General features: G+C 44.1%; 1 protein-coding gene and 1 long non-coding RNA gene across 2 annotated transcripts; both read left to right on the top strand.

The window, feature by feature from the left end:
* Positions 1–33,396: 33,396 nt before the first annotated feature.
* LOC308587753 (protein-glutamine gamma-glutamyltransferase E-like) lies at positions 33,397–44,440 on the top strand (the record flags this gene model as incomplete). Its single annotated transcript, XM_081195519.1, has 11 exons — positions 33,397–33,403; positions 35,534–35,599; positions 36,009–36,251; positions 36,471–36,583; positions 37,505–37,633; positions 38,470–38,647; positions 40,266–40,365; positions 41,793–41,899; positions 42,349–42,555; positions 43,341–43,675; positions 44,324–44,440. 11 exons carry the CDS (start codon positions 33,397–33,399, stop codon positions 44,438–44,440), a joined length of 1,602 nt encoding a protein of 533 aa, XP_081051645.1.
* Positions 44,441–44,661: 221 nt separating this feature from the next.
* Positions 44,662–45,879, top strand: LOC308587344. The gene is made up of 3 exons (XR_014008322.1): positions 44,662–44,809; positions 45,094–45,228; positions 45,717–45,879. It is a non-coding gene; the product is annotated as an uncharacterized lncRNA (long non-coding RNA).
* The last annotated feature ends 26,210 nt before the right edge of the window (positions 45,880–72,089 follow it).

Here is a 72,089-nt window from a genome sequence, read left to right on the forward strand (position 1 = left end):
CCTTGTCTCAAGTCAACAAAACTGGAGCTGATTGCTTTAGATAGTCCTCACTTAGAAGTGTCACTCTGCTAACTGTTCAGTAAAGCCTGTATACAGAGAAGCAAGGCACTCCCTATGCTATCCTGCAATACTGAGGCCACCCAGACAACGCATTGATGTCGGCAAGCTAGTCCAGTGGGGTTAGGGAAAGCAATATAATAATTCAATGCATGCACTGACCCCCCTCCCCAAGCCTTGATCAGAGGTTTACCCACACACTATGCACACAAAGAATATTTGCTGGACAAAACACCACAGCCCTGTTAATTTCTACAAAGATCTGGACCTTTGTCAGTTGGCTATAATAATGCAGATCTACATGATGCTGCCAATCTAGTAACTAAGGGGAGCATTTCGAAGCCACCCAATGCCTAAAAGTATTAGCAATCAATATGAACAGTCATGTTGGAAAGCCTTCATGATGATATGAGAAATCATATAGAGCCAGAACACTGCAGGAAATGAGCTTTGGTCAGGTACTGAACAAAAAGAGGGAGAAATGTCAGGAATCTAGGACGCATTTTGGAAGCAGAAAAAAGCACATCAGGAATCTTGATAGAACAACATTAAGAATAGAGACTGCAGGTGTGAGGAAAATGAGGTTAAAACAAGAAAGGCATTAGAAGAGGAGCTTGCAGGATGAAGAAGATGAAGCATGTGGAAAGTGAACTGTATAAATTGGGACAAGCCTTGTTCAACAACCAACATGTTATTCACAAGCTTACTAGGAATGCAGTGATGTTGGCCAACCAGTCCAGCAGTGTCAGCAAAGGACAGTCAGACAGATTACTGATGGCAAGAGAGAGCGCTTAAGAAAGCTGCCTTAGAAAGACTTGTCTACATTTGGATAAAGCACACGTTCAGCACTTGGATAGCTCCATACATTAGGAGCTTACTCCATAGAATTATAGAATTGTCGAGTTGGAATGGATCCTAAGGACAATCTAGTCCAAACCTTGCAATGCAGGAATATAGGGATCGCACCTGCAACCTTGGCACTAATAGCACCACGCTCTCCTCAACTGAGCTACCTTGCTTGGAACCTCCAAGGACTTCAAAATCCAAATGATGCACGTAGGGGGAGATGTTACCTTGGTTGTGACAGCATGTGCACACTGCTAAATAGATTTGTATGCATTACTGCTGTTGCCAGAGGTTGTAATTTCCTGATTTGGTATCCAAATTGTAACATTTCCCCCGGAAGCTCTTCCGCCCATGCTTTTTCAGTAGTTCAGGCATCCAAAGCCAGATGCTTTGTAAGTGTATTCACTTTTTTAAAAAAGTTTTTTTAAAAGTTATTTTTTTGCTTTTGATTAAACTCTGGTTGATCTCTCCGAATGGATCCAGGCCACGTTACCAAGCAGTATTTTGGTTGGTGAGTGTCTTCTTTATTTGTATCAGTTCTCTTGATTGTTTGTTATAACCATTTATGTGGTTGGTCCCCATCTGGATCGAAAACCATGTCTCATTTATTTGGGTTTGAGTGCTTGAAGGGGCAGCTGAATTCCCAAGAGTCTTCCAGTATGGTTGGTGCTCTGGGGTGTGTGCAGGGCAGGTGATGCCAAAGTACAATTTCCAGAAGGCATTATGATAAGTGTATTTACATGGCACTAGCAGTGCTTATGTGACACCCTTTAACCAGCAGTGACTCTTGAGGGTTTCAGGCGGGGCTGTTCCACACTACCTTCTACCTGAACCTTTTAAAACTGAAGTTGTCAGGGACTGAACTTGGGACTTCTTGTGTGCAAAGTATATGCTCGGCCACTGAGCTGTGGTGCCTTCCTCACTGGCTAATTCCACATCAAGCCAAGGGAAGTTCACCCACCCCAAATGTGTGCTGCACATGGCCAGTTATAAGTGGCTTACACACATTAGATGCACAGAAGTGCTTTCCATGCAGGTGGTCCATCAAATACATAGCAGATCTCTCTCAGGCACCACTCAGTAGTCCCAACTAGTTTGAGCACCACAAATCTTCGCATTTTCTTGGAGCTCAAAGGGGGAAATGCAAGGGAGTGTTTGCTTTGAGGATTGGCAAAGCAAATCTCTGCAAATGTTTGAATAATTAAGTGATTAATTTGAAACTGGAGGGAGTATTCCTGTGAGATGGGCAATACCCTTGACAGCAGTTTATATCAAATTTCCAGTGATTCTGTTGTATTAATATAATTACCAGGCAATCAATTTCAATAACTGTAATCATGGACCCATATTTCACTCCTCAATTACCACCCTTATTAGGATTGTTTCTAAATCATCACCTCCTTAAAGAACCCATTGCTAAAATGATTTCTGAAAAGAGAACAATTCAATAATTACTCTCCATGTTGAGCCAATTAGCCCAGTGGCAGCGGAGCAGAAAGGCATTCTGGCTCTCTGGGACTTCATCAGTGATAACCGCTGAAACCTCAAGCTACTCAACTAGGTTTGTTGGGCTTTTGTTTTGTTTTACTTTTAAAAGAATTCCACCTTCACAGCTTTCAAACATGAAAAATCTGAATGTATGAACCCATTTTAAGTCACAGAACAGGAAGACATATATGGAGGTAATTATTGTAACATAATATTATGTTGACTGACTGACCTGAATCCGTTGTGTATACAGTGGTACCTCGGGTTACATACGCTTCAGGTTACATACGCTTCAGGTTACAGACTCCGCTAACCCAGAAATAGTGCTTCAGGTTAAGAACTTTGTTTCAGAATGAGAACAGAAATCGTGCTCCAGCAGCGCAGCGGCAGCAAGAGGCCCCATTAGCTAAAGTGGTGCTTCAGGTTAAGAACAGTTTCAGGTTAAGAACGGACCTCCGGAACGAATTAAGTACTTAACCCGAGGTAACCACTGTACTTTGTGTGGTGTGGGACCTAGTGTATTTTCTTTTCCAGTTTAACTTAATTATCACATATCAGTGCCCCCCTTTCTGATATCCCAGTCTTAAACATGTTCATATGGAAGACCCTCTGAATTCAGTGGAGGTTTTTTCCAATTAAGTCTGAGGACAGGTGCTTTCTCTATATGTAGATGTATTGTTTATTTATTCAAAGTATTTTAAATCAACCCTTAACTCCAAAGTCTCAGGGTAAAAATATACACAGTCTAAACCAAAAATGTACAATAAGATTAAAATGGAAATAAACAAAAATGCAGGCTTCAATTCCCCACCTACCTCCCCCCAAAAAACCTAGAGAAACCTAGCAACAGAAACTCAAATGGTCAATAAACATCACCCATCCCCAAATGTTTGGGCAAAGACACATGTCTTCACCTGCTGATGGAATGACATCAGTGTCATGTTGAGATACACCTCAGAGGAGAAGTAGGTCTAAAGGTGAGGGGTCATCCAGGTAGGACTAAGAGATAACTCCGTCTGAAATCCTGGAGAGCCCCTGGCAGTCAGTGCAGAAAATACTGAACTAGATGGACCATTGGTTGACTCCGTATAAGGCAGCCTCCTATGTTTCTGACATGCTCACTGAAACTGATACACCTACTATGCTTAAAGCATAAGGAAAAAAGGTCATTGCCCAAAGAACCTGCAATCTCAAGTGTTACAGCTTGGACTACTGCAACGCGCTCTACGTGGGGCTACCTTTGAAGATGACTCGGAAACTGCAATTAATCCAGAATACGGCAGCTAGACTGATGACTGGGAGTGGCCGCTGGGACCACATAACACCGGTCCTGAGAGATCTGCATTGGCTCCCAGTACATTTCTGAGCACAATTCAAAGTGTTGGTGCTGACCTTTAAAGCCCTAAACGGCCTCGGTCCTGTATACCTGAAGGAGCGTCTCCACCTCCATCGTTCAGCCTGGACACTGAGATCCAGCGTCGAGGGCCTTTTGGCGGTTCCCTCATTGCGAGAAGTAAGGTTACAGGGAACCAGACAGAGGGCCTTCTCAGTAGTGGCGCCCGCCCTGTGGAACACCCTCCCTTCAGATGTGAAGGAAATAAGTAGCTATCCTATCTTTAAAAGACATCTGAAGGCAGCCCTGTTCAGGGAAGTTTTTAATATTTAACGCTTTATTGTTTTTAATACTTGATTGGGAGCTGCCCAGAGTGGCTGGGGAGACTCAGCCAGATGGGTGGGGTATAAATAATAAATTATTATTATTATTATTATTATTATTATTATTATTATTATTATTATTATTATTACAGCAGGTGTTGGGAACCTTTGGTTTCCAGATGTTGCCTAACTACAACTCCCACCAGCCCCAGTAAGGAGGGCCAATGGGCAGGGATGATGAGATTTGTAGTTCAGCAACATCTAGATGGCCAAGGGTTCCCCACACCTGTATTACAGTGTGGAGGAACAAGAAGAAGGAAATCGATTGGAGAAGCAGGGGTAATGTGTGCCGAGTGCAGTCAAGTGTAGATATTCCTATTTCTTGCTGAAATGAAATCAAATCTGCCAAACGTGAGATTTTGCTGAAACAATGAGCTCTCTTCTCTGTGTTAAGCAGCCAACAAGGTGCTTTGACTTGCAAATCTCTGAGCTGTCACAGCATTGTTGCATGCTGAGAACTTTTTGGAATATTACATTCTCAAGTGCTACGCCAGAAACAGCCCGTTTAAATGTTCTAAATTCTAACAAATTACATTTCCAACTGTCCAGGAGATCACAGTAACACACAATGAATGCATTTGTGCACACTTCAGGTATAGAATTAAACAGAAAAAATATGATTGTTTGCAGTAAGAAAAGCAGTTCAGAAAGAGTTGCATATAATACATTACCATGTTATACATGATGGTTTTGCACTGCAGTCCTCTGAGATTGTAATGAATAAAATCTTGACAACATTCTTTCCTGCATTAATCATTTTAAGCTGATCCTACAGGATACAAGGGCAAATTAAATTCTATTTGCAATTTCATGCATGGAGCACAGGAGCGGGCGATTCCTGAGCTAGCAGTTTTTCAGTAAGACAAGCGTGTAAGTTGCAATTATGCAGCTACTTTCTCCCATGTGCCAGCTCTCTTATTACTGACAAATTTTGTAAATGAAAATGTATGAATGGTATTAAATTCACCTTCAAGGAGGTAGAAAATTAAAATGAATAACATCAGGCCATGTTTACTGGGGTGGGGGTGGGGAATCCCACACTGCTTTTAATGTTGAAAATGACAAATGGAAGCCCTTGTTATCTTGGGGTAGGCTGATCTTTCTTGTTGCTCTAACATGACCTGTCAGAACAAAACAGAACAACCACAAGCTCACAATGAAAACCCCACTTGGTATGATTGGTACAAGCACAACTATTTCAAGATGAAATCCAAATGGTTCACTGTCTTTTGGTAGTTGTTTAAAATTGTATGGCCTATTGTTTCCTCACCACAAAGATATCTTGCTTAAAGGGATGGCAGGTTTTTGTTTTTGTTTAAACAGCCAATGATGATAAATATTGCTTTGGCTGCTTTAATTTGGCTGAGATCCAGAGACATGCATTCTGTTCTCTGCTGTGTCATGGGCTCGCTGCAGTTGTTTTTCCATTGCCAACTGAATCCTTCGAAGCAGAGTGGTGCAAGAATTTATATAATGCACTCAAGAAGTGCTAAATGTTTCATGTTCAGCACTTTCCTGAGTCGTAAGGATTTTGAGGGTCAGCCTTTTATGGCATCAGTTCCTTTATGAATGCTCATCAGAGATTTATGTCTGTCTGTAATCTCTCTCCCTCTCTGCATGGGTATATGTATGTGTCTATATCTACACACACACAAGCCCACAAGGAACCAGGCAGTGCTAATGTGTAAAGTAGAGTCAGTTTTACAAAATATAAATGCCTTGCAGTAACAGCACCCCTCAAAAGACTGCTTCTTACTAGCCAGTTGCATAAGTCCGCTGGCTACATTCCTACATCTTAACTGTAGGTGGGAAGTGTCCAGTAGCCTCCAGTCATCAAAAACCACAATTGAAGCAACCATCTTATAGACTTATAGACTCATTCTGCCATTAGCCTGGAAATGGCTATCCTCTTCAATTGACTTAATAGTATTCCTATTACATAGATGTAAAAATGTTATTGCTATTGTGTGCCAAGGCCCTGTGGCCCTATCTTTCCCTACGTGATGCATAACCAGACCAGAAAACAATATTTTGGGTTCAAATGGGCCACAACTTTATTGATTACAAATGTGAATGGTTGGGCACAGGGGCGTTGTGTGCTGGATGCTGTGGCCCCAGCCTGACAATTTTTAAGGAGGCACAAACCAGAATTTTACACAGGTCATTTTCACTCAGTCCTAAGCCCCTCTCCTCCTGTCAAGAACTGTCGAGCACTGCCCCTTGTGGCGAGGAGTGTCATTACAGAGCTGAAATGTGCCTTTCATTTATAGCCTTGTTTCTCAGTCCTGGCATCTATTTTGTTCTCTGGTCCTGCACCCTGATATTTCCTCTGACCCTAATTGCTTTACATTCCTTAGTCCTGGAGCGGCCAGTAGGCTGACATCAAGGCTGTGTTTACACTCCTGTTTACTGTGGGGAAGTGAACTTTCAAATGGTTATTTTCTGTTCATCTGCCAGAAAAGCAGAAGGGGTATAACCTCTGCTCATTTTAAAGGGGGGTCGAAGATGTTAACTTAACAGTTAATGGCCCCAGAGTTGGATATCCTGTAGACACAGTTGCTGCTGCAACAGTGCCAGGTGGAATGTGTCAAATATTTTGCATGCTACCACTGTTGCCAAAAGGATCTCAGGAACCTGTATCTTCCAACAGGTACCAGCATGAAAGATTTTTATTTTTTTTAAACCCAATTGGTTTGCAGAGCCATCCTCTTCAGTAAGGGAAGGTTTCCAGCTGATGAGCTTCAATTGTCTCTCAGAAACAGACTTTACAGGTGGCTTAATTCTCTCAGCCAGAGAAGACTTTTTATCGAGGTCTCTTTGCGCTCTGTTGCTTCACACTGAAAGTTAGCTCTCCAGCAGAGATTTACAGTTACCATCTGACCTGTTAAGGCAACAATCTGTCACATCTGTGAGATTAACTATATCTGTCCAAGCTGACAGAGGCTCATGCTGCTAATTTCGCATGATCTACCGTCCTAATGGCACTTTTCAATTGTGGAGGGACCACGTGCGCCAAAGTTGTACAATATAATGGCCTCCCTCGGCAGCATAATGAGGCCATGTAGAATGATCTTAGGCAATTTATTGTGAGCCAGTGCTCGGCATGTAGGAGTTATGGGTCCAAGTCTCACCTCAGCCAAGGATTCATTGGGCGGCCTTTGAGGCTCAATTCCCTGTCTTTAAAAGGGAAACAATGGTATGGTACATAGGCCTGAGGGTGCATTTAGGCAGCACTTTATTCCATTTTCATAATGTTTCCATGCCTGGTAATTTCCACATTTTATGTGATATTTCACACAATGTAAAAGCCACTTCTGGAAAACTGGTAGAATCTAGTGGGCGTTTGGCACTTATCTCCATGTTGTTGGCTTCCAGGAAAAAAAATATTTTTACAGCCTCAACTGGAAAAAAAAATCTGGGGGTTTGGCGTTGTTAGTTCATGAGTTGAAATTTTGCATGGTATTCTGGCACACAGTTCTTTCCCACCAACACGGCAATATATCAGTTGGGAAGCGACAGTTTCACTGTGCAACAGGTAATAAAGTGTAAAAAGAATGGTAGTCTCTGGGATAGAAGCACTAACATTATACGAAGCAAGACTGATGCAATAATCCCCAAGCCTGAATGCATCCTTATCAGTTTGCCCCAGATTTCTCTAACCCATAAGATTGGAACATGTTTTGGATTCCCGTTTTAGCTGCCATTTTTTTGGTTTTAGGTTGCCTTTTTGTTTGAATGATATTGGGGTTTTTTATATTCCACACTGATTAGAGATTTTAAAAATATTAAGTAACTTATAAATTATTTTAAATAAGTAAATCAGACTTTGGGATCTTTCCCCATTCCTTCATTTGACCATCTTTGAGCTCAGAGACCAGAGCTGTAATCTGACCCAATACATGGAGTCATTTGGGCAGCCTTTGCAAAGTCATCAACCTCAGCATTTCATCTTCAGATTGGGACTAACACTGACCTACCTTACAGAGGTTTTGTGGTGCCCCAAATAAAAATGCCAGTGGAGCACATTTTCATTTATATAACATGTAACTTGCTAGCAGTCGCAGTGACTGCATTGTAAAGCTTGTGATGATATCTTGGTGTTTTCATGCTTTGAAGGAAAAAGGAGGTAGCTTAGCCAGATGCAAAGGACTTTGGCATCTTTCCCCATTCCTTCAACTCACAGGTAATTTTCAAAGGGATAGGCAAAAAACAATATAATTTCAATTACAAGCAAAAGACATCCACCCACCCGTTCAGAGCACAGGAACAACTAAGCCTAGGCATGATTTTAGTGAGTGGTCGGACACAAAATGCACAAAATGGAGAGGGGGTGTGTGCAGTTGGAAATGGGGAGAAGGGACTAGGCAGGTTAGTCTTGTTATTTATTAAGCACTTAAACGACATGCAACGTCACAGACATCATGTACATAAATTGTACAAGGCCAAAATGCACTCAGTTTCCATACTTAAAACAAACTTCCCAAACAATATTGCAACACATTCTTTTGAGCTGGAACCTGCTCTACTTTGGGCAGGTACCTACTGAATGAAGGCAGATTTGTAAGTGTGTGGTAGATAAAAACTACTGATTCCTGTGCAAAGGCCACCGCTGATAGAGAGTTCAAGCAGGGAGAAAAGCAGATTTTGTGTTCATTTTGCTGTTGTTGCTGTTTTAGAATGGGGCGTCTGACAGGGAATTTGCACAGCTGGAAAATCTGCTTTAAAAAACCCTGGGCCAGGGATGAAGAACCTCAGGCCCAGGGCCAAATACAGCCCTTCAGGGCTTTCTAGCCAACTCTTGGAGCTCTGCCCAAGACACTTCTCTCACTGGTCCTGCTCAGTGTCCCCCTCACATGCGTCTACCTGGCTGGAATGTGCTTTTGGCTTGGGATAATGCCTTCTGCTTGCTTGCTTGCTTGGATGGATAGTATGATGGAAGTATCTATAGAAAACTCTGACTTTTGCGTGGCTAGACTAGAACCTACTGTAGAAAGTTATAGTCACATCCATTACTTCTTTCCCTTTTTGCATCTGGTCCATTCCCTCGCCCCAAGTTTGCCCACAATGCAGCTCTCAATTTGGAAAAGGTGCCCCCCCCTCTGAACTAGGCTGTGAATTTTCATGCAACAAATGCTCCAGAAGTAAATATATCAAAACTTAAAAGTGAGGAGAGGATTTCTGAACACACACACACCATTAATGAGAAAAAACAACAATGGTCTTAAGCTACTTGTCTCAAAATTGCTGATTTCTATTTAGATCAGTGGGATATTTATAACCTTGAAGCATCTTTGTGTTACACAGGACAGCCTGAGCAGCACGTATCTTTTACTGACACACTGCCTCTATTGTTTCCTCTTTTCCCCTCCTCTTGACCATCTGTAAGATTACAAATGAAGCAGAGAGACACTTCTGAGTCAATTAAAGGTACCTTGTCAAGACTCAAACATCAGCTCCTGCAGGCTGATATTGATTAGGGGTTTTAAACTGCAGCTCTTGTCAGGGAACACCCCGCTGGAAATAATAATAGATATAACAGTAAGAATCCAACAAATTTGCTGTGTGTCTTGTAAAGGCAAATGTGTGCTTTACAGACTAATAATTAATTGTTACGGGGCCCACTCGCACAAAAGGACAAAAATGTTCATCAGAATAGATCAGTACATGTTACTGTCTTTAGGATCAACAAGTTGTTCCATGGTAAGTAATGCTAAATGATAATACTGACCCATCCCAAGCCTCCCTCTCGCCCCCTAGCTATGACATTATTTGCGAAAATAGATGTGATGTTAATTGTGTGGGATGTGAAACATATAGCAGTCAAGTACAACATTATTAGAGTGGACATGCTAGGGGATGCTTTGTACCAGCCAGGAGAAAACTTCCTGTTTCCTCCTGAGCTGGGACAAACTTCCTCTGCATGTGACTAGAGGTGGGCGTGGTCTATTCTGGCCCTCTCTCTGCCGGGGAACGAGAGCAAGGCAGGGAGCATGCCTCTCTCTCTTTCTGCTCTTCTCAATTTTGTTTTTCTATATGTTAGGAGAAGTGACTGCTTGTTTGCAGTCACTTAGGAACTCCCTTATGGGATAGTTCCACATGTGTATATACTTTTGTAACATAAGTCTGCCTTCAGGGATCCAACTGTGAACTGAATGAATGTGAGTAAACTACTGACTTTAATAAGATTGCCGTGTTTATTCTTTTTAAGAGGGACAAGAAGGTAGCTTACCAGGAATCCTATATTTAGAGGCTAAAACTAGCCTGCAACAAGCAAACTGCTGTGCATTTAAAGGCAAATTTTAAACTCTGCTTAGATACAGAACTTGCTAACGCAAGTTAGGGAGGATATCATTAAACAATATATCCTCTCCTGCCTCCCTGAACATTCCCACAAATTGCATGAATTTGAATTAAGGTGCATATTTTTAAAATGTGTGAGTGGGAGAGCAGTGGAGTCGCAGGTGGTGGGGGGGTCAGTTTGTCTTCTTTCCCTGCCCCCCACCCTACTGCTATTTGGAAAGCACCATTGGAGCGTCAGTTTTTTGTTTCTTTCCCATGCCTTGCAGCAGCAACATTATTCACTGAGCCTGGCTCCTTGGATTCTCACTCCTGGCTCTCACTTTTCTAGCACTGACTTCCGGTTCTTGATTCCTTCCTCCACCACCACTGCCTCCAGCTCTGACAGCAGCACCTCTTCTTCACTTTTCATGAAACCGCCTGTCCCCATTTCCTCTTAAGAACCGTGCTGCTTGCCAGATTGCTGCATTTAATCAGCTGGATCCTATCTCCACCCCTCCCCCTCCCCATGTCTCTTGGAGCTGCCGTAATCTGCACTTTGTAGGAATTTATTTCTCTCTCTTCTCACCAGCAAGGGGAAGCGGCGGACTCTTGCTCTTCTCCATTGTGCAGCAATGTATGCTGATCATGCTCTGTGCAAAAGTTCAAAGCCCTTTTCAAATGCATTCACAAGGCACCTGGGTGTTAATCAGGTTCTAATGTAATATGCTGTCCAAACCTCTGGAGGGTAAACCCACACTTTCTTCAAAGCGGGCTTCTCTGATAACTTATAACCTCCCTGCACCCCATCTGCATATTCTCTCCCCTGTGAAAGGAAGTGGGTTTTGCAAAGGCATAAAGGAAAATATTATGCACTGTTTTCCTCTCCTTTGGATCGTCTCTAATGTTATTGTGCTTCTTACTGGTTGGGTGAGATTGGGGAAAATAATCCAGTCATGAGCCAAAGCACCAGATGAAATCCAAATCAGGGCATATTTAATTTTTAAGTGGATTGCTTTGCTTTTTAAAATATGTGCCAGTGCTCTGGAATTTGGGGGAGAATTTAAAGAGGCCTTTATCTGTAGTTAACCAAACATGGTTTCCTCGCTCTGGCATGATATTTTTGCTTTTGTTTCATAGCAAATGAAAAACTGAAATGCTTGGGGCCCATTTAATGCCAGAACCACAATTGAACTCCAAGTGTCATTTATTCATGTGTTAGTCTTTAGGAGCTTATTCTTTTCCTTTCATTTTACTGTAGATCCAAAATAAAGCAATTTGTGGGGGGAGGGAGCAGGAAGAGAGAGAGAGAAAAAGAGAAAGAGAAAGAGAAAGAGAAAGAGAAAGAGAGAAGGGCAAAGAAAGCTGACCAATTAACAACTCAAGACACATTTAAGCAAAAGTATCCAATATTTCTGCACAGACTTTTCCAATGTTAATGTCAAAGGGAGGGAGTAATGAAAGTAATGAAAGGCAAAAGCTTTCTTGTTGGTTATGTAAAACCTTTCTCTTTGGCTTGAGGTGTGTTCTGACCACGAATAGGAGCCTGTGGTGGCCCTTAAGGGTGGTGTAGTCAGGTATATGGCCAGTAGTAGCATCCTAGACAGTTCCATGTGAACAAATTTCTCGAACCAGATTTTGAGTGTGAGATGAGGCCTTATATTCCACCTGGGCCAGATTGCCTACCAGATTTTGCAGCTTTCTGAAGAACATAGTCTTGAAGAGGTAGCATCCTCAGGGTTAGTCCCTCAGAGGAATCTATCCCTAAGGTCTCTAGCTTGGGGATCTCTGGCTGAAGGAGTTCAGTCTTGGCCTCCACATCTTGTGCCTGTCTTCCTGATCCAGCTGGTTCCATCCTCTCTGTGTCAGAGTTCCCTCTATCTGAAATGGCTGCTATTCACAATTGATTTGTCACCTCCAGTAGCAGAAGCACGATGCCTCTGAATACCACTGGCTGGAGATCATGAGCAGAAGAGTGCTATTGCATCATAGGTGGCCACTAAAAGAACAGAAAACTGAACTAGATTGGCCTTTGGTTTGATCCAGTGGGGCTTTTGTTATATTCTTAAATCTTGCAGGGCTGATGCCTTCAAAGGTTAGTTGAAGGCCTGGAAATGTGACACTGGTTGGGTGGAAAACACATATTATGGGCAACAGAAGAGCAGCTGGGTCTTCCATTGAAAGCAATAGAAAAGGAATGGTGATAATGAAATAATCAATCATGAAAATGAATGTAATTTGGGACAGATGAATAATGAAATTAAAGAGGCTTGAGAGAAAATGGAGTAATGAGATAAACATTTTATTTTCATTATGAATGAAACTATGGGCAAAGTGTCTAACATAATCTCACTAAAATTTAGTTAGGGCTGCTAGAGGCTAAGTAAAATTGCTTCATGGGCTGCCATGTCACCATCTTTGAGCTCAGAGACCAGAGCTGTAATCTGACCTGAGATATGGAGTCATTGTGCAGCCTTTGCAAAGTCATCAACTTCAGCATTTCATCTTTAAATTGGGACTAACACTGACCTACCTTACAGAGGTTTTGTGGTGCCCCAAATAAAAATGCCACTGGAGCACATTTTCATTTATATAACATGTAACTTGCCAGTAGTTGCAGCGATTGCATTGCAGAACTTGTGACACTGTCTTTGTGTTTCCATGCTTTGAAGGGAAAAGGAGATAGATTAGCCAGATGCAAAGGAGGACAGGGCTGCCATATCTTTAATAATTGCATGGAAAAGGGGATTTCAGCAAGTGCTGCATTCACCACCCCTGCCTGACAAGCCACATCTGTCGAAACTTTTTCTTCAACAAAGTTATCCAAAGGTACGAAAATGCTGTCCTCCTTTCCATCTGACTACCACAAGAGGAGGGATGTAGGGCTATTCTTTGCTCCTAACAAGTGTTTCAGTAATGCAGAATTTTATGCAGGTTAGGAGTGGTGGCAGAATTTGCTACAAGAGGAAAGAGCATGAAAGTGACCCATAGTCATTTGTCTCCTCTCTTTGCAAAGCAGTCTCGCATGCAGCAAATTTCTGTGAATTTCCCTGATACCATTTTTTTTTGGGGGGGGGGGTATTTTTAGATTTATTTCTTTTTCAGATATGGCAACATTTGTTTCAGTGCAATTTAGTCAACTATTTGATCTGCTAACAGGGTACTGATGAAATTTGCACAGTAAGCCAACAACTTACTTGGGGGTTAAGTTCTGGGGATTGTGCCTAAAGCCAAAATTGTGTATAGTCAAAACACAAAACAATAGCGGGGGTTGGGGGTGGGTGAGGGGAGATTGCCAAAGTAATTTCCTCTGTAACCCCCCCTTTTTATTTTTAACACACACACCCCACTCATAAAACTGAATCCACACAAGTTAAATGTGCGTAAGTTGCGGGCTTGCTGTATTCACTTTAACTTCTGTCTGATTGATTCACTGTTGAGGTGATCATGTTAGCCATTAACCACCACTAACATTCATTTTTTAATTAACCTTTCTTTCACTATTTTGCACTCTGTGACTTAGCCGAATGCACTCAAAAAATGCAGTCATTGTCTTATGTCTTAAGGCAAACCTATAATACGTATTAATATAACTATAAATGGGCTTCATTTGTATTTTGTGAGTGTTAAAATGTGAGTCTGGTGTATATATTATTTACATTATTTATTTAACAGTATAATAAATGGGTGTGTGCTTTTGTCATGTTTATGCTTATTACGTTTCTTTATTAATCCATGAGAATAATTTAAAATAGCAAACTAAAGCAAAATTGTATGGGTAATGAGTCCATCGGGTGAAAATCCAAATCTGCACCATGAATTGGATTACATCCCTAATGCTGGTTCATCTTAGGTTTCATAGTGGACTAGAAAAAACAGATAATCTGCAGAGAAGCATTGCATAACATCTTAGCCATGTGTATGCTGGAACTTGGGACACGGAATTTTCTGGTCAGCATTTACCTCTCAGATAACAAACCTTAGTGTTTGTTATTTCAAAGGCTTCCAGGCAGTAGGCAATGCACAATAGTATCCTGTGATGTGGCATTGCTTTGAGATTCTCCTGTGTTTGTTTTCTTGATTTTGCAAATTAAAACCTGAGGCTTGCCTGTCTCCAGATGTTTCAGGTCTCTTGGTGGAAACATGCAATAATCTAGAGGTGCCTTAGGGAAAACTTAAGTGTGTCATTCGCTCCCAACGTGCCCATATCATAAGCGCTGAATGATCATTTGAAACTAAAAGATGAACAACTATTTCCCAACATGAGTTGTGCAATAAGTTGATAAAGGTTTTGCTATTACGTATTGAAGAGGAACAGATGTGTCCCAGCTCTCCCCTCCCCACCTGCTCTCCCTTCCTTCCCGCACCCTCCTCAACGATCATAGAATCATAGAATCATAGAGTTGGAATAGACCACAAGGGCCATCGAGTCCAACCTCCTGCCAAGCAGGAAACACCATCAGAGCACTCCTGACATATGGTTGTCAAGCCTCTGCTTAAAGACTTCCAAAGTAGGAGACTCCACCACACTCCTTGGCAGCAAATTCCACTGTCGAACAGCTCTTACCGTCAGGAAGTTCTTCCTAATGTTTAGGTGGAATCTTCTTTCTTGTAGTTTGGATCCATTGCTCTGTGTCCGCTTCTCTGGAGCAGCAGAAAACAACTTTTCTCCCTCCTCTATATGACATCCTTTTATATATTTGAACATGGCTATCATATCACCCCTTAACCTCCTCTTCTCCAGGCTAAACATGCCCAGCTCCCTTAGCTGTTCCTCATAAGGCATCGTTTCCAGGCCTTTGACCATTTTGGTTGCCCTCCTCTGGACACGTTCCAGTTTGTCAGTGTCCTTCTTGTACTGTGGTGCCCAGAACTGGACACAGTACTCCAGGTGAGGTCTGACCAGAGCAGAATACAGTGGCACTATTACTTCCCTTGATCTAGATGCTATACTCCTATTGATGCAGCCCAGAATACCAGATTGCTACCAGATTGCTTCTGAAAAGCCAACAATGATTTCAGATTATTGTTCCTAAAGTGATAGCATAAACAGCCTTCCTGGACCAGGTACCCTCTGGATATTTTGGACTACAATTCCCATCAACCCCAGAAAGCAGCCAAGTTGGAGAAGGCTAGCATAAGTTGGGGAAGGCTGCTCCATCCTTACAACCTTTTCAAGAGAATTCCAATGTCAAAATCATTCTGTGAATGCACTAATGAGGTCTAAAAGGACACCTGTCAAAGCAAAAACAGATTTCTGTCTTGCACCTTTGTGTACCAGCTAATCTTACTTATTTAGAATTAACAATAGAGTATAAAAATGCAGAAGCACTGGAAATATTAGACCCAATGCACTAGGAACTCCATTCATTGAACTAAATGGGTGTTGTGGGAAATTGCAAGTATCCCATTCATTTCAGTGGGGCATATGCTCCTGGTGGATTATACAGCTGCTGACATTAGCTAAGGAACGTCAGAGAATTCTCAAAACCTATTAGTGAAGCTAGTTTATCCCCCTCCTACGATTGCTACTTCATTCTGTCCAAAATCTTTTGAGAGCACTGCTAAAGCACCATTTCTGTTCAGACACACACTAACTTGTTCACATTTTAGGCCTTGCTGAATTTTTAATCTATCTTTAGTCAGCCAGAGCTAATAGTGCGACAAGGAGCCATGTAAAAGCCTGTGGCAGTAGCTGCAAATTGCTTTTTACTCTGTTTTCCTTACAGAATCTCTAGTCCCACTTTTGTTGCATTGCGTTTTGCTGCATTGTTTCAGCACAGGGCAAAGACACCGTGGCCAAATCTGTCCATGTATTCCCCTTACCACCAAGGGCAGCACAGTGTTGCGGCAATGGTGGCATCCTGTTGCCTCCGCAGACTCTTCCTCCAGGGTTCCTAACAGGTGGGGGATGCAAACAGCCTCTCTCCCTGGCTGGGGATCATTTGACAGGGGCGAAAGCAGGCTTTATTTCACCTAGGTCTAAGACCCAGTTTGGCACCCTCCCAAACAAATTTGCGTACACACACACACACAACCGTCAATTTTGACTGAGTACTTCCCCCCCTATGTAGTCCACACACAGTCTAAATCTACTGCATATTTTTTGTCCCTGAAAAGTGCTTCTTGAGAACTACTTCCCTTCCAAAAATAAAATCCTACTGCAGATTGATTATCCCTTGCCTTGCTGCCATCTGAAAACAGATGAAAACAGTTGAAGGCAGTCCTGGCAATGGGGAGGTTGGCTGGGGCTGATGGGAGTTGGAGTTTAACAGCATCCCGAGGGCCACAGTTTCCTCATCCCTGGTTTACTAGTCATACCAATCAGGAAGCTAGAAAAGACTGTGACTGCCTTTCTCAAACCACAATAGCAATGGGAAATGCCTGACTCCAGATACAAGGAACCCCAATGCCACTTGGTGATTAAACTAGTTAATGCCACTTTCCACATATACATGATGAGGGGCTATTGGGAAAGAGACTCAGGGCAACTAACAACAGCAATAGACTAAAACAAATACAATCCCTAGAAATTAAGAATATACACTCAAATTCATTAAGTTAATATGCAACCTGTCTAACAGATCTAGCAATGCAAAAAACAGTATTGAACCAAACCAGCTAAACCATAAAAAGTCCTTTAAAAAGGTCAGGTCTTCATCAACTGCCTGAAGCAGCATAGTAATGGATCCAGGTGGACCTCACTCAGCAAGATGAGTAGGTGCCACAACCAGAAAAGGTCCTAGCCCTAGTTGACCCCAGCCTTGCCTCTGGAGGTGGTGAGGTTTGGAGCAGGGTTCCAGATGACTATCATAGCATACAGGAAGGAATGTACAAGGAAAGGTGGTTCCTAAGGTACCCAGGTGGCAAGCTATTAAGGCTTTTAAGAACAGCAACTTGATTTGAGCCTGGAAAACTAAGCAGCAAGTGGACTTGAAGAGATGGGAAGTAATCATAATTCTGTTTAAAAGCAATCACATTTTTAAAGCAACAGCTTTGAGGTATTTTACACAGGAAAAACGGGATAGAAATCATGCAAGTAAGTAAAAATAAAGTAATGTGTTCCTTGGTGTGAGAACAGAAGATGTGGAAATGTCTTGTAAAATGGACAGGCTCCTGACTAGAGCAGGTTGTCTGGGAATAACAGTGTCTCAGCTGTCATTTTGCCCTACCAGCATATCTGTAGAAGAGAAACTGTGAAGCTTTTTCCTAATGAGCAGTCATATGCTCTTACTCCCTCAACCACTTGGGTCAGCAGGTCTCTGTTAACACCTTTCTAGAGCAGAGCGCCAGATGACGAAAAGGCCACAGCTCAGGTTGGCTGCCGGTGGGACTTGAGGATGCAGGTTAACAAGACAAAATTTCAGCATGCGACACAAAGCACAGAAAAGCTATTTTCAGGCAGAGAGTAAAGAGGTGGAGGTCGCAACTATAGCTTCTGTTTTTGATGCAAGATAGAAAAAGAACTTCCAGTGAGCCCCAATGTACAAAATGGATATGAGCTCTAGCTGGAATAGATGCATCTGTTTAATTCTGGATCCCTTCCAGTCGGGATTCAGGCCTCATCATGGGACTGAAACTGCCTTGGTCGCACTGGTTGATGATCTCCGGCGGGCTAGGGACAAAGGTGAGAGCTGTTTCCTAGTTCTTAGAATCATAGAGTTGGAAGAGACCACAAGGGCCATCGAGTCCAAAGTTCTGCTGGATCTCTCAGTGGCTTTTGACACCATCGACCATAACATCCTTCTGGACTGTCTAGAGGGGCTGGGAGCTAGGGGCACTGTTATACAGTGGTTCTACTCCTTTCTCCTGGGCCGTGTTCAGAAAGTGGGGGGGGATGAGTGTTCAGACCCCTGGGCTCTCACTTGTGGGGTGCCTCAGGGTTCTGTCCTCTTCCCCATGCTTTTCAACATCTACATGCAGCCGCTGGGAGAGATCATCAGGGAGTTTGGGCTGGGTGTTCATCAGTATGCAGATGATACCCAGCTCTACCTCTCTTTCAAATCAGAACCAGTGAAGGTGGTGAAGGTCCTGTGTGAGTGTCTGGAGGTGGTTGGAGGATGGATGGCGGCTAACGGATTGAGGTTGAATCCTGACAAGACAGAAGTACTGTTTTGGGGGGACAGGGGGCGGGCGGGTGTGGAGGACTCCCTGGTCCTGAATGGGGTAACTGTGCCCCTGAAGGACCAGGTGCGCTGCCTGGGAGTCATTTTGGACTCACAGCTGTCCATGGAGGCACATGTCAATTCTGTGTCCAGGGCAGCTGTTTATCAGCTCCATCTGGTATGCAGGCTGAAACCCTACCTGCCTGCGGACTGTCTCGCCAGAGCGGTGCATGCTCTAATTATCTCTCCCTTGAACTACTGCAATGTGCTCTATGTGGAGCCCCACCTTTAAAGGTGACCCAGAATCTACAACTAATTCAGAATGCGGCAGCTAGACTGGTGACTGGGAGCAGCCGCCGAGACCACATAACTTGAAAGACCTACATTGGCTCCCAGTAAATTTCCAAGCATAATTCAAAGTGTTAAAGGTCAGCACCTTTAAAGCCCTAAACAGCCTCGGTCCAGTATACCTCCACCCCCATCATTCTGCCCAGACACTAAGGTTCAGTGCCGAGGGCCTTCTGGTGGTTCCCTCACTATGAGAAGCGAAGTTACAGGGAACCAGGCAGAGGGCCTTCTCGGTAGTGACACCCACCCTGTGGAACATCCTCCCACCAGATGTCAAAGAGAAAAAACTACTACCAGACTTTTAGAAGACATCTGAAGGCAGCCCTGTTTAGCCCTTTTAATGTTTAATAGACTGTTGTATTTTAATATTTTGTTGGAAGCTGCCAAGAGTGGCCGGAGAAACCCAGACAGATGAGCAGGGTATAAATAAATTATTATTATTATTATTATTATTATTATTATTATTAGTAGTAGTAGTAGTAGTAGTAGTAGTAGTATTAGTATTAGTAGTAGTAGTATGTGTTCATTCAAAAAGCCATTCTGCCATGCTTCCAGATTAAACCTTTTTTAAAAAAATCTGTATGAAGATTTATCTTTGGAGACTATTTAAATACATATTTATCTATAAAAAAATAGTTACACACCAATATATATATAAAGTATCAGAGCAATTTACAATAATTGTACACAATACCATACAATAAAAACCACATTAAATGTTAAAATTAGAAATCGGGCAACTATTGTGGACATATATAGTCTCAATTGCTTGTATACGCCAGATAACAGAAATGTTTTCAGCAGGTGCTCAAAAGTTGAAACACCTGCTGAATCTCTAGTGGCAGAGTATTCTATGACAGTGGGCCAATGACACTAATGTTTCTGCTTCTTGTTGTTTTCAAACGAACCTTGCCAACATGAGGAATGATCAGCAGTGCTCCTTTAGATGATCTCAGTGATTGAGCTTTGATATAAAGGTTCAGGAAGTCCCCAAGGTACCCCAAAACTTTGTAAATTAATACAAGAACCTTTAATTTGGCTCAGTGCAGATGTTTCAACAATACTGTCACAGTGGTCAGACAGGTGCCCCCACCAGCAGTCTGGCTGATGTATTCTGTAGCAGCTGGAGTTTTCAAACCTGGCCCAAGAGCAGTTCTACATAGTGTGCATTGTAGTAATCTGGCCTTGAGCTTACCATTGCATCATGTACAGTGCTCAGGCTAAATACTATATATGTATTTCAATGTATGACTTTCTAAACTATTGTATCATGAAATACACTTAAAAAAAAAGACTTTGGTACTACTTTGGGTCAAGACTATATCATAAAATTCAGAGAAGTGCAAAAACCAAAGCATAATTATGTTCCATTTCACATTATTTTAAGGAAGCCAAAAGTTAGAGTCAGACCAGAAAAATATCTTCAGGTAGGAGAGATGAAACAAACACAAGGTAAGAGAACCTAATCACCCAGGGCATATTTTCTATGTTTCCAAGTGTGTGTGTTTTTGGTCACTGATTAGCAACTTCAGCTTGTAAACAGTTCAGACATTTAAAATGCATTAGAGACAGTTAACTACTTTAGAATAATCAGTTAATTAAAAGCACGTTGTAAGATTGCCAACGAGCCAATCAAGAGTTGTGTTGTGTGTGTGTGTTTAAAAAAATATCACGGAACATCATGCATCATGTTGTCAAGGATGTATGCCAGATTAATGAGAAGAAACGGTAAAAATTGAGCAAATTACATTATAGACTGACATTTGAGAAATGGGGAAAAGGTATAGAATAAGCAAGATGAAAAGTAATTTAAATATTTATGTTAAAATGTATTTCCTGTATTCCTAGTGCAGATTAAGCCACATGTATTACACACTTTAAAATCACATTTTTAAAAATGAGAACAATCCCAACAATTAAAAAATTTGCAATGTAACAACCACACATTAAAAGTATAGCAACAATATGAGTTAGCAGGTCATGTTGAAGGTGTTGTTATAAAGACATGGCAATCTGGGAACAGATTACCTGAAAGACCACTTGTATACCTGTAAGATCACTTAGATCACTTGAGGAAATTCTACTTGTCGGAAGGATAGCCCTTCGCATAGGTAAAGGTAAAGGACCCCTGGATGGTTAAGTCCAGTCGAATTTGACTATAGAGTGTGGTGCTCATCTCTGCTTTCAGGCCAAGGGAACCAGCATTTGTGTGCTTTCCAGGTCATATGGCCAGCAGGACTAAACCACTTCTGGTGCAATGCGACACTGTGGCAGAAGCCAGAGTGCATGGAAACACTATTTGCCTTCCCTCCACAGCTCTCATGATCCCTAGCTAGTAGGACCAGTGGCCAGGGATGATGGGAATTGTAGTCCAAAAACAGCTGGAGACGCAGTTTGGGGAAACCCTGCTTTAAGAGAACAAATGACTGCCAGTGCTGAAACTGAGTCTGAAAAAGACAAATTCCTGATGTGCCCTCTTGTGCTATGGCATTGGGGGTTTCCTTATATAGGAGAAAGGCACAATATCTGTAGAAGTTAATGATGTCAATCCTTATTTTCTGCTCAACCTGGATATATGTGTAAATAAACCTTATATCATAGAAACATCTTAAGTCTTCAGTGAAATCATTCAAGGAAACGAACTGAGGTTATGTGCTTGAACATGTGGAACTGCTCCCTGCTTGGAAAATGGGGTGTGTATAATTACCCTGTACTGTGTTATACATGTTCCTTAGTCACCTGCTGTGATGATTTGCCTGGAACAGCTCACAGAGTCTTGCCTCTGGTAGAAGTCCCCAGTATGGGATTATTTTTTAATTAAGTGTGGTTTAGAAAATAAATAAATAAATAAATAAATAAATAAATAAATAAATAAATAAATTATATGAAATACTACTTTGGCTGTCTATAATCTAATCTAGTTTTTTTACCTGTATCTAGAACACTTTTTCCACACTCCTAGATCCATCCCAGCTAGCTAATAAAAACGTGTGTGTGTAATATACAGCAATAAACTTTTATTGTCAAACCACTCATGTTTAATGTTGAGTATAGTGAAATGTTTGTATTTGTGGAAATTAATAACCGTGGAATTCTACCACCCAGTCTGAGCACATGTTTCTTTTATTATCTGTTGGGGAACTGAGGAAGTTTTCTTCCATAATCTGTAAACATAATATAGAAGACATTTTCCAATGGATCAACTTTGTTAAGTGCAGCCGTATGCAAACTTCGATTACACTGAACTGTTCGGCAGGATCCGCTTCAGGTGAAAGTGAATTCTGCACCACTCCAGGGCATATAGCAAGACTCCAAAAATACCGGAGTCAATGATTTTGAGTGGATTTTGTGAGCTTTACAGTTTTCTGCTCATTAGCAACAATTCTGGAAAAAGGAGATCTAAATTAATTAATTCCAGTGCTCACTGGAAGGATAGATCCTGAAGCTGAGGCTCCAATACTTTGGCCACCTCATGAGAAGAGAAGACTCCATGGAAAAGACCCTGATGTTGGGAAAGATTGAGGGCACAAGAAGAAGGGGACGACAGAGGACGAGATGGTTGGACAGTGTTCTCGAAGCTACCAGCATGAGATTGACCAAACTGCGGGAGGCAGTGGAAGACAGGAGTGCCTGGTGTGCTCTGGTCCATGGGGTCACGAAGAGTCGGACACGACTAAATGACTAAACAACAACAAATTAATTGCAACGTGACATGACCAGGAACCCGGGTATAGTTTCCTGCATGCTGTTTTAAGAGCACCTAATGTGGAATAGCTAATGTGGAAAAGCTGTACAATGTTCTTCATCTACCATGCCAGTTATCCGTCTAAGAGTGATACATGGGTGAATGCTTCATTTTAGCCCCATATGGAGCAGTTCTCAAGCTGGTATGAATTTCAAGATTCTGCTTTTACTTGTTGGAAAACAACAACAACAACAACAACAACAAATCTTATGTAAAAGCATGCGGAATCGGCAAGCACTGTGTGTAGGGGGGGGGGGGAGTTTGCCATACATCCAGAATTTCCAAGACATATCCAGAATACTGGAGTTGGAAGCAGTGTCTGGGAGGAAGTTGCTAAAGTGTTGTTTGGGACATTTCCCCTTAAAAATAGCCAAAAGAGCTCGACAACCTTTCTGTCTGAATTTTCACTGTTTGAAATATGGCAAACAGCCCTCCCTGCCTACCCCCATTAGGGGGTATATGCCCATAGCTTTACGCAGAAACTCTCACATAGGAGTGCACTTATTTTCATCAGTGAGATGTTGATAGCTGGGTGTCCGTTTATCAGGGTCAATGCAGCAACATCATGTGTTGCAGATCCTGCACTGAGTACTGCACTGAGTATTTGGACTGAATATGAGGGTGACGCCTGCCCTCCAATACTTTATGCCCTCACATGTTCTTTGAATGCTTAAACAGGGCTGATGAGTCTATGTGGATGTATAGGGCTATCTTCTTTTTCTCTCCTTTTAGAAGTGACTTGTCCAGTCCCACTCCCCGCTCAGTGCAGAATCTGAAATACAGGACGCAGTGACAGTAACACTGACAAATGGACACCCAGTCACCAACGTTTTGCAGGTAGGTGGGAGATAGCTTCCCTTGGTGTTGCATCAAAGCATTTTCTATTGATTTCCTACAATTTTCTAGAATGCAAGAAATAAAACTTCAAAATGTAGCCTGGCTCTTTGCCACAAAGACTTCATGGGCTTTCTCAGCCTTTAACGCTACCCAGCTGCTGGCTGATTTGTCAGTACTAATTAAGCACAGTGCATTCGTACCAGATTAAGTGGTTTTTTTAACTTCTGAATAGGTAATTTATAGAGCAACAAAATAAGGTTACAGGCTATTCACATAATTTTGCAAATAAAACACAGCGTGTGCTGCCGCTTTGAAAAAATATACAAATACAAAGTTCCTCTTTGAGGTCCCATCACCTAAATTACCAGAAATCTCCCAATGTGCAGGCAGAAAACATCTCCTAAAAACTAGTAAGCATTTAGAGCAGCATGCCAGGTCAGTTAAAATGTTGGGTTCATTTCAGCAGAGGGAATTTTTAAGCATCACACCCATAATTTAAAAGGAAGCAACCAACAACAATTCAGCCTAGAGAGTCTCTTCTAAAGGCCCATGGCTTTTAGGAAGTCCATATTGATTTCAGAGCATGTTGCTGTATGCAGGCAACATGCCCATCTAAGCCCATGCAGTGTGGCTGGACATCAGAACAGGCTGACCCAATAACCCTTGGAGGCCTGCTGTGACAACTTTGCAAAGGAATTTGAGGGTAAAATCACTTGCATTCATATTGAACTGCACAGAAATAGTATATATCTGAAGGGGTCTAAAGCACCATCTGGCATGGGATCAAATTCAGTTGCTGTGGCCTGATGATGTGGGCAAGATGCTTGAGGGAATTCATCCAATTGCATGTCTTTTGAAGCATTACCCAAAAGCTAGCCAGAGAGGGGTGACTGGGTAGGTCCTGTGGGAGACTGCAGTTAAACACAACTATGAGTGACTGAGAATTATTTGTAAATGACCACAGAGTTGTAACTTAGCTGGTTAGGTCACATCCCCTCTCCTCCAGAGTGGGAGGAAGTGAAGCTTTTCTTCTCGCTGTCCTCCCTTTGCATCATGTAATAAGCCAGGATGGATGTGCTTAAGCTAGCTCTAAGCTTAGAGCATGTGCCTGATGCTATCTTGCTGTACTTTCAACCCAAGAATATTTTGCCTGCATTATCCTTGCTGCTTCATGAAGGACTGAGACCTTGAATCTGTAAGTAAAGCATTTTAAACTTACTTAACAATGTTTAGTCTGCTCATTGCAAGAGGGGTAGAAAGAGGCCAGCTGCTTTGTGCAGCTGAACGAAATAGAAAGATCTAACAACATATATTCCTAAAGCTTTTCTGTGTTGCTTATCTTTGTGAGTTTAATGCTCTGTACTGGGGCTCCCTGTGTGCAAGCCCTGTGTTTTGAATACAGGCACACAGCCAGTTCTTTCATTGTTCATCCATACACATCAGTCCACAGGGATTCATATACACTTGTACCTTGGAAGTTGAACAAAATCTGTTCCGGTAGTTCATTCGCCTTAAAACATTTGGAAACCAAAGCGCAGCTTCTGATTGGCTGCAGAATGCTCCTGCAGCCAATCGGAAGTCGCAGAAGCCCCGTCAGATGTTTGGCTTCCAAAAATAGTTCGCAAACTGGAACAGTCACTTCTGCTTTTTGATCATTCGGGAGCCAAAATGTTTGAGAGCTAAGCTGATTGAAAACCAAGATATGACTGTATTTATTTCCTCACAGGTCCAGGGAGTAGTGAATGTTTTGCAGAACCATGCAATGCCATTTGTTTCCATGCAGAAATGTTCCAGTGAATTTAATGGATGTACACCTTAATGTTGATTTGGTTTGAGGTAATGATATACATGGATTGATTTCAGAAATACTATGAAACAGGAGCAGTGAAATTTTAAAGCGAAATTCTGTCATTTGATGAAATGAATAAACTTTTGACACTTGAGTTGCATATTTTTTGGGAACTACCCTGTTCTTGTGATTGCAATTGGTTTTTAATGCTATGTTTTAAATTACTCTGACTTGCTTTGGAACTTTAGGATTGAAGGTGAGTAATAAACCAAAATAAGAACTATTACTACTAAAAAAAAACCTTCAAGAAAGTAGCTCCAAGATTTCGTCCTTTTGTTTTTTGTTTTTTCCCCTTTAAGCTGAACGAAATATCGGAAAGAAGGTTCTTTTGATCAGATGCTTGATAAATGTCTGGGCCTGTGCAGCTTCCTTTTTCTCTGGAGAGATAGTTTTATATGAGTTGCTTTTGGCTCCATTGTCAGTTTCACACGCACCTCCTACATTCAGGAAGCAAAATACTGTCAATCTAGCACTTACTTTCTTTCCTCTTTCTCCTCCCCTCAGAAATCTACACCCATCCAACCAAAACAAGTAAACAAAATAGAACAAAAACAGTGTGCTGATAAAGTAGGAACACTCTAATTTATGTTCCACTTTTGCTCGGACTTGTCTCTTTCCTAACTTCAGGCTTATAAAACTCTGCACCACGGACACATTCAAGACACATCATTGAAGCCATTCCTGCCACTGGCAATATGGTAGGACTTGCTAGGCTAGAATTCAGGATTCAGAACAGCTCCCATTCAGCTCTCACCACTGGCGAATGCACAAGAGTGCTTTATTCAATGTGCAAGCAGCCAAATGCATGTATGATTCAATGCCTGCACGGGAATGTGTTAAGAACATGTACACTACTACACACGAGTGCACACCACTTGATTTGTACAAGGATGTCTAAATGGGATTGCTGTCACAGGCTGTATACACACCATACGCTGAAAGCACACACCCCAAGAACCCTGGGAACCTCTGTTTGTTAAGAGTGCTGGGAATTGTAGCTCTGTGAGGAGCAAACTACAGTTCCCAGGATTTTTTTGGGAGGGGAAGGGAATGTGCTTTAAATGTATGGGGTGTGTGCAACTCTCCTTAACTGGGGAAGGCTAAGACCAGCAACATGAAGCAACCTAAAAAGAACATAAGAAGAAGAAGAGTTCTGTGAACTCAGAGTTATAGAAAGCATTGCTAAAGAAAACCAGTTGTCTAAGTACAATGGTGCCCCGCAAGACGAATGCCTCGCAAGACGAAAAACTCGCTAGACGAAAGGGTTTTCCGTTTTTGTGTTGCTTTGCTAGACGAATTTCCCTATGGGCTTGCTTCGCAAGACGAAAATGTCTTGCACTTTTTTTTAAAAGCCGCTTGAAGAGGTGCAGTTGCGACGGACCGTGCTTCGCAAGACGAAAAGCATCGCAAGATGAAAAGACTCGCAGAACGAATTCTTTTCGTCTTGTGAGGCACCACTGTATTTTTCTGTTTAAATGATGCAATCATGCCAACTAATGCATGGAACAGCCACTACACTGGATTCAAGATGAGTGCTGGAAACTACAGGAAGGGAGAGTGCTCTTATGCACAAATCCTGCTTGTTGGTTCCCACATACAGGGACAAAACTACCCTTGGCAAAGACCCAGTTTGACACCCCCTCCTGCACACATTTGTGTATGCACAGAGAAAGACTGGGAGCTCAATGATGCCCCTCTGAAGGCTTCACCAGGGCAAAAAACATGGTTAGACACCCCACACCCCATAGCTATAGCTCTGCCCACATGCATCTGTTCAGCCACTGTGAGAGCAGGTTGGCCCATTAGCCTGATCCGGCAGGCTCTTCTTATGTTAATATCTGTTCCCTTTTCCTCCTGGCTCTTTTACTTAGAGTTGGGTAGTTTCAGTCTGTGCCAATTGGGGAGAGTGGCACGGGGACATTTCCACCCCCCTCTTTCAAGATAAAGAGAGGAAAGAAATAGGAGAAGACACACACAGAGAGAGAGACACACACACATCTCGCTAATTTCCTTCTTGCTAAAGGCATGCCAATTTGGATTTTAGATCTCTCATGTGATTCTGAAATTGGCACCTGCCTCCTAACCATTCAGGCTTCCTGGCATGGTTCCCGCTATTTCTATCACCATGTCTTTATTCCAAGTGATAACGAGCTCATCCAAAACAAGTAATGTTTAAGGAAGTGGGGCAGAGATAAGCCACAAGCAAGACAAAATAAGCATAAATTCTGCATTCCAGGGAGCCCAACACTCAGAAATCAGCTTACATATCCAGCATATCTTTATGATTGTATGATGAAGACAAAAAATAGTGAAAGAAAGAAAGAAAGAAAGAAAGAAAGAAAGAAAGAAAGAAAGAAAGAAAGAAAGAACCACCTCACCTGTATCTTGTTTGGCCAAAGGGTCATAGAATCATAGAATCATAGAATCATAGAATCATAGAGTTGGAAGAGACCACAAGGGCCATCGAGTCCAACCCCCTGCCAAGCAGGAAACACCATCAGAGCACTCCTGACATATGGTTGTCAAGCCTCTGCTTAAAGACCTCCAAAGAAGGAGACTCCACCACACTCCTTGGCAGCAAATTCCACTGTCGAACAGCTCTTACCGTCAGGAAGTTCTTCCTAATGTTTAGGTGGAATCTTCTTTCTTGTAGTTTGGATCCATTGCTCCGTGTCCGCTTCTCTGGAGCAGCAGAAAACAACCTTTCTCCCTCCTCTATATGACATCCTTTTATATATTTGAACATGGCTATCATATCACCCCTTAACCTCCTCTTCTCCAGGCTAAACATGCCCAGCTCCCTTAGCCGTTCCTCAGGGTGAATGGGGGGGGGGGGTGCCTTCAATGAGGAAAGGTCTGGGCAGGGTGTGGCAAGGCACTTCAAATATGGATTTGGTGGGGCGGGGCAGAAGAGGTGTTAATCGGAAGGATCTCTTGTGGGGTCCTCTCTGACAGATTTAACTAAGAAGGACTCGGTATCATGTATTGGGAGGATGCTTTGCTTGTGACTATCCAGTCTTTGAGCAATGGAGTCTTTGGTGTAAAGCAGAGATAAACCACAGCTTGGGGCCAATATGTGGGGGGCGGGGGGGCATGCAGCATAGAAAGATGTGTAAAGCATGAACAGCAAACATTAAGTCAACATGATTCTTCAGTGACTTGTAAGTAGGGATATCTGAGAATTGAAACAATTATTTTTTCCATCCCATGTTTGGAACAGGAGCCAGTCCATTGAATTCACTGTTCTTGATTCTTTCAGTTTACAAATGATATGTAATTGTTTACATTCACAGTGCTGTGTATGATTAATACAAGGTAGAACAGAAAATGATGCCTTCTTGCACCCCTACTTGGAAGGACAGGTTCCTTTCACAGTAATCAGTACATCGCAATAAATAATAAAATAATATCTCAGTATAGTGAAGAGTAAACAGTGCACAACATCGTTGGCAATAGGAAAGTATGATGATGATGATTTAATTTCTATGCAATTTAATATATTTAAAACATCTCTAAGCAATGTACAGAAAACTGAAGCAACAGCAGTCAAAATAAACAGAAATATTACAAAAACAGGCAATCACATATAAAAATGTTGCATTAATACAACTGGGAAGTAGCTTTCCCAGTAAAGGGCCATCACAATTTTGCTTTTTTTGTTTATGATAGGTCATAGGTTGCAGGGAGATTGTGACACAGTAGCTCAGAGTTCCAAGGAAGTATTGTATGTAAAATAAAACCACTTGGCTGAGTGCTTTTCCCTGTGGCTACCTGATACAGCCAGGCATGGGACAGCTACCACCCTGGGTTCAAGATGAGGGGAGGGATTGACATCATCACACAGAAGAAGAAATACATCTGCATCTCCAGAGATTTCCCTCTTTGATGAGGCAACAAAGGATGAAGAGTTAATCTCTATTATCTTTTCTTCCAACTTTAGCTGTGGCATCTCCACCCCTTTTTCTTGGAAGTGGATAATTCCTTTCAACATGTCAGTCAATTTATTTGCAGGAAGGGTTTGTCAGCATAATGGCTTCCCACAATACTTCTGTATCATTAGAGATGCCCCCCCTTTGATGAGGCCACAGGGGATGAACAATCTCTACTCCATTTTCCCTCTGGCATATCCACCCCTTTTCCTTAAAATTGGGCTAAGCTTTTGAAGTTGTCAGGCAATCAAATTATGGCCAGCGGAGAGCTAATCTGCATTTTAGATCCCTCGTTTATTCTGGTATTGGCATCCACCCCCTACCATTCAGACTTGCTGGCATGGCTCTCTCTTTTTCTAATTGCACCAGCAATATTTCTGTTACAAGCTGCTACTGTCTTCACATGTGTTGCCACTGTTTTTCACTCAAGAAAACATCAGAAAGAACTATCTGATGGTAAGAGATGTTCAACAGTGGAACAGACTCTCTTGGAATGTGGTGGACTCTCCTTCCTTGTTGGCTTTTAGGCAAAGATTGAATGGTTACCTGTTATTGATGCTTTAGTTGGGATTCCTACATTGCAGGGTTTGGGACTAAATGACCCTTGGGTCCGTTCCAACTCTGGCTTTGCATGCATTGCTGTTTTTCACTCCTTAGGTCACCCTAAGGTAAAGGTAAAGGAACCCCTGACCATTAGGTCCAGTCGTGGCCGACTCTGGGGTTGCGGCGCTCATCTCACTTTCTTGGCCGAGGGAGCCGGCGTACAGCTTCCAGGTCATGTGGCCAGCATGACTAAGCCGCTTCTGGTGAACCAGAGCAGCGCACGGAAACGCCGTTTACCTTCCCGCCGGAGCAGTACCTATTTATCTACTTGCACTTTGACGTGCTTTCGAACTGCTAGGTTGGCAGGAGCAGGGACTGAGCAATGGGAGCTCACCCCGCCGCGTGGATTCGAACCGCCGACCTTCTGATTGGCAAGTCCTAGGCTCTGTGGTTTAACCCACAGTGCCACCCGTGTCCCTGGGAGGCCACCCTAGGGTTGCCATATTTCTAACAGTGAAAATCTGGACAGAAAAGTTGTTGAGTTTTTTTTTTAGTTTCCCCCAAAATGACAAAAATGGCACTGCAGACATGAGCTGCCATATGTCTGGATTTTCCCAGACATTTTCCCAATTTCTGTCCAGAAAATCCAGACATATGGGAATCCTAGACCACCCTCTCTGAGAGGATAGCTTGATTTTTTGCTTGTTCTCCTGGCTGCATCTTCTTTCACCAACTCTCACTTCCAACTACTCAAAGGGGAAAGATAAGTTTTCTCTTTATTCTTCTGAGGGAAAACAGGAATACAGAAGGACTGATGTAAAAGGGATGAATCTTGTCATCAGTTTATATGCTGATGATATGACATTCCTTTTGCATGACCTGGTTGCTGTGACCTGGGCATTAAAAGTTGAATTAGACAAGTGATTGGTTTGAGGGTAAATTTCAAGAGATCTGAACTACTGTGTCATTATGTTACCTCATCTATTCAGTTAAAATTTTCAAAGGCCTAAACATCCCCCTAGTAAACAAACATTTCAGATACTATGGGATACAAGTAACAAAGAACCTAAATAATCTGTTTGCTAGGAATTATGTAACAGTCTGGAAAGGAATAGCAAATGAAAGGAATAGCAAAATGGTGGACTAAAATGCCCCTCTCTTTTTCAGGTTGTATAGCTACCATTAAAATGATGGTGCTTCAAAAATTATCATATTTATTTTACAAACACACATTACAAATATCTTACAGAAACCCTCAATACTTGGCAATCTAAAGTAGCATACTTTTCCCTGAAAGCCACAACCCCTGGGTTCCAAAAACCTCAAGATACAAAGCAACTTTGTAGGGTGGGTGATCCCAAATTTCCAGATCTATTTTGAAGCTATCAAATTGGACATCTGATTTCTTTATTAGAAGAACCAGCAATGGGCACAAGTTGAGAGAGTTTTAATGGGCCAAAGTTTTCCAGAGCAAAGAAATCTTAGTATCCCCCCCCCACACATTTCAGCCTTACAATGCACCTCTACTATGAAAGCAGTCTGGCATGTTGGGCAGAAACACAAGGAAAAACTGGTGCCTGGGATCTACCCTCTAATTCCAATCCATTGTCATCCAGGAATTGTTGGGAGCAGACAATTCCCTTTTAAGTTTCTGCAAACCATAGGGATGTACAATACATTTTTCTACAGTTACATCTTCTCCCAAAGGATTTGTGGAGGACTCAGCTGGAAAAAAGGGTATCCCATGGCCGGTGTGGTACCAGGTTAAAAATTGGGTGAATCAACTAACATTAAGGAACAGGCCCTAGGCAAACACATTTTATTTGAAAGGTTTCTGGACTCAGCAGATGGGATGGATCCTGGGCTGGTCTCTATGCTATATAAAATATTACTCAGGGTGGACATGGGTACAACTAATGGGCTGTGGCCAATGTGACAAATTTCTATTGAAGAGGCAGATTGGACTGCCATGTGGGACAAATTAGCCTTCAACCTCAATGAAAGAAATGACATTGAAAATTCTACAGAAGTGGCACCTAGTCCAGTTCTTCTGGCCCACATTAGTGCTACCCACCACCCACCTGTTGGAGGAGGTCACAATGATGGGTTCACATCAGGATGTGACCACATTCTGGGAGGAAGTCTTCAAAGAAATTAGAGAGATAACTGGGCAAAATATAGTCAGAGGCCTGGAGTTGGTTTATTTAATTTTTACATAGGGAACAATATGAATCTGCATTTTAAGCACCTTATTGGCCAGCTTTTATTAGCAGCCATGATAGAAATAGCTAGATATTGTAAATATTTGGATAGAGTGACATTGACCACATGGTATAAAAACTCTGGTGATTAGCACTGAAAGAAAAACAAAACTATAACGTTTTGGGGAGGTACAAATGTTTTATTTGATTTGTGGTTTTATTTTCTCCTGCTGCCAACACAGAAATAAGTTTGATTATCCCTACCTGCCAGTCTGAGACAAAGACCAGGAAAAAACAACTCTTCCTGGTAGTACTGCCACCACCCCTGTAGTCCCCCAATCCTGACCCAAGGGAAACCTAGCTTACATGTGAACATTCTTAGGATTTGCAAGGACAAGAACCAAATAGTCTACTCACTGCCTTTAGAGCTGTACACCCCAAAATTACTCTGCACATTATGACCATGAAGCCAGGAACCAGATTCAGAGCCAAGCTTACTCTAAAAAGACACACAAGGGATAAATGCCACACTTCATTAAGGAGGTTATAAATATGAGAATAAGCACCCTTTAGCAATATAAAAGACAGCTCAGAATTGCCAACAGTATAAAGGTACCTTTGGGAATCCAGGTACAGAACAAAATAATGTAGGTTGCTGGTCTCACCCTGATACCAGCCATTAGAGTCATGAACCCCACCACCAAGCATCGTTCAGGTACTGCTGTTGTAGTTCATGGCTGCTCATCTGAATGGAGACCACAGACCAGTTTTTGTACAAAAAGGCCTGGCTCCAGAAGGGTAGGTTTTCTTTCAGCCAAACAAGACTTAGGGCATATTTTCACAGTACTAGAGGGTGTATGTGTTGGAAGATCATGCAGGCACTCAGTGGATTTCTGCACGGATATTGTGACCAAGTTATTGTGACCTTGACATGGTCATAAATCACACTGGTAACAAGATGAACTAATTAAATGGGACTTCTTCCTCAGGAAGTCAGGAAGACTGCACCCAGAACTCTGAGTAAAAAGAAAATAATAATTAATAAATGGGCCAAAAAAGTGGAGTTTCTTATAGGAGAAGTATGTCATCATCCCAGCTTTCCTCAATACTTCTAAATATTGCTGTTTTCCCCTCCTCCCCTCCCCCATTTAGCTCTGGCCCATCTACTTGCTTTGCTTACAACTGGGTGATTTATTAGAATTGGCCAGGTAATCTGTTTGCTAAAGATGTGCAGATATGGATCTTAGATGCCTCTTGTGATTCTGATATTGTAATCTGCCTCCAACCATTCAGACTTCCTGGAATGGTTCCCACAATTTTATTGGACTGTCCCTGGCTTGTACAGCAAGAGAGTCCTCCTTTTTGCAGTATATAAGATGCTTCCAAACCCCTTTAGAACTTCATCCTATGACAGCAAGGACTCCAGAGCAAATCAGAACTCAAAGAGCAAGAGATAATGGCTGGTGAGTATGAGCAGTCAGCAAACTTCTGGCTTGACAATTTAAGGAAGCAGGGCTTGAGGTAGGTGGGTGGGTGTGAAGACTTAGAGGGGTCAATGGAAAACCCAGAAAATAGGAGGTCTGGGTTCTCTTACAGGCTTCTTTTCAGAAATGGAGGCTCTAGAGATCTCTGCAGCCAAGTTCTACCAGTTGAAAATATCCCAGAGAGCCTATTGGACAACAGAGGGAACCCCCTATATCACTTTATACATAGCATTTTAAAGCTCTATTTTTTAAAAAATGATATTTATTAAGTTTTCAAAGGAAAAAAATTACATAAATAAAAAGATTAGAAGAAAAGACAAAAATAAATATAAAATAAAATAAAATAAAAAAAGAAAAATACAAAATACAAAATACAGAAAAAAGATAAAAAACATTTAAAAAGAAAACACATCAATCTTTCCATGTCATATATTCATATCCTTGCTTCTCTGACCTCCTCACACCTCCCTTTTTTGTATTCCAGTTCAGTTAGTTAATTCAGCAATTTCTTTCCCTCTTTGTTTTTATCTTAATCCTTTAACTTAATATAATATAACTGAGTATAATATAATCCATTTTTCATACACCTTTAAAACATTGCTGCTTAAACCACTTAACTTCATTCTGACATCATTCTAACATTCATTAATTTTGCAATATTTCTGTAAATAGTATTTAAATTTCTTCCAATCTTCTTCCACCGACTCTTCTCCCTGGTCTCGGATTCTGCCAGTCATTTCCGCCAGTTCCATGTAGTCCATTACCTTCATCTGCCATTCTTCCAGGGTGGGTAGATCTTGCATCTTCCAATACTTTGCAATAAGTATTCTTGCTGCTGCTGTGGCATACATAAAGAAAGTTCTGTCCTTCTTTGGCACCATTTGGCCGACCATGCCCAGGAGAAAGGCCTCTGGTTTCTTCAGAAAGGTATATTTAAATAACCTTTTCAGTTCGTTATAAATCATCTCCCAGAAAGCCTTAATCCTTGGGCACGTCCACCAAAGGTGAAAGAATGTACCTTCAGTTTCCTTACATTTCAGCATTTTAAAGCTCTAACTCATCTCATTACGCTCACCATTTGAGTGAATGCATACATCTATCTATAGGTGCAGAAGTGATCAGAATTGTGGCTATTCTGCATGAATAATTTCAGAGTAAGACGGGTAACAGCTTGCTAACGTATCACCAGCTTGCAAAAGTTCCTCAAGTGTGCATAGGGAGTTGAGAACATAAAGAGGGAATGAATGCAGACTGCACAAGCCCTCTCTCATACCACCCCCAATTACTAACAGCTCTGTAGGCTTCTCTGCTGGGACAATGTGTGTACAGCTGCATTGCTGCTAAGCAGTAGGGATGGGATTCAGAATCACTGATCAATGTGAGTTTTTTTCACAATTCCCTTTGGCAAACTTGATTCCTTCCACAAAATGGTTCATAAAAACCCCTTGGTGCAGCCATCTCCTTGACCATTGACCATGCTGACTAGCACAGACAAGGTTTTCCATCAAATCTGATAGTAGCTGGAGTGCTTGTGTGTCTTATTATCACTTGATTAAGCATGTAAGTATGTTTCTATTTTCATTTGGGCATGTCATACTATGTCCGGAAGAACATATAAGTTAATGGGCTTGCCATGACATGCAAGGACATTTCCAAGTCAAAGTATGGTTTGCATTCATGACTTTTTAAGAATGATACTTGCTTAATATAAAAAGAAGCATTAACAAAATATTCAGTAACATCTACCTTTTAAATAAAAACATGAACTCTTTCCTTACCTGTCTCCTAGCTCTCCTCTATTCATTTATCTAGAAAGAAAAGTGAACATCTCCCTTGTTCTCTTATAGTGGCAATGGTGCCCCCCTGAGAGGTGCCAGAACTGAGTCTGGTGAGTTCCGGCTGAAAAAGTCCCAGTTTCATTTTGTCATCATGCAATGGAGAGAGGAGAGCTAGAAGACCTATAAGAAACATAACAATGAATGTTAATAGCTCTATTGACACCTAAATGAAACAGGATGATCCTGGAGAGGACTGCTATAGAGGAACTGCACTTAGTCCCATTCATAGTTTGGTGTTAGTGGCTCCATTTTCCTCCCGATGTTCTTGCAGGTTTGGTAAACACTGATTGGAAACTGAAAGAGAACACCATCAAGCACCGTACTGATGAATATCCCGGCAAGGAACTGGTTGTGCGATGAGGGCAAGCCTTTTTGATCTCTCTGACATCCAGAGGAGCGTTGCCAGCTGCAGACAAACTAACATTTACTGTAGAAACAGGTAAACACTTTATCTTCCCCTGTCCTCTCAAAAGGGAAAACAGTTCCTCTTCTGTAGAGTGGAACTAACCAAACTTCACTCATAAAATCTTTCTCCAGCCTTCCCCACAAAACCCGCAGTAGGCTATGTGCTGCACAAATCCACAGAAATATGTAGCATGACTAGGTTAAGTCCTCTGATCTCCTTGCAAAGAGGGCATCTATCTTAACACACCAATCCATCTTGATGGTACGTGGACTTCTCAAAATATGAAGTCAACATATACATAGAGAAGCCACCTCTTCCTCCTCTTACCTTTTCTTTCCAGGGTCAACCTATGCTCTACAGGCAGAGACACGAATGGCATTTGGCATCACTAGCACACCAAGCAGAAGATATTGGAGATCAGTACAGACCTCTGCTGGTTATGGCTCCCTGAGTGTCTCCATTATGAGCCCAGTGGATGCTGCCATTGGACGCTACCAGCTCAGCATCAAGACAGACACCAGCAGAAGCACACTCCCCTCCAGCCTTGGCACTTTTGTGTTGCTGTTTAACCCCTGGATGCCAGGTACAAAACATGTTCCCTAAGTCAGTGCTAGCCTAGCAGTTCAAAACCTGATCTCCTCCAGGTCCACCTGTAGGCTTCTGCATGATTGGTGGTAGACATAATCACGGTGTTGTATGTGTAGAAAGGTTAGAGATAGGAGAGCACGGGCATGATGCCGCACTGGTCTACCTGGACAAAGAGAAGTGCTATCACAGTACCTGCTTGTCATTCATCTTTCAGAGGATGATGTGTTCATGGCTAATGAGGCAGAGCGCAAAGAATATGTCCTCTCAGAGTTTGGTGTCATCTTTCGCAACAATGGAAAAACTTTACTGCCATGGAATTATGGCCAGGTAAATATTGGAGGGATTTCAAACTAGGGATGGAGAGGAGTTCGAGCAATGATTAGGAGGCTGGAGGGATTTGCAAACAAACTGACCCACTGATAAATCCCCAAACCTTTTTGAGGTGAGTTCCACCAAACAATAGGGAGGAAATGAGTTTAATGAGTTTAATGAGTTTAATGAGTTTAATGCAAACTGACCTAATTTGTACTTACCAAACCAAAATGCAACTAACCTTCGTAACTGGCATATCTCCGAATTTTGTGATGCAATTCTCTAACTAAAAAAAATCTATACCAAAAGGCATACATCGGGGAACATGTGTGCAGAGCTGCATATATTGCATGGTCAGGCACCACAGCCCCTACCACCCCAACCAGAGAGGAATAACCAGTCAAAACACACACTTTTGGGGTCAAATGAGACCACAACATTATTGATGACTGATGTACAGGTTTTGGCGTAGGCACTGGGAATGGCCTGAATGACCAGTTCACCTGATGGAAGCATATCCTCAGGATGGTCCTATGACTTACGTTAAATGGGTATTCTCCCACCCAGATTGCCACCTTGAGGACAGCTATGGCCCTAGCCTCCAATGGGTTATTGGACATCTGAAAATCATTTTATAGAACTAAAACTTGGGAAACTGGCAGATGAAAGGGCTGCAGATGATGAAGTTCCCTGGGATGGATCTTAACAAACTTTGGATAGTTCTCTGGAAAAGCTTGAGATTTCTCTGAGAATATGCCACACAGAAGGAAGGAAGTTTGGAATCAGTATTGGCAGCTGCCACTCATCAAAACCATTTCACTTGGGGACACTGGAATTCCTGGCACTCCAGTATTCTTAGAAAGCTCTCTCTGTGCTAATAATTTGATGGTGGTGGTGCATTTCACTCACTTGTCCAATATTTTCTTCTGTGGACAGTTTCAAGATGGCATTCTGGATATCTGCCTTTCCATGCTGGACATGGGCTTAAAATACCACAAGGACTCAACTGCTGGTGTGAGCCAACTAAGTGACCCCATACATATCGGGCGAGTACTCAGCGCTATGGTAAGGAAAGACTTATAATTTTCACTCTTAACACAAATGCAGTAGGCAAGTGTTTCTGTGGAGCAGCCTTTGCTAACATGGTGGTTTCCAGCTGCTTTGGATTACAACTTTCATTACCTCTAGCCAGCGGCGTAGCGTGAGTTGTCAGCACCCGGGGCAACGCAAGTAATTTGCGCCCCCTAACCCGGGGCAAGGCAAGTAATTTGCGCCCCCCCAACCCCTAACCTGCGAGTTGCCGCCGCTGGCGCTGCCGCGCAAACAACGCTGCTTGCCCGGAGGAGGATGGAGGCAGAAGCAGCCGCCGCCTGTGGCTGGGCCGAGGGGATGGCGGCGGCGGCAGGGTGCAGAGGCTGCCCGTGCCCGGCGTCGGTGGCGGCGTCGGCGCTGCTGCAGCGGCTGCTCCTCCTGCGAGCAGTGAGCGGAGCGCAGCCACAGCGACGGCGGGGGGCGCGCGCGCTAGGGCGCAAGGCTGGCGGTGGCGGCGGGGAGCCCGGCGGAGGAAGGAACTTGTCCCTTCCCTCTGGACTCGCGCCCCCCCCAGATGTTGCGCCCGGTGTGGTCGGCACCCCTGGCACCCCCCACGCTACGCCACTGCCTCTAGCTGCTCATTAGGATTTATGGGAGGTGTATTCCAAAACAGCTGGAGGGCACCAGATTGGCAAAGGCTTCTGTAGAGCCACAAGAGTGACTCCCACCTTCCTTAATGTGGGCACACATTTCTTTGGTGCTGGTAATATGTGGCATCCCTAAACAGAGACTGGATTCTGCACAGCATATGAAGAGCAGCAGTGTGTTGATTGCACAATAAATGGGCAACTATTTTGACTTTTTTCCAGATCAACTGCAATGATGGAGACAGAGGAGTGTTGTTTGGATGCTGGGAGGATTGCAGTGATGGGAAAGACCCAGAAAGCTGGTCAGGAAGTGTGGAGATATTGAGGCAATGGGAGAGCTCTGGATTTGAACCTGTCCAGTATGGGCAGTGCTGGGTCTTTGCAGGAGTTCTGACTACGGGTATGTCTCCTTGGAACCTTCTGTGACATTGCCCTTCCAGACATGGCGCTGGGATGAGGAATGTGCTCAAGCACCAGGAACTACATTGTGCTATAGTGGAAGGCAGTGTGAGATTTTTGCAAGTACTGCTGCAGCTGGTTAACATCCCAACTAAAGGAGGTCAGTGTGCATCACTGGAAAGCTTGGGTGGCTGGATAAATGCAAAGGGAATCATGGAACTCATTTTAAAATGCATGCCCTGCACAGCATGTTCAAAGTGCCCAGGGAATAAAAGAATCACAGTCTCCCCTAATTGCTCCCTGGACTGACCCAGAGAGCCAGTCCAGGGAACAAACATGAGGGAGTGGATGGAAGAGAAAGGGGAAGCCCCTATGCTGCTGAGGTGAACCACAAAATGGTGCCTTCCCCCTCCTCCGACTGCCGCTGCCAGGGAAGAAGGGGTGAGTGAAAATCTACATTGGAAAAAGCAGGGGGAAATAACATTATCCAATGATTGAAGTTGGAATCAAAGCCTGTTGTTGGGAGGAAAGACCCACTCTGGTCCAGAGCCCAGCAAACACCAGAGGGCAGTGGGAGGAAATTAGCAGCACCTCCTCTTCACTGAGAGGCTATTGTAGAGGCATCATTGGGAATGGGCTGCTGAGAAGGCAGGGTATATGGCCTCCAAAGAGTGCACTGCAATAACTGCTGCCTCTGCAGCAGCAGCAGAGGGTGATCCAGGCAGATCTGCTGCCCCTGTGGATCTTGCCGTCTGAGGCAGTCACCTCACCTTACCTCATAGGTGGGCTGGCCCTGACCTATTAAGCCATACTTCCAGCTGCCCTTGATCTGCAGATGCATCTGTCGCAGCTTAAGAGGTACAGTTGCAGCCATTGTCGTGTTCCAGCCAACACAGTTTTGTTGCTTAGATTTCACAGGTTCCTAGCAAGGCCAAGGAGCTGTCCAGCAGCATAAGTAGCTGATCTCTTGCCAGGCTGCTGAAGCAGTAAGTGAACAGTCCAGCCCATAAGCAGTATTATCACACAAGACAAGGAGCTGAGCAGCAGGATGTGCTGGGCAGATGGACGAGCTATTAGCCATGATGGATATTATGCCGTGCCTCCATGGATCATGAATGTTCTGCCTCCATGGATAAAGGCAGCAATGGTTTTAAATACCATTTGCCTGGAAACTGCAGGTGGGGAGAGTGTTCTTGTGGTCAGCACCATCTGGTCAACCACTGTGAGAACAGGATGCTGTACTAGATGGGCCACTGGCCTGATCTGGCAGGCTCTTCTTATGTTCTTATGCACTAGAAACAGACAGGTGGCAAGTGGAAGGTTTTATAGTTGACCCTGTTGGCCCAGAATTTCTGGGAACTTCTAGAGAGTACTTTGGCATATGGTTCTTCCTCCTTAGTAGGACTCAGAGCCCCTTGTGCTGTCATGGGCCACAGAGGCCAGTGAGCCAGGCAATTCATTCCATGCTGCTGCCTGGCAATGTGACATTTGATCCAAGGAGCCAACAAAGGGTATCATAGAAAGAAGTGCTGGCTAAAGAACATAGTAAGGAACAATATTGCTGAATACCAGTGAGTCCCATTATTTCCATATTCTCTCTCTCTCTCTCCTTTTTGTAGTCCTCCGGTGCATAGGAATTCCCACTCGCATCATTTCCAACTTCAGTTCTGGCTGTGACAAAAATGAAAATCTGATTCTGGAACCATCAGAGTGTACCTGGTAAATCAGCCTTCTTCTCATCCACCACAATACATCTAGGGCTCCTATACACCAGCATCTGTAGACGAAACCAGAGATGGAAACTGAGGCACAACAGCTGTAGGACAAAACCAGACATCTTTGTCCTTTGCCCCCACTTCTCTGCCACACTTGGCAGGATCTGTGACCTTCCCTACATCCAGACATGCAAAACATCTCCTTGCAGTGACTAATAATTCCTTACTTTCTGTGATAGTAGGCCCAGTTACAACTAGCTAAAAGGAGGGAGAAAACAGCACTTTGAGAGGGGGAAAGAGAAGAGTTTTGTGCCTGATGTCCAGCTGTATAAGAGTGTGGCCGCTTAGCTGTGTAAAATCCACCCCAAGGGAATATTTACAGCCAAAAAGGCAGTCTCTGAGCTGGGGGTAGGGGTGGGGAGGTTAGATTGAAAGACAGTGGTTATTGTCTTTTAAGGGTATACTGACATAAGAGAACTGGGAAGCTGTGTGGGAATGCTCTACTTAAGTCCCAATTCATTAGGGTGGGGATGTATATTCTAGGAAGAGAAGAAGAATCCCAAACCGTTTAGAAGGTCTGATATACAGAGTCTACTACAGGAGCCTCAGGAGTGAAATTTCTAAAGGTGGAGGACCTGAAACACAACAGGACCAAAAGAATCAGCCTGTTTTAATACCCACAAGTTATCGAAGTCTAAGTTATAACACCTTATGTGTTAGATGTAAATTTGCTATCTTATTGAAAAGCCTGAGACATCTGCTGAGTTCAGCATATATAATTTGCTAATTCTTTGAAGTTTTCCAACTTCTGAAACATTCTTGTTCGTCATTCTTGTTGTGAAATAGACCCTTTTTCTGCTTAATCTCATAAGCGAAAGAATTTTCTTTTTGGAAAAAAATAGTCATCTCCCTGGACAGCTCACCCTCCATGCTCTGCATTATTCAGATACAGTGGTAGTGACCCACTGTACCATTCTGTTCCAGCAGCACCAGACAGTGCTTGCTCAGTCACAGGATGCTCTGAGGTGTGAGCTTCCCAAAGCCATTTGTGTCACACTGATGCTATTTTGCCTCTTTCTGATGCAAAACACTTTGAGCGTGATATATATAAAATGAATAGCTTCCACCATGGCTGCTGTTGGAAGCAGATTGTTAGTTTAGGTAGACTCACCTTGGTCTAATTCAGATGCAAGGCTCCTTCTTTGTTTTCCTCCTATGCTCTCAACATTCATTCACCCCCAGAAAATCTTGTCACCATGGGTCAGTTGCGTCAAACACAGCATGGCCTGCTAACTACAACAAAAACAAGCAGACTTAGGGCTCCCGGGTGCTCCTGGAAATCAGCTCCACTCACCTCTGAAAGCAGCTGACCCTAAGATTTGGGGCATCGTTGCAAACCTGCACATCAGATTTATTTACTCTTGGCTGCAGGAACTACCATGTGTGGAATGAATGCTGGTTTGCTCGACCTGACCTTGGCTGCATGTACAATGGGTGGCAAGTTCTGGACGCAACTCCACAAGGTCGAAGTACTACAGGTACAAGAGCTGACTGCTGGGGGAGTTGGTTGTGTTCAGATCTCTGTTCAGCTTCTCGCCATGCTATTGCTGTATGATAGAAATGCCCAGATTCTGTCATGCCCCCTCCATATTCAGAGGCAGTATAAGCCCTCAGCACCAGTTGCTGAAATATAAAATGAATGGGGGAAAGCTGTTGTTTAGAGATATACTTCCCCCAAATGTGGAGGCTTCATTGAGTTATCATTGCCCATGACCACTGACAGACTCACTCTCCATGATTTTGTGTAGTCCTTTTCTGAGCAATTAAGCTAGCAGTCCTCACCATAAATCCCATGGGTTCACCGTGCAGCATGTACTTGTCTTATTTAAAACAACCTATTTTGTCCCCAGGATATACAGTATTTCTGCCTGATCATTTTTGCACAAACTGCAGATGCAGACCTTTTCTCTTTTCCTTAACTCTCCAGAGAAAGTCGAGTGTGGTCCAGCTTCAGTGAAGGCCATCAAGGAAGGAGATGTGGACCTGCCATATGACACTGCATTCGTCTTTTCAGAGGTCAATGCTGACATCGAGGGCTTATTGGACACCAAGTCCATTGGGCAAAACATAAGCACAAAGGCTGTGGGCAGCAATGATCGCCTGGATGTCACTGATAATTATAAAAACAAAGAAGGTGATGCAAAAGAGCTTCCTCTACAAATAGGTGGAAATGTTTGGAGATGATTGGGTCTCTGCTATGACACTGGCCTGTATTCAATTTAGGAATAAGCAGATCATTACGTAAACTCCCCCCTCCCCTGCCCTCTAAATCTGTTTACCAACCCCTACTCAGAGTAGACCCCATTGTGCTAAAACTAGCATTTGTCTTTGCACAAGTATTTAGCTGAATATCACCTTTTTACAGTCAATGGCCACTTAACCCATGGTGGCAGCAATCACGCTTTTTCATGAAGTTGGACAATTTGAGACTCAACACACTTCTGCCTGCAGCTAAGAATGGTCTACATATATTGTCAGAGCAGGCACAGATGCTAGGCATAAGGAAACCAAAATACACAGACCCAGAGGCAGTTCAAATGCATTTTCAGGCACCTTGTTTTTTGTCCAAGTAAGTGTTTGGCTGGGGCAGTGAAGACAAAATGGATGGCATCTTCTCTCTAAATCTGCACTCCAGGCACAGCCAATTGTATCTGAACCCATGTGCAACATCCAAGCTAGACCTAGGTCAGTAGTCAACTTGCCAGTGAACCCTACATACCCCAACCATGCTCTGTGTTAGAACTTGCACTGCTGTGACATTTGAGTAGTTAAAGTGGTCTCTGGCCTAGGGAAAGCCAGAGAGAGAAGGCTGATGAGCTTCATGCAATGCACTCTTGATCCCAGGGGCTGCTAATGAACTTGCATCATTTGAGTCAGAGGGCCCTGTCAAATTTCGCCATCCTATTCTTACTTTTTCAGGCTCTGTCAAGGAAAGGGAAGTATTTGCAAAGGCTTGTGCCAAACTCAATCTGAAAACAAGCCACTCTGAGTCTGCCAGAAGCCTGAGAGAAGCTGCAAAGCCCAGTGTCTTAGGGAAAATCAAGGTGAAGAGCCCCCTGGAGATTGGCAAGGATGTCCACTTGGTCTTGAGACTGACAAACCTTGGCTCTACAACTGAGTACCTAACACCCAATATGGCTGCTTGGTCAATTAACAACACTGGGAAACCCATTCATGAGATCTGGAAAGCCTCCATCTTGGTGACCCTTGGCCCCAAAGAAGGCAAGTTTTTTCATGCGTTTCTTTATAAACAGGTATGAGATAAGCCAGAGAATGTGGGCAAGGAGGGAGGATCATTTGGCACCTCAACCAGATGAGGGGACTACTGAAGTTGAACACACATCATTGATAAAACCTGGTGAAATGAATCCTAAATGGTCCATCCTTGTTAACTGATGTGAAGGACAGAAGACTCCAAATTACCTGCTGCAGCCTAGCAGGAGATAGTAGACATGGATACATTGCATGTTACATGCCTCTGGAAAATCAAATCACAGAGTTATATCAAACTAAGTTCCACATTGAAATTAATGGATTTAAGTAAGTCATACCCATTAATTTCAGTAGATCTATTCTGAGCACACCAAACATGAAAATAATCTACAGCAGGCATGTCCAACTTCCAAGAGACTGCGATCTACTCCCACTACCACAGACCCCCCCCCCAATTGTCCAGTATATCGCAATCGACCTGTTGGACATCCCTGATCTACAGGAAATAAGTTTACCATCCCCCAAGTGCTGTTGAACCAAACACTACTTGGCAATGATGGCTTCTTCCCTTGGGTTGTTCCATCCCAGGTGGTTTTCTAGTCAGCCTTTGACCAGCAAAGTGGCTGCCTCATGCCTCACCAGAGTGCAGTGATGGACAGTTCCTGCTTTCTCACATTCTGGGAATACAGGGAATTGCCTGTGTGATGACATCAGTGCACGCCTGCCTCCTTTCCACTTGCTCCATCCCAAGCAAGAAACAGGAAATGATGGAGAAAGGCATTGCTTTTTCAGCCTTTGGCAACTGAGGGAGGGATGCAAAGTTTTTATGATTCTTCTATCCCTCACCATCCCCCTTCCAGCTAGGACAGAATTACAACAAAGTGGGTCCCAAAGGGGGAGCCCCGCCTTGGGAACATTCTGGTCATTCTTCATCAGAGCAACATAAGGAGGGTTCTCTTAAATAAGGAACAACAATCTGCCAGGCTTGTGCAACCACACCTCATAGTGATTTTTCCCCCCTAGAAAAAGAATTTCCTATCAATATTTCATATGCTGAATACAAGCAGTACCTGCTGATAGACAACCTGATTAAAGTCACAGCTTCATGGTCAAAAAAAAAGGGGGGAAATGTGAACAGAGTCATAATCCTCAAGAAACCCAGCGTTGCAATAAAGGTAAACCCTTAGCCATTATGAGCTGCCATTATGAGCTGATTCCCTTGTGTCTGCCTAGGGTGAAGGCAGGCTCAAATGTCATACATAAAAACACCCCAAGAATCACCGCACTTCTCTACCTGCAACTCTGAGTGCAGGCAGACAGAGGAACCAGCAAGAGGAGGTGGTTCCCAGGGAAAGGAGGAGGAGGGAGCTGTGTCTCTATGGACCTATCATTTTGAACCTGGGTCAGGGTAGCCTTAGGAAGGGTTGCCAGTAACTCTGTTCAACTTTGTTCTGAGCAGGTGCTGGGAGAGGCAAAAGTGGGCAAGGAAGTGAAGGTGGCAGTGACCATTGACAACTGTTTTGATGAGGAGCTGAAGGATGGTGTGCTGAAGGCGGAGGGTAGTGGCTTACTGGAAAAAAACCTTCAAGAAAAAGTAAGTATAAAAAAGGGAAAAAAAGAAAAAGTAAGTATGTGGCAAGTCTGGGCAAGTGTGGTGGCTCTGCACAGGGTACCCCCTTCCCTTCTGACTGGGTCACAGATAGAGAATGGAGGCGCAACATCTCAAACAAGACATTCTCCCCTTTGTGGCCTTGTTGTTTGGCTTTCCAATTATCCATCTGCACTTGCAGAGCAAGCAAAGTCTGCACTCCAGTGTGGAGAGCTGAAGCAACCAGTATGGAAACAGGCCTCTAGAACAGCATTCAGTTTGCCCAGCTTGTGATACTTGTGATTGATTGAGTTAATAAAATGATGTTCTGCCTATCTATCAAACAGTCTCCATGGGAGCTTTTCGACACATGCAAAATACTGCCCACGGCCAGCCTTAACAGACCAGCCTCTGATCCCCCTTAACAGACCATCCTAAGGCTGGCAATCTTCCCAGGCCCAGGCTGACTTTGCTCCTTTGCTCCTTATCCACAGTATACCACCACTGAATCCCCAGGACAGCTATCAAGTCCAGTTTAAGTTCTTTCCCAGAAAAAGTGGGACCAAGTATCTGCTTGTCAACTTCTCCTGTAACAAATTTAAAGACAGCATAACCTATCAGGACATTAATGTGGTCGACTGATTCAAAGCCCTGAATTTGGCCAGCCAGGTCGCACATGGAGGAGGTATGCAGTGAATGAGTCCTGGGCTGCAGGGAAGCAAATGTTTAATATGCATCACATAAGCAATTACCTGAGTGACAGAGTTTAATAAATCTTTCCTTCTTGTATCCCAAACTTGTGGTCTTCTTTTTTTAGAGCTGTTGAATTCCTTTGACAAATCCCTGTAGTCAGAATGTAAGAGCATCCATTGCTGGGGGAGACTAAGACCTGCCCGACGGCGGATGAAGACTGGAAGAAATTTAAAGCTTATCTTAAGAAATATTATAAAATTAATGAATGCTAAAATGTTGAGGTTCTTAGTAAGAAAAGGAGATTACAGCGACAAAAGATTAAGTAAAAGAAAAGAACAAATAAGGAACTAAATTTGATAAAAATCTAATTTAGGACTTGCTGAAACACTATTCGGAATTGGGATGTAGAAAGGGGAGGTTTGGGGGAGTCAGAGAAATGAGGTTTATGAAAAAAGGAAATGAATCTATACATGTTTGTTTTGTCTTTTTATCTGTTTGTATTGTCTATAAAAATTTTGTAAAATCAATAAAAATCTTATATATAAAAAAAGACCTGCCTGACTCAGCAAGGCATTCCTGGAAAGCTCATAAGTCAGACATCTCTAGATTGCTTTTGTGCATGGACTCTCCACTGAGCTATCAGTGAGCTGTTGACTCCTCCTCCCTGAACGTCTTCAACAGCCCTTTTACAAAACTGCATCTTATACCTCTGAGTGCAGAAAAGTGTCCAGCTACCAGCAGTTGAATCCAGCCTGGGACATTTCTATTTAGGCTTAGTACCACCTAGGAACTGACTAGATGTGGAGGAAGTTTTCATTGTGACCACAGCATACAGGCAAGGCAAATTCAACCCATTCCTTCTCTGTTGAAGTCCTAACAGAAAGGGCTTCCCCGGACAGCTGCCACTAGTCCCAGAAGGAAAACTCCTTTCTGACTACAGTGATGGAAGACAAATGTAAACTTTTCCTCCCCTCATCTCAAAAGTTGGGTTCGCCCATGTGCCTTTTATCAATTTTTTAAAAGTGCATATGTATTGACTACCTCTAGGGACCCTTAGCAGCACAGCCAATAAAACATGTTCCCCTTTGAGGTTGGAATTCCACCTTCGTTTGGCCAGGACACTCCATATTTACAATAGCTTTACGATCCTCACCTATGCAAGACTCTTTCCCTCACAAGATTTAACGTCTTACCATCTGCAGTTTTGCAAGGTAGATTTTTTTAAATCCCATACTCGAAGGATACTGCCTTTGTGGCACAAAACAGGTCAAATCCATCAGGCACATTTTATTTTATTTGCCCGTTTTATGCAAAAATATATGATAAGTATTTGACGCCCTTATTGAAGGAGGGGATTTACCGCACTGACTCTTTCAGGGTGTATTATCTGCTGAACAACTGTAGGCATGACGTAGAGAATGTGGCAAGATTTTTGAGTGACACCTTGAAATCACATCACCATAGGTCCTAAGAGCCATTTTAGTACTTCATGATGTCTGGAAAGTTTTATCCTAAAGCATCTCCTACTATGTTTCGTTAACTGTGTTGTGTCCTGATCCATGTATACGATGCACTTTTTCTATGCCAGTAAAGGAGATTGATTGATTGATTGTATCTAGGGTCACAACTAGTTTAGTCACAGGATAAAATCTGGCAGGAAATGTACACAACCTTGTAGTAAAGCATTGAACAGTATAATCCTATGCATCTCTGAAAAGTAACCATCACTGATTTTCAATGGAGGTTAGTTTGTAGCAGCTGATGTGGTTGGGGGGAGCTGCAGAGCCACCCTTCCAACACTGACATCACTACAACTGGGGTTACTCCCAAGTAAGTGTTTACACTACTACAACCTTGGTGACCAGCACCTATGTGAAGCCTGTTTTCAATCATCAAACTATCAGCACTAAAGAAGGAAGAATCAATTTTGGTTTCTTTCAGTTTCTCATTTTTCCAGTCTTGACCAGTTCTTCTTGACCAGTTCTTCTCATTGCTGCAGGAGTCTGCATTTTTTTTTTTGGGGGGGGGATCCTTATGAAAATTTGTCAGCATTTCAGTGTGAATTTTTCCTAATATACACATTTTTGTGTGCAGTTTTGAGTAATATGCATATCTTGCAAGCAACTTTTCCTAGTACAGTGGTACCTCTGGTTACGAACTTAATTTGTCCCAGTGGTCCATTCGTAACCTGAAACCGTTCTTAACCTGAGGTACTACTTTAGCTAATGGGGCCTCCCACTGCTGCCGCGTGATTTCTGTTCTCATTCTGAGGTAAAGTTATTTACCCGAGGTACTACTTCCAGGTTAGCGGAGTCTGTAACCCGAAGTGTTTGTAACCTGAGGTACCACCGTATACTGTACTTTTCCATGTATAAGACTAGGTTTTTTTACTTTAAAATTATGTGAAAAACTGTGGGTCGTCTTATACATGAGGCAATCCCCCCCCCATTTTCTTAAATTGGAGTGCCTAAAAATAGGGGGTGTCTTATACATGGGGGCATCTTATACACGGAAAAATATGGTAATGTATTTTTTGCATCCTATTTTCACTAATATTTGGATCTGTATGCATAATTCAAGAAGTACAAATTTTGAAAGATAGCTTTGGTTCTGTTTCCATATTGCTATGAGGAGTGTGGATTTGATAGTTTATTGTAAAAATACAAACAAAATCAAGTTTCTCTCCCATTCATAGTCAGCACCCACACAGCCTTACAATTACAACAGGGGGGCTTTGAACAGATTTTTGTGACTCTGGGAGACTTACAAAGAAAAATCTATGAACTAGGTTCATTTAGGGCAAACCAATTGCATATGTGTGACCCACCCAGGCAGTCAACTGCAACCCTAATCCCAGCTATGTGTACACAATGCCCAGACTCATACTGGCCTCCTGGCTGTCTTCCACTCTGCAAATATTTCTCTAATTTTACTCCTCCATAAATACGTGCTTGTTTCTTCCTCCATTGTTTCCCTGCCTATTTTCAATTTGGCATTGCACTTCAATACATTTCAAACCAATCAACCCCGCCCCCCATCACCTGATAAATGCATTTTGGAAACATAACACCTAATCCTGAGATATTCTTGTTCTCAGAGTTATTCCACAGGAGCAGGTGGCAATTTACAAACAGCAGATTCTAAGGAGAAAAGGAAATACCAATGCTAATAGCTTACAGAAGGCATTTGGCTCATTTGTGCAAGATAATGGTTTATTGCCACTATAGAAAGGTGATTCGATTAAAACAGACAGCAAGAGAGCGGCAGGAAAAGGACACCGAAGAAACCACAAGATAATAACTACATTTAAAATATCACTTAGCAGATTGATTCACCTCTTAGAAATACAGCTGGTAGATAATACAGTCTGCCATATTCTTTGTAGTTCCCAGACACTGTGCTGATGAATCTGAAGTACTTTTTCTTTTCTTTTTTAAGAAGATGTGCTTTCTGTTAATGGCATCAAAACGCCATAATGCAGGAATGTGTCTCTCTAAAGCCTCAGATAGTGGCCACTTTTGGTTGGGATTCAATCACATCCCAGCAAATTCAAACCAGAGTTTTTGCAGTGCAAAGTTGAAAACAGGGGCGCAGAGCGGGGCTGCAGAACAGAAGAAAGAAGTGGCTTCAGAAATGGGCAAGCTTGCATAGGGCAGAAAAGGGAGGCTCTAGTGGGGTAATATGAAGAAAATGTCGGGGGGGGGGGCAAGAAAAATGAGCAGGGGTGCAGCCCCTAATAAGAACACCACAATACAAGAAGAGTCCTGCTGGATTAGGCCAGTGGTCCATCTAGTCCAGCATCATGTTCTGACGGTGGCCCACCATATACCTATGGCAAGCCCCAAAGCAGGACCTGAGTGCAACAGCAGTCTCTCCACTTGTGGTTCCCAGCAACTAGTGTCTGTACTTCTGAGTAGACATGCTTAGGATTGCCCTGCACAACAGGAAAAGGGTGAGGGAATTAGCTTGCCAGTGGCTATGAGGCAGTTAATACAGTGGTACCTCAGGTTAAGTACTTAATTCATTCCGGAGGTCCGTACTTAACCTGAAACTGTTCTTAACCTGAAGCACCACTTTAGCTAATGGGGCCTTCTGCTGCCACGCCGCCGGAGCACAATTTCTTTTCTCATCCTGAAGCAAAGTACTTAACCCAAGGTAAAATTTCTGGGTTAGCAGAGTCTGTAACCTGAAGCGTATGTAACCTGAGGTACCACTGTACATTTCTCTGGCTCATGCTCTCAAGGCTATGAACTTCAAACATAGCTGAGGTCAAATATAAAATGATTTGGGGTTCCCTTGATCTCAGGAGGGCACGACACACCCACACACCTTTGTTCCGGCAATGGAGCCCAGAACTGCGAGGGGCAGGAGACACAGAGAAGGGCAAGGAAGTGTTTGGCAGGACAGGATTGGCATTTGCTGACTTGCTCTTTTGCAGGGCCCTGAAACACTGCCACAGAAGTAAACGTTTTGTTATTCATCTCATGGCCCAGGAGTTATCAAGGACAGGGCAGTAATAATTACTGAGACTGAGAGTGGAATCAGCCAATGTCAACCTGATTCATTTGATGTGGAAGAGAAGAGAACTGTATTTCTAGTCTCAGGTAAACCAGGAGAAATTGCCCTGGGCCAAATGTTCCTATGATGTAAGTGGCCACAACTCCTTTTGGAGTCGATGTCTGTCTGTGGAGAATGTAGGGACTTACAGAGTGCCACTGAAAAGGGAGGTTTCATAGAAAGGGGGTGTCTTCTCTCATTTGGCACCTGGAGTATGAATTACCATGGGTGGTATAGCATGAAATGCTTTTATGTTAACCTCTGAAGAAAAGAACACATGCAAAGAAGGAGGAGGAGGAGGAGTTTGGATTTGATATCCTGCTTTATCACTACCTGAAGGAGTCTCAAAGCGGCTAACATTCTCCTTTCCCCTTCCTCCCCCACAACAAACACTCTGTGAAGTGAGTGGGGCTGAGAGACTTCAGAGAAGTGTGACTAGCCCAAGGTCACCCAGCAGCTGCATGTGGAGGAGCGGGGACGTGAACCCAGTTCCCCAGATTACAAGTCTATTGCTCCTAACCACTACACCATACTGGCTCTCCACACAACAGATACAAATACACAGCCTAGAACATGGGTCACCAACATGACCTGCAGGAACACACGTGCCCATAGAGGGCTTCTCTAGGGGCCACAGGATCTCATCCCCCAGCCTCCTGCCACTGAAATTAGGCTCTCACTGTGCATGCATAAATGTGTGGTTGCAATGCATACACAGTTGTGGTGCAAATGTGATGCCCGCAACAGTTTTTCTGCTTTGCAAATGTGCCCATGGGTCCAAAAAGGTTGGCAACCCCTGCTTTGGAATAAACTGGATTATGACCTGGTAGCGACTGACCAATGAACAAATCCAGCCCAAGACTTTTTGCTGCCTAAGGCAGAACCCTGCTTTCAATATTTCCACCCAACTTGTGTGCCTCCTGAAACAAATTATTTCATTCTCCTGCATGGCAGTTCCCTGTCGGTGAGAAACCTGGCACAAAAAGAGTCCTCTTTGCAAAACAGTTATGAGACAGCAGAATAAATTTCCCAGGATCACTCTGTTCTGGGGGTAGCCGCTATACACCTGTCTGCTGGGGCTGAGACTGGACCATTTTTAAGAGTAAGGATTTATTAAGGTTTGCCCCCTCCTTAGAAAACATGGATAAACATTGTTTTTGAGGCATGTTGAAAATAGGTCATCTAGAAAAGGATTATATTGTTGACTCTGTGCTGGGGAATTGTTTGAAAAGAACTAAGGTTAGCATTTATTTTTTATTATGAAAATGAAATTGAAATATGAATTCTATATTTGTAGCATCCATTTGTCAGATCTGGGTTCTGATGAATCAGATGTTAGGTCTGTTATCTGAGGAATGTTCTGCATCTTTATGGCTGCTTTTTGTTTCAGTTTATTTTTGTGCTATAGAAACTAGGTTGGGGTGAGTGGGTTAGCTCATGAAGAAAACCATCTAGAACATAATTGTAGTCTGACTATATGATTCAACTTTTTAATGAACATATTCACAACAAAATCCCCCCATGAGACTCCTGCAGAATAGTCTGACTGAAGACACTCAAGGTTGCCATTGCTAGATCTTCTATTCCTTCTGTAGCTCATGTGCTGTAAGACTCCTCTGAATTAGCTACATTCTGGAAAGAAGAATGTTTTCGGCATTGTAACAATATCTCCAAGTCTGATTATTTATTTTCCGTTATTCAAAGAACTTTTGGATTGATTCCCATATTTTAAGATCTGGAATATGTACTGACTTTATAGTTATGTTGTGTCTCTTTGTTGAGTAAAAATCAGTGGAGCACTGGGGATCTAATGGCTCTCCAAATAGTCAGAATTCAATCTCTAATTTCAGTGCATTAGCAGCCAAAGAGAAAATTGTGTATGTTAAGTGAGGTGCGGTAGCAGAATTTGATAAAATTTGAAATGTTTTCTTAGACTGTTTCATTCAGTAATCCTCTATTACCTGTTTCTTTCCTACACCATGTGTCCAATTTCCCCCAATTGACTCTTTTTGTTAATCCAGGTAACATTTAATAAGAAGTGGAAGCCTGAGGTGTTTTATGTTCACCTAATATGAATGTTTCTCACAATTGTAATTTTATGTTTCATTTGAAAAAGCCACAAAAGCTTTTATTTGTAGTAAGGTCAGAAGTGGTAGAAAATAAGAGTTTATTTCTGTCCCCAAAAATGCATTAGGTCAGGTTGCTTTGGAATAGAAGATCCAATATTTGCTCTTACTTGGGGAATTTAGGGAATTTCATACCCTAAAACTGCACTTGTTTTATTAACTGTATTTACAGCTTTCATGATGTGCAAATGCATATCCACTTTAGGACATGTTGATCAGTTTATACTGCAGGCATCGGTGGCTGTGTAATTCCATTGACACATGTATAAGCTCCAGTTTCACATGTGTTTATGAAAAGTGATGGCAAGCAAATCATCTAGGTGTTTGGAATGCAATCTGTGCTTGTGTTAATTCTATCCACAAGATTAGTTCTGTTCAAGGAAGGACTGTGCTAAACAATTCATAGTGCATCTATCTATCTATCTATCTATCTATCTATCTATCTATCTATCATCTATCTAATAATAATAACAACAACAACAACAACAACAACAACAACAACAACAACAGAACGCTGTTATTAATAATAACAATAATAATAACAATAACAATAATTTATTATTTATACCCCGCCCATCTGGCTGGGTTTCCCCAGCCACTCTGGGCAGCTTCCAACAGAATATTAAAATACAATAGTCTATTAAACATTAAAAGCTTCTCTATCTATCTATCTATCTATCTATCTATCTATCTATCTATCTATCTATCTATAATAGTCCAATATATATATATTGTATATAGTCCATCTTTCACCAAATGGTCCCAGGGCAGAAATAGTCAACAAAAGTATTATAAAATAAAACCAACACACAAACACACATGGATCAACAAAATGCACAAGCTCAGACTATGTTTAATAATGTGATAAGTAAGAATACCTAAATGGCTCATGAAACGTCACCACCATCCAAAAGTCTGGGTAAAGAGGTGACTCTTCTGCTGTTGATTAAAGGCCAAGAGCATTGACATTAGGTGCATTTAAGGAAGATAATCATTCTAGAGATCGAAAGCCACAACAATGAATGGCTGCTCAGGTCACACTGTCCCTCCCATGCGTCCCCAAAAAGTAGGAGCACCAAGTTTCCCTGCAGATCTTAATTCATTAGCAGGGCAATGTGGAATGAGGTGCTCTGTCAGATATTTGGAGCCCAAGTCAGTTGGGGCTTTATATGTCAACAAAATCACATTGAATTAGGATTGGAAGTGGCAACCAGCATTGCTCCTTTAAACCTAGCATTGCACAAGCTTGACCAGGAGTGGCTATCAGCACTCTGGCCACTGAATGGTGCAGCAATTTCAGCTACAAGTTCAAGGGCAGTCCTACACAGAGTGCATTAAATAGTGCACTGCAGCATTGTATGATACAATAGATCATGTACAAACATGTCTCCCCATCACTTTTTTTTGCAAGACTAGGTTGGCGAGAGCCCATATGAAATGGATACTTCAAGTGACCATCTGCTATCAAGACATGGAAAACATAGCAGCATTAAGTCACCATTGACCAGTGTGAATAGTCAAGAAGTTTGTGGGAAAAGACAAATGAAAAAACCTTGTTGAATGTAAATTCCTAAGAGAAAGTAGGAAATTCAAAACAGCCTGCTACCTAAACTAACCTACTGAATAGCCTACAAGCATTTAATCAACAAGAAGGGTCAAGGTTCAAATTCTGAAGCTGATTATATACTTTTAGAGAAAGCTCATTATTTGTCTCCAACTAGCAACTTATAAAAGTTTCTCCCCAAAACTCTGTGAATGGAAGTAAAAAATGAGATAACAAGTAAATTTATTCCCTGATTGTATAGCTAGAATTGTCAGTCAGTTACAAAATCATTTCCTCATCCTCTCCTTTCCACTCCCCTTCTCTGTTATTTTAATTGTATGGAGAGCTTGGGGGCTCTCCTGTATCCTGCAAATCTTGGGGGCTCTCCTGTATCCTGCAAATCTCCTGTATCCTGCAGATATGAGGCTTTGGGAGCAGCCCAGTTTGCTTTGAGCCACTTTGGGAAAGCCCTGCCTTACTTTGGACAAAATCAGAATCACTCCCAAACACTCCACTACTTTGATTCTGGATTTGGCCTTAATCTGAATCAAACACAGACTCCAACTATTATTATTTTTTTGCGATACAGATAATATTGTTATGGTTCTTAAGTGAAAGCTAATGTATTATGTCACACAGCCAAAAGCCCTGAAATCTGTAAGTTACATAACAAGCAACCTAGCTTTCGTGGACAATAAGGAAAATCGAATTTGGACACCACTCTTACAGTTACTGAAACACATCTTAAGGAACATCTCAAGGAAGCTAACCAGAAACAGATGAGAAGATTCATTTGAGCAATCATCTATGTCAGGGGTTTAGGAGCAGAGGCACGGGCAAGGGAGGAAACAGAGAGCGAAGGGGAGGAAGCAGAAGAAAAGATGAGTGATGACGACGACCCGAGATCTCCTAGTCTTTCCAGTGAATCAGAGGATTCACAGAAAGGAGCACCAGTGGCCAGGGCAAGGGGGGAGTCAAGGGGGACACCCCAGGAAGATAGAGCCAGAAGGGACTCAGGGGGGAGCAGCTGGAAATCGGGACCAGCGTCACCGCCAGGAAGCAGGGAAGAGGAAGGGAGCCAGGGGGGAAGCGCTGGCAGCTCGCCACAGGAGGGAGGGCATGAGTCAGGAGTGGCCACACCTCCATCGGGGAGCGAAGAAACGGTTAAGAGGAAGGTGGAAGGTTGGGCGCGCGCGCCAAGTTCAAATGCAGAGGAAGGCGGCGCAGTAAGCAGCCCCGAAAGGGAACCAGGTCCTAAAGCCCGGCGCAAGGAGGCAGGAGGGTCCGGGTCAGCGTCAGAAGAATCCCGGAAGGGAGAAGCCCCGGGGGGTAGAGGGACCCAGAGGAGGACAGTCAGGCGGAAAAGGTGGAGCAAGGCTAGGATATTAAGCTGGTGCACAAGGGGCGGAGATTCAGACGGAGCTTCGCCGATCTAGCTACTAGACGTAGAGTTTGCGCGCAGCAGCGTGAGAATGGAAACTGTAATTCAATAAAGACTTTTACTTAATGATCGCTGGCTAGCGTGATCCTCTGTGAGCTAGGATCTTCAAGCAGCTCTGACAGTAAGCTCCGTCTCTCCATTGTGGGCATCTACAGCCTCGAGGAGGGGAGAGAAACAGGTGCCTACTAGCGAGCTCACGAACGGCAGACGACATGACGGCTGAGCAGCAGATAGAGGACCTCAGAAAAGCAGTGGCACAACTGAACGCCGAGGTTCTCGCATCCAGGAAGAGAGAGGAGGAGGCAGCTGCCGCCTGCAGGGATCTCCAGGTCAGGTTAGACGTGCTGACAAAGCAGACACCCCGGCAGGAGGGAATTGGGTTGGCGAGACGGACAGGCGGGCTGGTCTCTCACTTCGATGGGAACCTGCAACAGTATCCCAACTTTAGAGCCGACGTACTGTGCGCACTGCAACTGCTGCATAAAGACTTTAGAGATGAACAAGAGAGAGTGGGGTTCATCATGTCCCATCTGCATGGGGATGCGAAAGCATGGCTACGTAATTTATGGAGAGATAAGGATCCGGCGCTCCAGAATGCGGATGCCTTTATTAAAGCGATGGATGGGTGCTTTTTATCAAGTATTGACGTGGATCTGGCACGGAAGGAGGTGCATGGGCTGAGACAAGGGAGGGCCAGCGTCAGGCAGTATCATGCCCGCTTTTTCGCCTTGGTCAGTGCCCTGGAATGGGACAGAGATTCGGCTCCTGTAAGAGACCTCTTTTGGGAGGGGCTGCACAACTCGATTAAAGATGAGATCGCGAGGGGGGAGAGACCCCGAACCACCCAGGAGGTCGTTCAGAGGGCACTGGCAGTGGGGGTGAGGCTGGAAGGACGTCCGTGGAGCAAGGACGAAGGGCGTGGAGGGCGCGAACCAGCCGGGGGTCCCTCCTTCCTTCCCAGAGAAGCAGCGCGGGCGCAATCCACGCCTCCGCCAGGAGGAGGAGCCGAACCTATGGAGGTTGGAGGTGCAAGGGCTCAGTCAGCAACCAGAGCCCTAGCACCGGCAGCAGTGAAAGCGAAGCCTCCTAGAGGGAACAGGAAGTGTTACGTCTGTGAGGAACCAGGGCATATGGCAAAAGAGTGTCCCCAGAGGCCCCACAAGCTCACTGCAGCCTCAGCAATGGTGACTGCAGCAACGCAGCAAGGAGGACCACAGCAGGGAAACGACGCAGTCTGGCTGGAGGAAGAGGCACTGGGGCCCAGCCAGACGTGTTAGTGACGCAGTCCCCAGAGATTTTACAGCCCGTGAACCCCCTCCCGCCCAAACCAGTAGTGAGGCTCACAGCATCTCTCCAGCTGCCCAATGGAATCACCATAGACGTGCCAATCACCATTGACTCAGGCAGCAATGCGGACTTTATAGGGCAGGACTTTGTCGACAGGCACGCTGTGCAGTTGCTGCCGGCCACACTGCCCCTGCAGGTTGTCACGGTGGATGGCAGGGAGCTGCTCGGGGGGCAAGTGGTGAAGCAGACGCCACCAATGGTGATGCGACTTGGGAATCACAGAGAAATCATCAGCTTCAACGTCACTCAACTATCTGACACGCCCGTTGTATTGGGCATGAGTTGGCTGGACAAGCACAGCCCAACGATGGCTTGGTACCAGAGGCAGCTGACCTTCGGCTCTTCCTTTTGTGCTGAACACTGCATCGTGCCCAGGCAGGAAGGAGAGGAAGAGGAGTCACAGCTGCTGCTAGGCACGCTGCAAGCGATTCCCCACAAGTACGCTGAATTTTTGGAAGTTTTCTGCGAGAAGGAGGCAGACAGGCTACCCCCTCACAGACCATATGACTGCAAAATTGACCTGCTGCCGGGGGCGGCGCTGCCTAAAGGGAGACTGTATTCCATGTCAGAGGACGAACTGCAAGAACTCAAGGAGTTCATTGATCATAATTTGCAGCGCGGCTTCATCCGGGAGTCCAAGGCAGTGGGGGGCAGTCCCGTATTCTTTGTTAAGAAGCGGGACACGCCCCAGAAGAGACTCGTAGTGGATTACAGGATTTTGAACAGTGTGACTAGGCCATCGGACTTCCCCATGCCCCGAATTGACGACCTCCTCGCAAAGGTACGGAAGGGCAGAGTGTTCACCAAGTTGGACCTGCGGGGGGCGTACAACCTCATTCGCATGCGGGAGGGTGATGAGTGGAAGACAGCCATGTTCACGCCACTGGGGACCTACGAATATAGAGTTATGCCTTTTGGATTGCAAAATGGCTCCCACGTTTTTCAAGCATTTATGCATCACGTGTTGGCGGGACTTCTCTACAAGACGTGCGTCTGTTTCTTAGATGACATCCTGATCTTTTCGGAGTCGCAGCAGGAGCATGACAAACACGTCAAGGAAGTGCTGAGCAGGCTAAAGCAACATAGGCTCTACGCCAAGCTGGAGAAGTGCCAATTCGACGTGACGGAGGTGGATTTTCTGGGCTACAAGCTGTCTGACAAGGGGCTCGCCATGGACAGCGCCAAGGTTCGAGCGGTGTTGGATTGGAAGAGCCCGCGCAACCGGAAGGAGGTCCAACGGTTTGTCGGCTTTGCGAACTTCTATCGCAAGTTTATCAAGGGCTTCGCGATGCAGACGGCGGCCATCACTGACACGCTAAGCTCCAAGAAAAAGAAGTTCATTTGGACAGAGCAGGCGGAGCAGTCCTTCCAGGCACTCAAGCGTCTCTTCGCGTCGGAAGAGCAGCTGCTTCATGTCAACCCCAGCAAGCCGATGAGGGTGGAGACAGACGCTTCGGACAGAGCCGTGGGGGCGGTCCTGCTGCAGAAAGACCCGCAGGGGGTGTGGCGACCGGGAGCGTTTTACTCCAGGAAGCTCAGCAAGTCCGAGCAGAACTACACCATATGGGACAGGGAGTTGCTGGCCATTCACGCAGCGTTCAAGGCGTGGAGGCACTTTCTAATCGGCGCCAAGCACACGGTGCAGGTTTGCACGGACCACAAGAATCTAGAGCACTGGCGCACGGCACAGTTCCTGAACCAGAGGCAGATACGTTGGGCTGAGTTCTTTGCGAACTTCGACTTCCGAATAGAGTATGTCCCGGGGGACACCAACATCATGGCAGACGCTCTCTCCCGTAAGCCACAGTATCTGGAGGACGCAACACCAGCGGCCGCCATGCACATCTTCGCACCGACAGTGTGGGCGTGCGCCGCGGCGACCGTGGACCTAGAGGCGGTGCGACGAGCGTTGCAGGGGGACTCCTTCGCACAAGCAAAGATGGCAGAGGTGCAAAGGGGCAAGGCAGCGGCCGACGGTTTCCAGCTAAGAGATGGATTGCTCATCCGTAAAGGGGCCATCTACGTGCCGGGAGACGAACTTCGAGCCAAGGTGCTGCAGCAGCTGCACGACGCGCCCACGGCCGGGCACTTTGGCAAGGAGAAGACGGTGGAATTAGTAGCCAGGGATTTCTGGTGGCCTGGAATGAGAGGGGAGGTCGCAGACTACGTGGCGAGGTGTGACACCTGCCAGAGGGCCAAGCCAGTGCACAAACCGCCGGCCGGACTGTTGGAACCGCTGCAAACTCCGGTCGAACCTTGGGAAAGGGTGGCCCTGGACTTTGTCACGGATCTGCCCAGCTCAAGGGGCAAGACGGCAGTGCTGGTGGTGGTGGACCTGTTTTCCAAGATGGCCCATTTCATTCCGTGTGCTAAGGTGGCCACGGCGGAGCAAACCGCCAAACTGTTCATAGACCACGTGTTCAAGGTTCACGGTCTGCCACGGTCTATTCTGTCCGACCGGGGGCGGCAGTTCATCTCGAATTTCTGGCAGAAGCTGATGGGCTTCCTGAACGTCAAGATCAACCTGGCGTCGGCGAGACACCCGCAGACCAACGGGCAAGCGGAGCGGGTCAATGCCATCATGCAGCAGTACCTGAGATGTTATGCAAATCAACAGCCTGCGACGTGGGTGGATTACCTGCCGCTTGCCGAGTTCGCCTACAACAACACGAAGCACGTGTCCACGGGGGTCACGCCATTCTTCGCCAACAACGGGAGGCACCCCAGAACCTTCCCGGGACTGGAAAGAATGGGGGGGGGAGCCGCAGACAGCAGATGCGTTCGCGTCGGAGCTGCAGGAAGTCCACGATCAGCTGAGGCGCCACCTGGAGCTGGCCAAGCACGCATACAAGGTACAAGCAGACAAGCACAGAAGGGTTGGAGAAGAGCTCCACGTGGGAGACTGGGTTTGGTTAGCAGCCCACGCAGTGCCGGCCAGGTCGTTGGCCGAGAAGAAACTAGGGCATAAGCAACTGGGGCCCTACCAAGTCGAAGAGCAGGTCAACCCGGTAGCTTTCAGACTGGCACTTCCGGAGGGTTCCAGAATGCATCCGGTATTCCACAGATCGGTGCTCACTCCCTACAAGGCACCGCACAGGTTCCAGGAACCCGGAACGGCGCCGAGTCCGGCCAGAGACAGAACAGGGCACGCGGGTGTGGCACAGAAGGAGCGCATCAACGAAGTCACGGAGATTTTGGACTCCAGATGGGGGGAAGAGGGGGTAGAATACTTTCTCGCCAAGGAGGGCACCCCGGCCAGTGCGAACAGCTGGGTGCCGGGCTACGCCTTAGACGAACCTCTGCTCAAAGACGAGTTTCATGCCCTCTTCCCACATAGACCTATGCCAGCAGACTTTTTCGACGACTGGCTTTTCACGCCCACGCTTTCGGCCAGCACGTTCCGGGGGTTCGACTCGGACGAGGAACCGACATGAGACGTCCGTTCCCCGGAGGGGTCACCCTCGGGATCCGCCTCAGAACCCTCGTATTGGTGGGACGATAGGCCAGAGGAGCAGTTCCGCAGAAAGTGGCTGGAATGCTCAGGACGAGCAACGCCGCCAGGAGGAAGTGAGGGAGAGACGGACATGGACATTTTCGGGGACGACCCTGGTTTCGAGCACGGAGGCACAGAGATGGAAGCGGAGGTGACTGTCGTCGACGAGAGCAGGGAGGAAGAACCGGAAGACTTCAGATGGAGGCCCGCCACGGGAAGCGACCGATATCCGACGTTCGTCCCTTTGCAACAGCAGCCCCCAGCTCCAGCACCGGAAGGAGGGGAGGGGGGAATGGGGGGCTTCGAGGGGGGGATGGATGTCAGGGGTTTAGGAGCAGAGGCACGGGCAAGGGAGGAAACAGAGAGCGAAGGGGAGGAAGCAGAAGAAAAGATGAGTGATGACGACGACCCGAGATCTCCTAGTCTTTCCAGTGAATCAGAGGATTCACAGAAAGGAGCACCAGTGGCCAGGGCAAGGGGGGAGTCAAGGGGGACACCCCAGGAAGATAGAGCCAGAAGGGACTCAGGGGGGAGCAGCTGGAAATCGGGACCAGCGTCACCGCCAGGAAGCAGGGAAGAGGAAGGGAGCCAGGGGGGAAGCGCTGGCAGCTCACCACAGGAGGGAGGGCATGAGTCAGGAGTGGCCACACCTCCATCGGGGAGCGAAGAAACGGTTAAGAGGAAGGTGGAAGGTTGGGCGCGCGCGCCAAGTTCAAATGCAGAGGAAGGCGGCGCAGTAAGCAGCCCCGAAAGGGAACCAGGTCCTAAAGCCCGGCGCAAGGAGGCAGGAGGGTCCGGGTCAGCGTCAGAAGAATCCCGGAAGGGAGAAGCCCCGGGGGGTAGAGGGACCCAGAGGAGGACAGTCAGGCGGAAAAGGTGGAGCAAGGCTAGGATATTAAGCTGGTGCACAAGGGGCGGAGATTCAGACGGAGCTTCGCCGATCTAGCTACTAGACGTAGAGTTTGCGCGCAGCAGCGTGAGAATGGAAACTGTAATTCAATAAAGACTTTTACTTAATGATCGCTGGCTAGCGTGATCCTCTGTGAGCTAGGATCTTCAAGCAGCTCTGACAATCTAATATTCATTTAGAGAATTTTTGATTACGTGTTTTCCAAGCTGCTTGTAACAGCAATATTCTTCAGACTAATTTGTAATTCCCAAGCATTCCTTGGGCTGTTCTAGAGGGATATAAACCCTACAGTGTTCTGTTAGAGTAAGAATGTGAATAATTGCCAGTCTTCCAAGTGTGGGAGGAGAAGGCTGTCAGCCTTGTGTTTGTAAAATGAGAGATGTTTGCTCAAGCCAGAGGGTTGGAGATGAGCCGCGTGTAGCATAATCAGCCTTCCTCAGTTGCACTGGTTTCCACTCCAGGTTTTCCAACCAAATTTTTAACCTCCTAGTAATAATGCAATTCATTCTGTGCTCTCTCCTTTTATCAATGTCACCCTGTTGTGTGTAAAAATAGGTAATTCAATGATAACATTAACTGCTTCAGTTTGCACTAATGGAATCTCTAACTGGGGTCAGTAATTGCACATCAATGAAAGAGGAGAACCGAGAGCCTTACATGAAGTCGCCAGCGCCAAAATTGTTTGTGGCAGATCAGCCAGCCCAGTTTCTGCATCAGAAGCAGGTTGCTCTCTTGCGGTGGAAAACGTAAGGGAAATATTACAGGAAGCATCAAAGGGGGATCTTAGGAAAGTATTGTTAACCCACATCAAAGATGGAGACCTGAGCAAGTAGCTTGGCAGGGAGAGCTGGCGTCACTGTAGTAAGATCAAACGGAATAAAATACAAAGACGTGCCACATTCCTTCATCAGATGTGCAGAAAAATAACGGAGCTTCAAAGCATTTCCTACATTCATGAATGACTGGTAAATAAACAAACAAACAAATAAAAGGGCTGGGCTCCTTGGGAGCTGAGCAACAAGGAAGTGGGGAGCAATAAAGTGTGGCAAGACCAGGCAATTCCAGACAGGCAATAAAAGAGAAATAAAACAAACGAAGTTGGACATTTCCCTTGCCACCATCATCCCGAGAGCACCTTCTCACATTAGCACCTTTTTAGCTACTGCAGTTGCTACTGAAAGTGTTTTTCTATGAAACACAGGGATATATGGATTCTGCAATTCCATGCAAGGACAGAATTTGCTGCCAGGTGCAAAATCCAGCAGCTTGAGAAATTGTGCTTTCATTTAACACACACATTTTTTCAAGCGCTTAACCCTGCAAAGAGGAGAAGTGGGAAACTTGCATGACAAAGCCTCTGAGACAGGTGGGAGCTGGAGAGGATTCACAATAGCAGGGGATGGGAATTCAGTGGCCCACATAGCTCCTTGTCCCATCTGGAGCAGCATAGAAAAACAAATAATGACAAATAAGCAAATATTCAGTCCATATGTCACATATAGTCCTCCTGAGCAGGTACTGCATGCAACTACGTTTGCAACATTTAAGCTCACAGACTAGATAAACGGTCAGCTACCTCCAGACTCCTTAAAAGACCCAGCAGTAAGACCACAACAGGCTGCAGAGAATTCACTTATTAAAGTAATAAAACTGAGCATCTCTTTTCATTATTGCTCCTAAACCTTGGCATGTGCCTACACAAAACAGGGTGGATTGGAGGAGCTTGCATTGAAATTCTTCAACACACTTTTCTTATCATCCATCACACATCAGGGGGGAGGAGGCAATAACCCGTAAATGGGCCACAAGACGTTTGCTTGCATGAAAACACCATATAAAGCAGTTTTCATACGACACACAAAATGAAGGGGGAAATGCCTGATACAAAATCCAGGCAATGCAATAGAGCATCAGTATATGGAGTTTTGGGAAGGAAACTGGTGGAGTGAAGGGACAGAGGAGCATGAAAGAATGCCACTGAGCATGATTCACCTATTCTGTATCCTTAAAGGCTTTTAGAGTAGTGTTGTTTGCAAAAAGTGCCCGCCTTCCTTCTGCCATTTCTTAGACTGAGGTATAGAACAGAAGTGTTTGCCCATTCAGGGAGAGGGCAGGAAGTTGTGCCATAAATGTAGACGAGCTTTTGATGGGTTCAGGGCTGGTCTACACATGAGACAAGTTGAGGCAGCCACCTCAGGTGGCAGGATCCACAGGGGCAGCAGTTCCAGCCTCTGATGCATCGGCTGCTGCTTCTGCTGTGCCATGGTGGTAGCACTACACCAGGCATAGGCAACCTTCGGCCCTCCAAATGTTTTGGACAACAATTCCCATCATCCCTGACCACTGGTCCTGTTAGCTAGGGATCGTGGGAGTTGTAGGCCAAAACATCTGGAAGGCCAAAGGTTGCCTATACCTACACTACACTATCTAGTGAGCACTGATCCTTAGCATGAATCTTACTTACATATTCTGTTGAAAAATATCGGCTGATGAAGAGTATTACAAAACAGTAGTATCATTCTGGAGACACTGTCCTTTTGAGGCTTTTTAGATGTCTTCCATTGAAACTTGAAAGACTATTGAGAGACTTTACTTCTGAAACTTTTGAGACGTCTTCTGTTGAAATTTTTGAAAGACTATTGTGAGACTGTCCTTAGATATCTGTTCTGAACACATGGCTTGACGGTCCTCGCTACCACTCTGTTATATTGTAGATATGAACTTTGATTGGCTTATTCCTACAATTTGAATGATATCATTACTCTATTATATATTCTGTACTAACTATTAGCCTATGTGTTGTGTTACCCATCAGGTAAGGTGGATTTAATCCTCCTTTTGTTCCAGAGGAAGATATTCACTTCTTCCCTTGTTCCCAATATAGAACTTTACTAACCCTTTCTTTCCTGGTAGGAAGAGGGAACACACCATTTTGTGGTTCACCTCAGGTGCCAAAATGTCTTGGGCCAGCCTTTGATATTTTCATATAGTCATATCTGATTGGCTTCATGGTTGCACCATTCATAGTGAAGTCGGAAAACAGCATCCCACTAAAAATTAAGAACAGAAAATTTCTCAGAAGATAAGCAATAGCCCCTGTTAAGAGCAAAAAAGGGGAGGAAATAGTTGCCAGATCTGATGCAAAGTAATTTAAATTGAATTGCAGATTCTATAAAGCTGGAAACCAGGGCACATAGCATTTCAAAGAAGTGTCACCTGAAATATTTAATCTTAAAGACTATAGCCCAATACTTTTTTTTAAAGGATATATGCAGTGACAGATAAATATCTAGAATCATATAAAGCAGTGTTGTTTCATGAAAATTGCTGACCAGGGCAATTAGTATTTCAGTGAGGGAAAGTATGTGTTTTCCGAAGACTTAAGTGACAGTTAAAATAGTGTCTATTTTCTCTTCATCATTACCAGTTTATAGGTGCAATAATAAAGTGTAAGCATCAATGAATTTTGTTGAAGCCACCCAGTCTAATAAGCAGAACAACATTAGCTGTTGTGTCCCACTTTGTATTGCCAGTGGATGAAGGGTGAGAAGCATTTAGCGATACCAAAGTAACAGCTTAAAGAACGCATCTGTTTTTCTGTTCCCCAGGATTCCAGCTTCTCAGGGAAATGCATCTTTTGAGCCTCAGAAGCAATGCTGACCTTTATAAGAGCAAACTTTTAAAAGACTCATTTCTTTGCAGCAGGATAATTTGAGATTTGTTCACATTTTAAGCCAGCTCATTTCCCTGCTTATTATCAGAATTTGCTGTTTAGACAGCAGAACTGTGGTCTTTGTTCAAATAACGGCTCTGGATTTAGGAGGCTTTGTCACATTTCTGCAGCAGTGGAGGTGGAGGAGAGAGGAATAAATGCGTGAAACAAATATTAAACACTGAACACTTTTTCATACAATGGCCAGAAGTGGGTGGTCCTTGTTAATCAAACCTATAATTCCACTTACTCTCAGTGTTTCATTCTGGATTTTTTTCTAATACACAAGCAAAATACAATGGGGAAAGCATAAGAAACTGGCATTAAAAGTTAACCATCCAGAGAATGCAGCCTAGGCATACATGTGTGTGAATGAACACACACACAAACACACACACACACACACACACACAGAGAGAGAGAGAGAGAGAGAGAGAGAGAGAGAGAGAGAGGACGCTCCTTTATACCAAGTCAGACCATTGCTCTACTTAGCTCAGTATTGCCTTCCCCAATTTAATGTCCTCCAGAAGTTCTGGACTACAGCTCCCATAATCCCAGCTTTTGGGCACGCTTGCTGAGGCTAATGGAAGTTGTAGTCCAAAACATGTAGAAGGCACCAGGTTAGGGAAGGCAGGTCTACCCAAATTGGTAGTGGCTCTCCAGGAGTCATTTGTTGCCCTACCTGGCTATGCTAGGGATTGTCCTGGTCCTCAAACACTCTGCACTTCAACTGGGTGAAAGCCGCACTCGCAGAGCTCAGGCGATGCTGGATTTTGGTATCAATGTTGGCCCTTGTGGAAGAATAACTGCCTAGGTAGGAGAAATGATCAACATTTTCCAACGTTACACCATTGAGTTGGATTTGTGGTACAGCAGAGGGGTTATTTTGTACTTGTTGGTGCAGCATGGTCAACAAAAGAAGACTGTCTCAAAGCAAATCTAAAAAAATGTAGTATAAACACTGACAACTGGGATACACTGGCCTGCGAGCGCTCCAGTTGGAGAACAGGTGTCAAAGGCTTTGAAGACACTTGAACTCAGGATGAAAGGGAGACACGTGCTAAGAGGAAGGCACGGTTGGCAAATCCACACTGTGATCAACTCCTGCCCGGAAACCAATGTCCCTACTGTGGAAGGACGTGTGGATCCAGAATTGGCCTCCACAGTCACTTACGGACTCATTGTTAAAACCGTGTTTATGGAAAACAATCTTACTCGGCTACGAGTGATCGCCAAAGAAGAAGAAGCTAGAAGAAGAAGAAGAACCAGGAAGCTTTTGCAGGCAAAATGTTTGTCCTACCATGGGTCTACAACACTTTCCCCACTGAAATGTGGGATCCTGCTTCTTCAAATAAAAGGTCTTATATGAATGATCTGCCTTTGCTGTCTGCAACTCATCCTATAAACCTGACGAATGCAGAGAAATGTGGGCTATTCTGCCTTTCTTCCTCCTTTCTGGAGGCTAATGACAGCCTACTCTTGTCCCCACAGCTTGCTATCTCCTGGCTTCTTATCAGGAAACACTATTACCATACAGGAACAGAAATGCCAGAATCTCACAGCATTCCTCTCACGTGGCTGTTCCAAGGGAGGTGGCCTTGCATACATGAAAGGTGGGTAGGAGGCCTAGTCATTGTCCCCCATGTTACAGAGGCTTAACTGGCTTCAACCAGAAGTCATTCATTTAATGCTGCCTGTCCCATGCTATGGAACACACTTTCCCAGCAAAGTATTGGCAAGCACCCTCATGTTTGACTTTCTGATGTTCCTTGGAGAGATTTTTTTTATGCTGGCAGGCCAATGCAGTTGCTTAAATTTTATTGAGTACCCAATCACAAAAATTATTATTCTGTACTGCGCTCTCTCTCTCTCTCTCTCTCTCTCTCTCTCTCTCTCTCTCTCTCTCTCTCTCCCTGTATGTGTGTACATACACCTATATGTACAGTGAGTGTCCTGCTAAATAAATGTCAGGAATAGTTGGGTATGTCCTTGACTACAGAAGGGAACTGAATGATTAAGTCCTGTGTTCCCTTCCCCTTCTTTAATAACCCAGTGTCTCCAGTTAATATTTACTTATTAAAAAAGAGGTGGGGTTGTACCCAGTGTTGAATGAAGAGAGCTTGAATTGCAGAACTGGACTTCTGTTTTCACTTCATTTCCTGTGCACCCCAAAAAATCTGCTCTGGAGAGGCTCCCTCCGGAGCTGATTTTGAGAATGTGCATCATATATCTTGCTTAGTGAAACACTGCTGTGAATACAAGGAGATGTGGAGTGAAAGCAGTCATGCATCCCTCCCACAATATGGCACTTAGGGCCATGTCACAGGCGCTTGGTCATGATTCTGTAACAGAAGCCACAGTGATGACAACTTGCATGTGTGATGCCATCACATATTAAGAACAACAGCACAGATATCATCTCTGTTGCAATATTGAATTAGCCAGTTCAGGGCTGAATTACATATGTTATCTGGTGATGAAATATGCATGTGTGAATTAGCCATTAGTGTGTCACAGAGGCAGGTGATGGTATTTGTACGCCACCTATCCGACTGGGTTGCCCCAGCCACTCTGAGCAGCTTCCCAGATATAAAAAAGCATAATAAAACACTACACATTAAAAAGCTGCCTTCAGATGTCTTCTAAAGGTTGATTTACTGCTGGTGTGTGGGTGTGAGTATTGTTTTGAAATGCATGTTTTATAGAAATATGAAGGACTTTAAAAATGTGCACTCTTAGGGATAAAAATAAAATACATATCTCTGCAGCATATATTGGCTGATGTATAAATTGCACAACTAAGGAAATGCATGAATGAACAAATGTCAACAAAGGTCTTCCCTGTAGAGGAGTGGAAATTCTTGCTCATCTGTGGCACAGGCATTGTGAGACATTAGCAAGGCTTCTAGGCCAAGGATGCAGCAAACCTTGGATGGAAATGTAATGCATTCATATTTGGATCAAAAGAAAGAAAGTGTGCAAAAGCCTGAAAGTTTTTGAAGCACTTTGCATTTACATGATAAAGCAGTTAGGATTTCATGTCTTATTTCAATAACATCTTTAAGTGTTGTCCTTTTCAAAACAACAAAACTCTGCCTTTTAAAGAACCTGTTTTTGAAAAGGGCAGTGTTGTACTTTGAAGAGAGATCTTGACCTCTGGGCATGCTCTGGTACTTTGGGATTGCAAACAATCCAGTTAAAAAGGTGTATTTTCCTCATGGTGCTAGAGAAGCATTATTGCAACATGTGTCTTTCCACAGTAACTGCCTTACTGAAGAAACCTCTTGCCTCCTCTACAGCTGAACCAGTTTAACAATTTCCCAAATCCAACACCCTGTTTCCAAAAGTGGTTGGACAGATTTCTTGGGAAGCAGACAAGCATGGTGTAAAGGAAACAGTCCTCTGCCATTGTGTGCTCAGGTTCAAAATTTCAGCCAACTGGCTACCCCTCTCTCAGAATACGCCATTCCATTCCCTCTCTATTCCCTGCCAAGATTCAGTCAGCATTATTTGCCTACTGAGCGTGCTCAGTCTTCATAGGGCCATTTTTGAGGCAACTTACCATTCTTTGTGTTCTTTTCTGAAGATCTTTAAAAATATATTTTTGCAAATATATTTCACCCAGGCTTGCTGGTAGCCCCCCCTTAATGCTGGTGGTGCTGTTTTAGCTACATAAGGACCCACACTTGAATTAGTTCATATAGTACGTATTCTGCCTATGAACCAGGAATTTCAATACAGCAAAAGTCCACCAGGTGGGCTGGAGCTGAAACCTTTGCTTCCTGGCAGGTGTTTCACTGCAGTTTGCCAGGAGAGAGAGAGGGGAAGGGGGAGAGGCAGCAGGGATATGACTGACATCTCCAAGTATCTAAAGGGCTATCACATGAAAGAGGGAGCAAGCTTGTTTTCCCCTACTCTGGAGAGTAGGACCCAAACCAATGGATTCAGGTTAGAAGAAAGGAGATTACAACTAAACATCAAGAAGAACTTTCTGACAGTAAGAGCTGATCAACCATGGAAAAGATTCCCTCAGAAGGTGGTGGACTCCAGTTTGATGGAAGTTTTTAAGCAGAGGTTGGATAGCCATCTATCATGGATGCTTTAGTTGAGATTTCTGCATTGCAGGGGATTGGACCATATAACCCTCAGAGTCCTTTCCAACTCTCCAATTCTATGATTCTAGGTCAGTGCAGTGCAGCTGCAAGAGTAGGAGGAGCAGACTGGCTCCACCAGCGCACCCCCACCATGCCAACCTCCTTGCTACCTCACTTCTTCCCCTCCCAGTAAGCAGCAGTGACACACTTGCTAGGAAGCTCATGTGATTCTGCCCAAGTCGTCAAACCACTTCTGCCATATAACCATCATGACTAACAGCATTCAATAGGCCCAAATCTTCCATGGATTTGTCTTATTTCCTCTTAAAGCCATCTACGCCAGTGTCCATCGCTACATTTTGTGACTGTGAACTGGTAGACATCAGCAAGTAAAATGGGAAATTTAGCACTCATGTTTTATACAGTATGAATCTGGGTGACATATCCTCAGTCATCTGCTCCACACTGTAGGTGTTAAATTGCCTTGATTTTAGGCACACTTCTCTTCTTTTCTATTGTAAAAAAGAAGGAAAAAAATTATCTTTGCTGTCAGCCGAAGGAAGAAATATTCATGGCTTGAATGGTAAAACTCAGTAAAATTCACTTTTAATGAGATTGCACTGTAATTTATCCATTACATCATTTTTATTGAACTTATTTATGTCCATTGTACTTTACAGTTTCTATTAGTAGCAGTGTGGGGGGGAAAGCTAATAAAATACCACACTCTTCCTTTTGTCATGATATCCTCATTCCATGGGAAGCTGCACAAAACATAGGGGACTGAAAATCATGTGTCCTGACCTGACCTGGGGTTTGTGGCAATGTGAAATATGTTAACTGCACAGTTCCAAGCTATACAGAGAGAGCACAACAAATGAGACTGGCATCCTAACGCTAAACATATTTGCTTACCAAATCCTAGCATTTCAGGGTAGAGCTGGGAGAGACTTCTGTCTCAAACCCTAGACAGCTGCTGTCAGATAATGTCAACCAGCCTTCACTGATCTGGTATGCTTGCTCCAGATGTTTTGGACTACAGCTTGTATCAGCTTCAGGCAGTGTTACCTGAGACTGAATGGAGTTGTTGTCTAAAACATCTGGAGGGCAGCAGGTTGGCAAAGGCTGGGGTGATCAGTACTGAGCTTGATGGGACAGTGGTTTGAGTTGGTATTAGGCAGCTTCCTATGTTCCCAGTAAGCATTACTAGCAGGTTAAATTCATATTCCAAATCATGTAATCACAGGTGTCAAAGTTCAATGGCACCATTAGTGCAGCTAACCTACGAGCTGAGAAAATGTTTTCAGCTCTAACAAAAACACTGCCTTATGACATTGATTTACCTTTTCCCCAGATGTTGTTGCAAATAGCCTCAGCCTTTTTCTACTCCTTGTTGCATAACTTGCAAAAGAAATCCATAAAAGAACTGGCAGCAGATGACCTGCTTAAAAATGACCATTCTTCCTATAGACAGCATCACCATCAAAGCCAACGTGGGGTTTCAAGTTTACAAAATACATATATTTCTGGCAGAAGCAGCTTAGCAGGTAGGCCAGAGACACTATGTTTGCTTCCTGGAAGATGGGTTGTTGTTGCTTATCAGGAGAGTGAGGCAGAGGGGAGGTCAGTGCAGTGTGAATGCACCAGCTGAATCAGTCCAGTGCTTCAGCTGTGCTGACCTCCTTGCCGCTTAGCACCCCGCCTCTTGGTAAGCAACAGTGGCCCACCTGCCAGGAACCAAGCACCACTGGAGAAGGAAGAGGGGGGCGGGCAGAGCACACTGCCCTGGCAGCGTGATCCCCCACCTGCTCTGGGCGCCACGCCCCCGGGACGTGCACCACGCCCCTGCGGGTGGTGTGCCGCACCCCCGGGATGCACGCCAGCCACGCCCACGCCTGCTCTCCACCCCCGGTGCCATAGCCAAGCACAGTGAGTTCCAAACAACTTTCTAGGTCTCTCTGTATTCAGAGCCCTCCAGGTTAGGGGCCAGGGTCCCGAATGGATATAAAGTGCAGCAAGGGAGTAGAATGCCACGTTTCTTGGCAAGATTCGAAGTGGAATACCTGGAGTTGATGGACGTTTGAGACAGACTGTAATGATTTCTGAACAGTCCTGGAGTCAGAGCCCAGTGCTAAATGTTTCTAACCACCTAAAATGTAGAACTTTAGGAAAAATTGCTTCCTGGTTTTTTTCTCCTGGTGGGAAAACAGCCCTACTTTCATGTGATTCAGGAAAGAGCACATGATCTGGATGGCAAGGAGAAGCAAAAGATACTGATGGGGGAATGTTGATGTTCACCACTCAGCATATATACACAGCGGTGGGGGAGAAATTCAGCCCAGTGCACATTTTATTATGAGCCTGCTTAATTGGTACTTCCTGAATCTCTATGAGGACTGGAACAGCTCTCCTTTGAAATTTGCAGTTCTCCAGATTTTTTGATGCAGTTCACGAAGCAAAACATGCACACACAAAATGCATACGGAACGTATGTGTATACTAGTGAAAGTAATGCATCAAAATGCATTATATTCAGGACAACGGCATGCAAATACACATATTTTAGGCAAAACAGTGTACGAAATTGGGCATGTTAGGAGAAAAGTATAGTACATGAAAATGTGCATACAATTTTGTGTAGGTTTTTCAACTGAAAGAATTGCGGACTGATGTAGAAATGGGGCAAACAACTTAAGACTGGAAAAATGAGAAACTGGGAGAAACCACAATTGACAGTTTCCTCCATGCCTACACACACACACACACACACACACACACACACACACACTTACACAGCCACACATCCCAATAGATTGAAACTCCTGTGTTTAAGGCTATGGAATTTAACACATATGGGCCACCACTGTTGTGATATTTAGACCTAAGAGCCCCAAGATCTATGAATATGCCACTTAATGGCATCCAAATGCAAAACAACAACAACAAAACCA

Source organism: Podarcis bocagei (assembly GCF_964188305.1).
Source record: "Podarcis bocagei genome assembly, chromosome: 5".
In the NCBI taxonomy this organism is placed as follows: Eukaryota; Metazoa; Chordata; class Lepidosauria; order Squamata; family Lacertidae; genus Podarcis; species Podarcis bocagei.